This window comes from Trachurus japonicus, chromosome 5 (assembly GCF_045865225.1).
Source record: "Trachurus japonicus isolate A0001 chromosome 5, Traja_1.0".
Classification (NCBI taxonomy): domain Eukaryota; kingdom Metazoa; phylum Chordata; class Actinopteri; order Carangiformes; family Carangidae; genus Trachurus; species Trachurus japonicus.
In genome coordinates, this window is record NC_140911.1 from 9,379,059 (window position 1) to 9,451,147 (window position 72,089).

Sequence of the window (72,089 nt, forward strand, 5' to 3'; positions counted from 1 at the left end):
TGGTGTGCATCTACTTTTACTTTTAAAATGTTATACATGTATGTGAAACAATAGATCCATCAGAGACATTATGGACTGAATGCAAGGCGTTCCTGCTTACCCTCTTTACCTTGCAATTTCAGATGTGACTATCGGGGCAAACTGGGCAAGCTTGATGTATTAGCATGTTTACTCATGTCTGATCACTGCAGTAACTACTATACAACCTACTGTTGCATTGTTTTGGGCCCTAGGATTAAATTTCATAACCAGTACCTAAAATACACTATAAGGCAAGGCAAGGCAATTTTATTTGTATAGCCCATTTTTACAAACAGTTTGTCTCAAAGGGCTTTACATGGCATCATAACAACATCCTCTGCCCTTAGACCCTTAGATCTTTACAATAGAACTTAATTTGACCTTCTCTAAACTTTTGTCCAACTGTTCAATGTTTCAGTACTTATAACATAACACGCTGTTCTCTAACAAGATGATTAACCACAAAAAATCACATCAACAAGTGTCCAATCCATGAATTCACCTCTAAATGTTCTGGTTCAATGAAAGTTTGTATTGGTATTGAAACAGTCGTCTTCATCATGCTTCATGTTTCATCATGCTGTTCATATTCTGACATCTGAGACCAAGACAACACCTGTATACTACAGTGGTTCATCAACAGTACCTGGACATGTGGAGGCTTCAGGCAGTGGGATGTTGCTGCTTGATGCTGAGACAGAGAGACTGGAAGAGTCACAGAAAGGCAGAGAAGTGGACGTCCTCTGGTCACATGACAACTTATTGACACACTGACATTTTTTGTTGTGTTATACCCACTAGCTTTTGTTTCAATAAATAGTTTGAGATTTACAATTCTATGCTTCTACCTTAATACCCTACAGTAAATTCATGATATAATATCACTGTAACATGAACTTCTTTTCCCTGAAAGTCGAATATCCCTAACTTTTGAGGGAACAGCTTGTAAAACCATGTGGATTTCAACCTAGGGAGCCTGCAAATTACAGATCTTTTGGTCAATTCTTACATTTTAGGGGCTTAAAGGTGAGACAAACACCCAAATATATGTTAAAGAGCCTTCAAAACGTGATATTTCCATAATATGTCCCCTTTAAAAAGTTTTGCATGCTTCCAATCACGATTTGTGAAAACCCAATTAGCACGATACAAACACAGAAACGTAGCAGGTTGATTAAACATTTCCCCGTCCTCAAAGAGAAAGAGAGTGTTCAAGAAATCTGCTTGTACAGAACAAGAGGAGAAGTTGGCACAGCAATCAAAAATTAGTGCATTGGCTCCGCCTGTGTCCTTGCCCTGCAGGTTGAGAGCGGCCATTGAGACTCTCCTCCACCTGCTGCCAGCAACGGAAAAAGTCTTCCTCTGTGCAGTCACCAGCAGCTCCTTCATGGGCAAATCGATAATTGAAGTGTCTAATAACAGAATCAAGTGTGGGTTAATTTAGGTTGACTGATCTGAACTTTTTCCCTTTTAATGACAAAACAGTAGCTCTGTATATTATTCTTACACTGTGATTTATGGTTTGTATCTTGGTTGAATGAAATCAGAAGAAAAGTGGAGTTTGTTGTACGACCACGTTGATTTATGTGATAAAACAACAGCATGTACAGTATCATCTTGCATTCATGCAGGTCTTAATAAAATAGTACTAAATATGAAATATAAAAAGTTCAGTTGCTGATTTGATGCCCATCAGCAACATCCTAAAACATACATGATGCAGTTTCTGTGTGCTGATGAATATTTAACCACTCACCTGAGGGGATTAGAAACAAAAGAACAATACACAATGTAATATTCATGAATATTTTTAAATAGACGCTCTAATATCTGTGTGTGTGTGTGTATTACATGAGCAAGAACAGTGAGTTTGCACTACACAAAGAGGAGAGTGTAAAACAGCCAAAGCGACAGTCGCAGAGAGAGCTCCAAACTGTTTAAATCAAACAGGATTTTAAGTATTATCAAAGGCTTAGGTTTATTACACAGCAGCCGTCTGTGCTTCCTTTAGAAGACAACAGTGAAATTATGTTTTTCTCTTCCAAATGGCCTTAGTCCAATTGATGAAAAGTTTGTTAATGTTTAGCACTGAGCCACAATTTAACATTTTAGTGCTGCTGCGCTGGCTTGGCACCTTATACTTGTCCCAGAAAAAAAAAAAAAAAATCTCAGAGGAACCCCGGCAGGAAAAGTCTCAGCCTCAGTTTGAGTGTAAATCTTTAAATTCCCATGTAGGGCATTTACCTGGGTTGATTGTTTGCGTGTCACTCTTCAGATAAATGACCCAAATACCGAACGGCTTTCACAAAACTGTCTTTTTCATGTGCCACAGAGAAGCAAGTGATGTGATAAACCAGTTGCATTAAGCCTCTCTCCACTGCCTTGTTACCTGCTATTCCCTCCATGTCTGCTGTGGGGCTCTGTCGCATAGGAAATCACACCATTCTTTCTCTCTCTCTCTCCCTCGCTCACTCGCTCACTCGCTCTCCCTTTCACCTTCCCTCCCTTGTACCTTTCCTGTCTCTCTTCTCCACTGCCCATTGCCTTTGTCATCCATCCCTCTGATCCTTCCTCGGCCAACAGGGACACTTTTAGCGTCTTTTTCTTCACACAAGTCCTTGACATGTCACACTTTGTGCTGCTCAAAGATCAGACTGACAGGACATGCGACTGTGAAATATGATATTTGACGGCGTTAACGTGAAATATTTTCCAGCTTTCTCTCTGAGCTTGAACCGTGTTTGTCAGATATATATATACCTCCACTGCGGAAAAAAATTAATTGTGGCTGCATGTGATAAAGTCATGAAGTGATCATCTTGTTTTGCATAAGAATTAGAATAATCTTAATGATGATAAACTTTGGTTTTCTATCGGAAGAGCACCTTTCCAATCAACACAACATCACACCAAACACGGTATATAAGAGTGTTGATGAGCTTTTTAATTGGACGGTTAAGAGGAGATTTGTACCAAAATCCCTTGACACCGTTTTGCAGGCACAAGGTGTAGCGTCACGCTACCATAGAAAATGGTACAGTGTTAAGAAGACTTAAGTATTAATTACCCTATTAAGTACATAGGATTCACTGTCTATATCGGGTCAGCCTCTTGTGTTGAAGCAGGCTGTGGAATTAACAGAGGGCTGAATTAATCCCCTCTTATTTTCCACATCAGCACTGGCGCATCTGAAAAACATGGTCCATTCAGGCGTTAATTACATAAAGTTCAGTGATGTGTGTGTGTGTGAGTGTGTGTCTGTGTGTGTGTGTGTGTGTGCAGGGAAGGCCATTTGTTTTCTAGATGACATCAGCGGTGAAACACATTAATCAATTAGTCTTAGGTGATAAACACATGAAGCGCACCGTCACGTTTCACATGGGATTCCCGGGTTTCAAGGTTGCTGGTGTCCACTGACGAGCCCATTGCATTGCATTGCATTGCAGTGCGTTGCATACACATAAACACACACTGTATTGTACAACCCAGACACACCCACACACACAGATCTAATTAAAACCATTGTTGTGAACAGATCAGATTCCATTTCAGTGTGGTTAACAGTCTTTCATGGATAAGTAATGAGCTGCTGCTGATGGAGGGAGAGCACTTCAACCCTTTAACTCCCCAGTTCTGCTGCTGGACTGCAGCAAGACTCCTTCAGGAGTTACTATGGTGATTTGTACTGTATCGCTGTATGGCAGCAGGAGGGAGTGTAACTGTGATGAAGTGAAATACTGCCGGCCACAGATATACAGCTGGTGGCATGACTCTCAGTGTGACACTAATGAGTTGTGTGTAAAGTAAAAATTTAAAAAGAGAATTTGATTTTCAGGAATACATTTCCGTGATGCTCATCCTCACACACACACACACACACACACACACACACACAGACACACACACAAACACACGTGCACAGGCTGGAGAGGACATTTCCAATTTGAACAGACGTTAACCTCTCAGCTGACTTTCACTATGTTTTCAAAAGAGGAAGAAAAGTAGATTTTCCTGCAGTAAATGTGTTCCCATTATCATTTATCAAGCCAGAGAACAGGAAATACAGCACTGCCATTTGGTAACCTGGTTTATTTAGTGGAAAAGAAAAGCCATCCAATTTCATGACGGTTTTGGATCCAGCATAAAAAGCCAAAACAAAAAAAAGGGCCAAAACTTTTTTTGTAATCAAAATCCCGCCTAACTCAAAATTAGCTATAATTTTCTTTTTACAGAGCCCAATAAAAAAAAAAGATAATTGCTGTAATTTCAGCAACTTGGATCTTTTTTTTCATGATCTTATTAAACTGGCAGATAATTCTGTGGCTCGTGTCTTAACCTGTTTAAACAGACGGCCATATATTCAGCGCAGCGTTTGCGTCTTCCAACACGTGATTCTGTAAGTAAAATCTCCGGTTTAACACGGCGTCATTTGTCTGACAGAGTAGGCTAATTGTTTTGTTTTTTTCAGCATGAAACTCAAATCGCACTCAATTTATGATAATTTGCACAGAATTGTAGATAATGATCAACAGTAATCACATGAGATGAACAGTAATAATCTCTGTGTTAGGAATATATAATATGGTTTTGGACTGGATGAGAGCTGTGAACATCCTCACAGGTGTTTTCTGTTAGACTGATGGACCGGACGTCTGGTCACGTGGAGGCTGCGTGTGATACTACAGTAACAGTAACAGTAACAGTAACAGTAACAGTAACAGTGGGCCTTTAAACGCAGTAGACATTTTTTGACGTGTCACAAGTGCAGGTGTAAATAATGATGGATTAGAGTCATTCGCTTCCTCAGTTTCGAGGTCCTGCACTGTCTGCACTGTCACGGCTTATAGGACAGAGCCATCGTTGACATCGTTAGTAACACCAGTGTTTTTCCTGAGGAGAAACAATCGGGCAACATAAGTGAAAACACCTGTGTGGGTGGACCGGTCATGGTCCTGCATGGCCTTTAAGGTCCAGTGTGCAGTATTTGGCACGGTTCATTGTCAAAATCTGAATATACTCTATAATCTCTATAAAATAAAATGTGTTTGGTTTTTGTAGCCTTATAATTATCAATTTATATACACATATAGCTAGGGTCTTGCTTTAGAAAGTGTTGCCATCTTGTGCCGTCATGTTTGTGCAGCAGCTTGAACGAAAATTCAGCCAGCCAGAGAGCACGCTTCGTTAATTTTGCGCATAAATTAACCAACTAAGAAGAAGGAGGAGAAAACCGCAGACATATCCATATTGTCATATGGTTTAGATCTTCACTTCATCACTTGATGCTGCTGAAATACTTTTTGTACAAAGTTTTGTCCTCGGAGGCCAACATCACTTTGCAGAGGGGAGGGATGAGCACAGCAGTCTAGAATCTGAATGCTCGCCCCATTTTACACACTGGACCTTTAAGTTGACACACCGTGGATCTATGGCCTCGTTTAGGCTGCACCCCAAATTAGATTTTTTTGCAAATCTGATCAGAATCAGATTTTACTGACTGACAGTCCACATTTCATATTGCAAGTGATCAGATCCAATCTACAGTAGGCCTACGTGTGTCCATGTTGCATGATGTGTCTTATCGACATTGATTTCTGTGGTAACAGGCTACGCCCAGAAATGGACGACAGTGAACTGTGCCAGTTCCTACTCTTAATTGTAAGGAAGCGACAGCAACGGAGGTGACTGAATTGCTGCCATCATCGCTGAAATGACAGTGGAACGGGGCATTTGGTGCAAGTAGACCAGCGACATTTCTGGATGCGAGAGCAGACATTCCGCAAAATTTGTTGGTGTCGGTTGTTTAACGTACCGTCGTCATTGTTGTTGTTTTTGTTTGTGTCACGTTACGAGAGACGCAGGAGACACTTTGAAATCCGATTTGAGCGACAGCGCTGTTCACAATGAAATGGATCTGTACAAATCCAATCAGAATTGCATTTGAAACCACCGACGTATGTGGTTTGAATCAGACTTGTAGAATTCAGATCTTGTGGTTTTTGGCTGTTCAGACGGTCAAAAAAATCTAACTAGATACAATCTGGATATACTAAAAATCCAATTTGGACTGAGAGTGTGAACAAGGCCTGAGTTTTATCAGAATAATTGGAAAATATGTTTCTAACAGGAACAATTCATGTTGGCAGATATGGAATTGAAATACTGTCCAAAATATTGTAGCTGTGAATCACCTTATTTGAATATTTGTAAGCATTTTGTATGAATACATTCAAATGTGTAAAAACATTTAAATGAATTCAAATGTGGAAATCTGTGAAAAATGTCTAAAGAATCCGATTTAATTTCTGAGTCTGTGAGGAGATCTGTAGCTGTGCATGACATTTGGTGAACACGTGAAAAAAAAAACAAGTAATTTACATGTATACATGCACAAAGATAATTTGCACATGCACAAAGGTTAGCATCTATCTCTTCACACAGAAGTCTTGTGTATGTGTGACAATGGCAACAAATTCAATTCAATTCAATTTCCAAGTACAAATCAAATCTACAGGTACAAAAACTTTTGGCAGTGATCTCATGCTTCCTACCAGATAGCCAATAGGGGATGCTCTGATTAACATATCATCTAACTATCCAATCAGGAATATCATTTCACTGGCTGCTGCCAATATAGAGTATAAAGGGACTGATGTGATATAATGGAGGATTTCTTGGCGTAAAGCTAAATACTGGTGTGGCCTTAGCTAGATAACAGGCATTATGTGCTGTTCTATCTATTACGTGCTTCACATACTTGATGAAGACAGTCTCCTTGACATTTCACAGTGCACCTCCTCCGTGTTAACTACATCTTTCCACCATTTGTCCTGTCATCCCTCCAAACATTTGAGGCCGGCTGAATTGATCATGTGCGGACGGCACAAACCACGTTGCTGATCGGCTCTGGCACACGGGACAACGGGATTAAAGAGAAGAGGGAGGGTGCAGTGATGAGCCCTGACACTGGTCTCAGATTTTAAGTCACCGCTCTCTGACAGCACCTGGATGCTGCAGCACCAGTCGATGATATTAACTGCATGGAAGGAGAAACTAGTGCCATGCCTAACCTGGATACTGGCTATAAATTACTGTAGTTATTCTGATTATACTGTTTACATACACTTTCAATACCTTGAGTTTGCCTGTTTTACCATCACTTTGCCTTGTAGGTTCTAAGTAACTCTGGTGAAGACCACTTTTTATGTTCAATCTTTTATTTTCAGATGACACTGCCATTGGCTTCTAGTTTACCAGAAATTGTCTGAAACACCAAACAAACTGAAGGAAGATGACATTTTTTTTACCTTTGGTGTCATTTTAGTTCTGTATGTTCAGGTGAAGAACAGGTTGGTTGATTAGATACAGAAACTACAGATACATTACAAAACTTTTATATGATTTCTCTTTTCAGAGACAGAATCTCTGCTAAGAACAATAGCTGTCGGCTGCATGAAAATCTCACCAGACTCGCTCTTTGGTGGGAAGTTTAGGCAGCACCAGGTTCCCAAGTCTTTTTCAGGTAAGTGATACCATATTAAATTCATAAACTTCCACTGAACCCAGTATTGGATTCATGTTGAAAGCACATATTTTTGCTTTCTTGGGGCAGAGATCAAGCTGCATGTCTACCGGCTTATAGTGCCTTGCTCTGCTTGCAGGTAGAGAGAGACTCCTGCTTTCAATTCATCATTTACATTGGATAGTGTGCACTGGTTTAAAGGCCAACCCGTGCTACCTTACCCATCTCCATGCAGTTACCCTTATCAGCCTCAGTACAATGGTTTAATGTATGGCTGACATTTCACATTTTGCATAAACCTGAATGCATGTCTTTTACACATCTCATATGAATATTTTCCATTTTATACACTGTACATAACTATATAAATGACTGTACCGTGTGCATACTGCTACATTGTGTACCCATATAGCATGCTTCAATTTTGCCCTTGGTATGTCGAACTGTGACAATGTAATTTCCCCTTTGGATTAGAAGAGTCTGACATTAAATATGAAATACTCAACAATGTCTTTTTATTTCCAGTATTTTTTTTCATCACTTTTTCCTTCCACTTTCCTAACTACAGACTAAAACCCAGGAACCAACTCTGGTTTTGATACCAATGCTTTGGTGAAGGGTTAAAGGCAGGTAAGTTAACAAGATATTGCCCATAGCAGAAAAACAGTAACTCTTTGATACTAACTCTAAAGAAATATCTGTCATCACCAAATGGGATAGGCAGTTTCTGAGTCATTGAGGGTAGACACTCATTTTTGATGACGTCGAGAGCACAGAGAAAAATTAAAACACATGAAACACAACATAAAAACAAGAGCACGTTCAGAACAACAACACAAAACATAGCGATTGATCAGGCATCATTAAAAGTAGTTGCATTCAAAAGTGTTGATTATAGTTTTTGATCATATGATACAGTAAAACACAGCTACAGTATTTTAATTCATAAGGAAGTTGGTAAATATTTATTAGTTAACATTTTGCTGAGGTGTTGAGGATATAGTACTGTAGAGACATGCAGGATTAAAGTACAGTAAATGTTTGATTGATGGTGAGAAACAGTGCAACTTTAATTTGTAATAGGGTATTAGGTTGAAAACATTAGCCATCCATGTAGCGTGATCTAGATGAGTTAGAAAAGTTGTTTATTGGGAATGACTTGAATATCTTATAGAACACAAATACTGGAAACAGCAAGGCAATAAAGTACAACACATCTGTTTTGTAGCGTTCATGTTAAAGGGACAACGAGGAGTTTGTATTTGGTTATAAAAAAGTCTCATATTAATGTGGATGAATCTCTGTTACCCACACTTGTTAATGGGTCCATTTTCGAAAAATATATCGTTTTGTCTTTATCGTTATTTTGTTATTATTAGCTAGAGGTAAGATCTTAAGCCCGAGCCCGAGCCCGACCCCGACCCGACCCGAATTTCGGGTCGGGTCGGGTATAAAATGTCAATCATTACGTTCGGGTCGGGTCGGGCCGGGTTTCTCTCTCGCTGACTTTTTTTTTTTTTTTTTTAATATATGTTTATAGAAATGTATAAACGATGTGTGGAGATACTAAACTGAGGGATACTTGTTATAAAATAAATAATTAGGGAAAAAAAAACAGAGAGGGCGCTGTAAGGTAATTGCTATTTAACTAAACAGGACAGGATGCTGAACTTCGTCAGATGGAGTTAGAACGGGCAGACAGAGAGAGGAGGGACAGGGAAGTGAGAAGCTGAAGTTAGACCACAGCTGTGACAGACAGGGTGACCGGGTGATGATCAGTAATGCAGCGCAGTCCGTGGTGGAAGATCAGCCCGACAAATACACACACACGTAGGCTACTATCAGACAATCAGCGATTGAGGACGATTTTTTTTTTCCTTGCCGTTACAGTATAAAGTAGCGAGCCTACACCAGCCACGTCCACTGTGCTCTGGCTCAGCTCAGCTGACCTGATCAGCTGAACTTTTAAAGTGCAGGCCAGAGAGAGAACTAGTGAGGCTCCTCTGACAGCTGCAGGTGAACTACACGTCAGCTGGCTGGAGAGCGCAGCGTCTCTCTCTCTCCCTCTCTCTCTCTCTCTCTCTCTGCAGCAGCGTCCTCGGAGGTGATGCGCGCTGTCTGTCTGTGTGTTTGTCGGTCTGATCTTCCACATGGACTCTGCTATAGGAACCAACATCAGGAACCAATGTCAATTTGATGTTTACAATCGAGCAATTATAGAGCAGCACAAATCTCAGCGGCATCGCAGGGTAATCGTGGTGGAGCGCAATCGTAGAACGACGTGCAATTAGTGGGGGTCTGAGACTGATCTGAGACGTAGGACTGAAGAGGGAAGCTCGTGCAGTTTGAGATGTGAACAGACGAATAGTCTTGCAGTGATCTTAAGCCCAAGTCTGTCTATTATCCACCCCGTCATTGCTCTTCTTTGTCTCTCTGCGCTCTCTCTCTCTCTCCCTCTCCCCGTCTCTCTCTCTGCGCTCTCTCTCTCTCTCTCAGCGCTCTCTCTTTAAAGTGCCGCGCTAGATTAAGGACGTACTCTGAGTCCTCACAAATAAAATATGAAATTTCGGGTTTGGTTCGGGCTCGGGCCTGCAAATCAAGTTAATTGCTCGGGTTCGGGTCGGGTCGGGCTTTAATCCCGCGGGCCTGGGTCGGGTCGGGCTGGATTTTTTAGGCCCGATCTTACCTCTATTATTAGCGGTGGAAATACTGGGTGAGCAATCCAGCATTTCCTACTCCCGGTTCCGCGGACACTGTCCAGCGGGTCATGGGAATAACGCCGCTGAATCACCGTTTATGGTCAGAACTACAGCGGTATCTGACCGTCTTCGAACCTCTGACTTTCATTCTTGATGAATGAAAACATTCTTGGCAAGACGTCTGTCCAAGAATTTCACAGTGCGCGCCGAGGCTCATGGGAAATGTAGTGTGAAAACACTTAGCTTTCCAAAACTCCTCGTTGTCCCTTTAAAGTCAGAAGAAGGGAGCATCTGAGGAGACACTGACGTAGACAGAGGTGCAGGACAGAGGTGAAGTGACACACGACCTGAGACTCTTTCACTCTCTCTCTCTTTTATCATGTGTGTGTTGGTCACAAGTGAAGAATGATAGGACTATAAAATGAAGACAATAAGAAAGAAAAGGAAGGAGAGTGTGAGTGAGTGTGGCCCATTAGGGAAGAAGAGCACTTTGTTATTGGTCTTAGCGACCCAGGGGATGGACCCTGCCTCGACTGATTGGAGTGAATTTTCTGCCGAGCTATCAACAGCCGAGCCGTCGGAAAATAGGAAAAATAAAGCAGGACAATCTCCTCCTGTCTGTCTGTCTGTCTGTTAGCAGAGATAAAAAAAAAACTGTGTGACTTGGGCTGTGTGTGTGTGCAGTGCCTCTTCCTTTAACATATTTTCCTCTCTGTGCCTGTCGGAGCAGCGGGGCCACTTTGATCAGAGTGTTATCTGCACTGCTGCGGCCTAATCCGTGTATTTGCTCCGAGTCTTAGCTGGATCACCGCGCTCAAATCAAAGCACTACAGAGTCAGACCAGGAGAGGACGGAGACATGCAGGAACACACACTTTCAAACACTCACAGCCATACTGTATGCACACATGCTCTCTAATACACTTTAAAAAATCCACAGAGGGCCACAAACCCATGTCATGCGGACTCTGTGTTGATAATTGAACTCGTGTGATCAAAGCCACAAACACGTCTAAATCCATGCAACACCAGGATAATCACAGCCATTGAATAAAAGTCACTTTATAAATAAAAGCCCACTAACTGTCTAACTTCTGTTTGAGCCACAACAGTGTAAAGATTTAACTGCATAAATAATTTCATCGTTAACACCTCTGAAACTGTTTACCACAGCGAGGCTCTATCAAGAGATGCTTTGGGGGGGAAAAAAAGTGTTTTGTCTACCTCAGATTACAAACTACTGCTAATTACAACACTACTGCCTACGCTACATTATAAGACAATCAAAAAATGATTTGTGTAGCCACTCACACCCAACACTTCCTGATCATTTCTACCCTTTGCATCCTAATGACACTCCAAAGACATTAAACCATCCCCCAGCAAAGAGTCCTGTGGATTATTTTGCTATGAAATAACAAAGAAGTGGTAAATATCAGGGGCCCCACAAGGATTTAATGAATACTTCTGCAAAACTCCATTTGTGTTATTGACCATTTCAGCATTTGTAACCATTTGACTGTAGACTATTTCACAGCTGTGTTGACTCATTCTTTTCGCAGGCATTAACCTGCTCTGCAACCTTGAATTAACCTCATAACAGCAAATGTAGTCCTCTGACTTTTGATAAGACTTGAAATAGAGGCATACAAGAAAGAAACAAAGAAAATCAAGGTTAGAGGGTTTTTTTTTTCTCTTCTAAATACTCTAAATAATAAATTAAAAAAACACAGGGCTAAAGCAAACTCATTTAGCAAATAGCCTATAATGCTGTAGACGTGTGGCAGCTCAGATTATTATATCAAACACTCTGACTGCAAATCATTTCTGGAATGCCCTCTATTTAGTAGATAATCCCATACCCTTCTGTGTGACCTCCCAAAGGAAGCAATGTTCACAGGGAGATAGAAAAACAAACCAGAGAGGGAGAAAGCAGAGCCAGCGAGATAATGAAATAACTTATGGAGATGTGCCTCCCTCTTGGGGAGCGACTGAGTCAGAGAGGTATGTAGAGAGTAGGGCAATTGCTCTGGGCTCTTTCTACCTTACGTTCAGGTTGGACCGAGGGCAAGACATGTTTTTTGTACAGTAAGACCTCCTCCTGTTGGACACAGGTTAGTGAAAATGTAGACAAGATGGAGGCCATTGCTTGCAGGATGCTATAGGGTGGAGTTAGGGATTTTCTGCTTCAGTTAAATATTCAATTTGTGTCCTATAGGCTTGATCTAATTACAAGGAAAATCTAATGTGAGCCAACTGGCAAAGCTGACAGTAACTTATTCTTACATGGGCCTCAGTGCTGCACTGCAGTGTAACACAGTTGCACAATAACCAATAAATTCTTGCACCCCAGAAAGTCTAACGGGCAAAAAAAACAAAAAAACAAAACAAAAACTTGCGCACACTCAGTAGTTTTAGTCTATTTACGAATTTTCTGTAAGTTAATTATTTATAATCTTGAATTCTGATCAATTTTTTCGGTTCTTTTTTTTTCTTTCACAATTCACAGGGCTCAATTCTATTTTTCTTACTGTCAAATAAATAAACAAACACATGAAAAGACCAAAGCAAAGTGTTTGTCAGTCTGTCGATACTGTCCAATTTTCTAACCCCTGTCTATGTCTCAGCCAAGCTAACTGCTTTCTGCTAAAGATGAAAACCTTGAAAAACAGGTCACAGTATAAATGCTCAGTAATCTCCTAAAACAGCTGGGCACTGTAGTTTTTTCTTTGCAAACAGTATACCCAAACAGAAGTAATTACTGCATTTGCTGGGGCTATTGTCAACTTTGGATTAATACACATTTATGAACATTTCTTCTGAATATTTACCGCAGCTTGTGGGATTCACTCAAAACAAACTTCAGGGCCAGTGTTCATCAACATATCACCCACTACATCGCTGTGGTTCATTTATTTATTTCTGATAGTTTCTGGTCAATATGGAGCTGTCTGGCCCAGACTGCCTTGATCTACACAGATAATATTTGCTAGTTAGATCAAGTCATCGTTTGTTGTCTTTTCATGGGATTCATTGACAAAAAGAAAAATATAGCTATGAGTCAAACTTCACAAGGTTATAACAGAGCATAAAACATAAACACGCCTCATTTTAAGTATGTGAATATGTATCCAATACTGGGATTCTGCTGGTAAAGAAAGTTGCACCATTAATTTTGAATCAATGCTGTGATTAAATACTGATAATAATTCCAGTCACACCTGTTGGTGGAAATCCCAAGTGCTTCCTCTGCTGAGGCAAACTTTGATGCTGAGCTTTCTGATCCTCGTGAGACTTCCATGTTAATAAATGAGATCTCCTGCAAAGCAATACTGCTTTAACCCTATGTATTATGTATGAGGCAAAGGAGAATGGCACTAAAAAGGAGGAATCATCTAGGCACACATAAGTGCCAGAATCCAATCTCAGCTCCATTAGTGCAGGACAAATCCTATACAGTGAGAAGGGGTCTCCATATGTTTCCATGAGGGAGCTCAGGAAGCCATTATGGAAATGAAAGGGGACAAATCACACGATACAGATCACTGGGTGAAGCGGGAACAAAATCATGGTGCAGTATACTTTGGACGGGTTGGCTCCACAAAAGAAGGCAGGAATCTGCACAGTTCCCTCCACAGACTTCTAATAAACTCTCACAGCGAGGACGACAGCCTGAGAATTACATTAGTTCACATTTGTGTCAGCTTGTATTTACAAATGATGCTGTTTTGTTGTTCGGCAGATCAGCGATTACAGCGCCCTCCTTACTTTTTTTTTTGGGTAGCGTTGGCATCTTCCACATGACACACACTAAGGTTTTAGCAGCATGGCATCTTATTTGATCATGTGTCAGCCCATTATCACCTTCTCTCCATCTTGGCAAAGCAAAGAACTCATTCTAAGTACGCTCCGAGTCACAACTACCGCAGAAGGTTATGGTGGAAGACAATTTGTCTGTGTTTTCCAATGAGTTAGCATCCCCTCCGAGCGTATGCTCCATCACTGTAGATACAGATCCTTACAAACAATCTCCCAAATGCTAATTGAGGTAATTAAAGCCGCAGCATCCAGAGGAAACAGGTGCAGGTGGTAGGCATTATTCATGTCCCCTTGCCCTTGGAGGTAACCCTCTCAATCTACTGAGGTAAACAAGACAGACAAGGGTGCAGTTTTCACTGTTTTCTTTGTTAAGGTGAGAACACAAGAAGCTATATTTCCCACTGGTGTTGGAGTGTCATTGTCGGCAAGTATGACAACAACAGATAGGTAATCTTCCCACATCAATGCCCATATCTTTTTTTTTTTTTTGGAAATACACACATTTTCCTTGTGCAGTAACCTCATTAACATTTATGCAGACTTTCTGAAGGGAATGTACTTTCTTTGGTTGCTACGCCGTAGGTATGACACGTCTCTAAATATGGCAAAGCCGGTGGCACCAGGCACATTCAGTTCCCAAGGAAACAGAATTACATAATTAAAAAATGACAAGTCGCTCCTGTACGAGTCAAATACTTTCTTGAAAAAGAAATGGGAGAAGTAATTTTCATGGCCATCATTATCCCTCTCGGCCCCCTCCCGTCTCAAGAATGTCCTTCAGTTTGTCAAGACTTTTTTCTTTTCTTTTCCTTTTTTTTTTTGCTTTAGGAAATGCAAATGCCCTCGTCCTAAATGTCAGCGTTAGGTAGTGATGGTGGTGGGGGGGCTGACACCATTACAAAGGCCTTGTTTATATCAGACAGTGATTAGATTAATACTCATTAGAGAATATTTGTGTCTGCACCCATCCTGCCCCCCCCTCCAGGCAACCAGGCAACAGGAACTATGGCAATTAAAAATGGGAAACTGTCATCCTCCATCACCCCGCTGATGTGTTGGCCCTTGAAGAAAACACACATACACCCTACACTTGGTAATATATACACATGAGCAGCTGAACAAAACAAACCCCTAGATCAAACAGATATTATAGTAAACACATAACGCTGTCATTCTTCCCTCATGAGTATGTATTTTCTTTCTTTTTTTTAACATAATTCTGCATCTTTGCAATAAAAAAACATGGTGCAGAAAAAAGAAATATGATATTGCAACATTATCAGAAATTGCTACATGACCTACAGGAGTCTAGACTCCTGAATAATTGTAATAATCATGCCTGTTACAATTTCATCAGCCTGGTGTTGTCGGCAGTAATGGAGAATTCATCAAGCATTTATTTCCTTTCTGTGCCAGTTTCTTAATGCAAAGATTTTTTCCTTGGCATGAACAGGCCTTTCATTTCCTGTATTCATCCCCGTTTCCCGAAATCCATATCACTCTAATTTCAACTAAGATTTAAAAATGGAAGCTAATTTAAATTTTGTCACAGTTCCCTTTTGCTTCTGGGGTGTTTCTTTCTGTCTTTCTTTTTCTCACTCTCTCTCTCTCTCTTTTTTTTTGGAGGGGATCTTCATGGTGAAATGCCAGGGAAATAAATGAGATACACAGTTTTAGAACACATGGATTTTTCAGATGAAATCTTTGTGTTGAGTAGTTTACAAAGTCTGAATGCCACTGCAGCCTCAGTGTCATATTTACTATATACTTTGACATCATGTAAATGCATTGTGAAGCTGTGCATGTTCCGCGTGTGCATTTGATCCTCATTATGTCCTGTTTTCCCCCATCTCTTGAGACGCTTGAGAAAAATAATGATCTTGATGACCGCAGCATAATTAGGGCTTGGAAAGTCACCACTGCCTCGGCGACACCATTGCTGACGCTATCATTATAATTGAATATATTCAAGCCACTTTTTGAATCATTTTAGCCGGCGTTTGGTGCTCCATTAGCTATGGGTTATGATCATTAGGATAAAAGGAGGTTACTTTAACATGCCCCTGTTCTGAGTGTTTGGCCTAAAGGGACGAACTTCAGAGGATTGTCACTCACTCAAAGACGAAGGGAAAACTTTGTGCTCGGTCTGAGGCGACTTTAATTATGCCTGTCGTAAAGCCCCCACCTCCCTTTGCTACAGAGGCGACGAAACTCTGATCTCATCTGTCTGGAAAAAGGTTCCTCAGATGTTTGTCATGAGATGGCTGCTGGCTGCTGCTGCCTTCTGAGAGCATGTGGATCAGCCGGTCTCTGTCTGTCTGTCAGCCAGCTCCCCCCCCCCCACCTCACACACACATACACACACACACACACACACACACCCAACCCCCCACCACCTAATTATCCAAGGTACCAGCATCTCTGCTGTGCATTCCCCTCCATTTTCCACTTCTCCTCCCCTCTCCCTCCACACCCTCCCTCCCTCTGCAAAACTTCTGAAACATCCAAGTTGAGGAGATGCTGTGGTGAGAAGGGGTTTGCTTCTGGGACAAAGACCGCAGAAACATAAAGAGAGTGGGGCAATGGCACTTTCTTTTTTTTCCCTTTCCTTTTTTTAATGTAAATAAAACTTCAGAAACTTTACTTTAACAGTGTTTAAAGGCCACAAACAGGAGTAATTTCCCTGAGTTGCTGCCGGTAATGAGAGAAATGACGTTTGGCTTTCATCAAAGGTTATTGTGAAGTCATTTGGTGTAACAGCTCAGTTTATAAGTGCACTGAAGTTTTTATTGTTGTTATATGGTAAAGTGCTGTCATTAGTGCCTCTTGGATCAATATGCTCTTAACACAATGTCCATATTCACCTGAGTGCAGAGGGGTTTTAAGAGACGTGTTATTGAAGAGAAAACCGCCAAAAAGACACTTGTGACCAACTGTGTGTTTTTTTCAAACTACCATTAAATCCTCTGCAAAATTAGCTCAGTAAAAATGATACCTCAAGAATGACCTCTAACCAGGCAATTTCAGAGCAATGAATAATTAAAAGAGAACGAAGGGGAAAAAGCTTAAAACACGAGGAGGAATTTTCCCAAAAAATATATGGTTGACTGACTGATGGTCTGTTATTTTAAATGTGATTTTTTTAGGGTGAACAGCAGCTCGGGTGTTTTTATCAAAGCTTCATTTCTCCCACTTCATTTGTTGCTGGCAGTCTTCAGGCAGTGATTCCCTCTTTCCAAGAGTGAATTAGGTTGAAAGTCAAAGAGGCTCAGGTTGTTGTCAATAGTCATTAGAGCTGGCCACTGGCCGTGGGTTAAGACCTGTCCCACTCCGCTGTCAGGCTCAATACCACACGGACGCATGTGTCCACATCACATTTTCTGCAGCTCAAAACTGTCATCGCTTCTGGTAGAAAAAAGAAAGTGGATAAAAAAGAGAAAGCTCATGGTCAAACAAGCTAACAACAATGTGCACAGCCTGCCTGTCTTTTTCTTTACTTCCTTCTATATGTGACATTTATGCAGAGCTTTCTGCCGGCACATGTAATGTACTGTAGGCTCGTGCTTGAGGTGCCGGAGCAGGCTAAATGCTGGTGGAGTGGCTTTAGGGATCACAATTAGTTTAGACTGAAATGTCTCAACACCTACTGAGTGAATTTATGTGGATTTTTTTGAATCCTGGAGTCTTCGATGATGCTCTGACCTTTCCTTTAGTATCATCACTAAAAGTGTTGGTTTACACCGGTGCTTTTAAGCGAAATGAATCAACAACTGTAAAAGGATTGAATATTATAGTGGCCCATACAGCGTTTATGATTCTCTGTGTTTGTTGCTACCATTTTACTTCAGCTGCCGATAAAGTAACTACAGTGTAGAAGGGAAAGTTTAGAGGGCAAATGTGAACTGGACTTGTCTTATCAGACATGCAGACATAAGGCAGTGATAGGGATCTTGATAACAGCTCTGAGGTGGGTCTACTGGGCATAACAAGACCTTCCTCTTGCTTCAGCAGATATAATTGGCTTTGAGTTGGGGATGAACTAGCAAACAGTTTTTTCTTTAAGCTCTTTCTCTTTTCTCGTGTCCTTCCCCTTCTCTGCCTCCTGCCCCTTTCTCCTCCACTTTTTCCTCTGAATTGCTGCCAAGCTCTGTTTGCCTCGGTAATTAGGAGCCAGGGCGTGCTTTCACGACTCCATTATGAAAACAGCAAATGGTCCAGTGGTTTATTGATAAAGCATTACACTCTGCTGCAATACTGTATGGAGATGTACAGGGAGCCTGCAGCCCTTTTCAGGTGGACTACCATACAGGCTCCCCCACTGCCAGATGAAATATCATAATGCTATAATAGCCCAATCACACACCCCATATAATACAAGAACGAAAAGCTGGAATACAGCGCGGCGGCTGTATTAGTGAAATTTAATGCAAAAAAACAACAGCAACAACAACATGAGCCGCGGCATGCTCTGTCAAATGGAGAAAATGACCACGGGAAAAAAAAAATACAGCCAATCTAATCTGCAGCAGAAAGACAGTTGAAGAGGTAATTTTGCTCAGCAATATGCGGGGACAGCTATTTAAATGTGTTGTTGGCGCTCCAATAAGGCTTCCCAGGGTGCCGTGATATTTAAAAGTGACACGGGTGACCCTCCACATTTGCGAGGTGTCATCATGCATCAATCGGCAAGGTGTATATCAAAGCTGCCCGTAATGGTGTGTGCATTGGGATTTATATTTCCAATTAAATCTGCAAATTATATGATTATCTGCTGCACCGTGCTGAGGCCATTTTGGAAACGAATTGTGCTGTTCATTTTGTTTTTCTACAAAGATAATAGTGCCAGTGGCAAACCAGCTTGTGCAGTGAGAATATTAATGTCCGTGGCCTTGTCACACACCTACAGTGCATGTGTGTGTTTTTGTGGGGCTTTGCTTGCAGCTCACACACACACGCGCGTGCACACGTACACGTACAAAAACATACACAAGCCATCATACTTAGGCAGAAACAGTCTGCTATTCTCTTGTGATGAACTAACAGCTCAGTATTTTTTTTTTTCTATTTTTCTGTCAATTAATCCTGTAGAGAGACAGTAACTATGAAAGTCCTTATTAGTTGAGATCCAACACCTGCTGCAGACTTTAATTGCCTGTGAAAATGATATCAGACCGAGGATCTGCCTGATAAACCTACATGTCGATCTGTCAGACACACAGAGCACCGAGGCCTCTCTGATGGCTGATACAGGTCTCAGAGCCAATCACATGCATGTAGACACACACACATACACACATAGAGAGACAGAGAGAAACACCAGCACTCATTGGATGTGAATTATTGATTTGAACATGTCAGCTAAGAGACAGAGCAGACCGCCACTGTGGGAAAAAGGAAGGATATTTTGCTATTGCTTTGCTATGCTTGACTGCCAAGACCATGTTCGCCAGAAAGTTTCCACTTTCTGAATGTTTACAGAGCGACGCCTAACAATGCCCTAAGACAGAGAGAGAGAGGAGCTGCAGGAGTTTAAGGATGCTGGGTGGGTTGTACGATGAGGGAGAGAGAGAGAGAGAGAGAGATGGAAACTAAAGAGGGAGGAGGAAAGTGAGAAGGAGCGAGAAAGAGTGTGAACTTTTCCTCACAGGCTATTTGTATATGCATCTCTGGGGTGCCATTTTAGCTTCCAATATTTTATCCTGAGTAAAATGCTGTGGGAGTATTAACTGAGTTGCCATAGCCTCCCCCTCCTTTATTACTTTTCAGTATTGCACCATAAGAGAGGAAACAGTTATGGCTCTAATTTGGTAAGGTTGAGAAATGCTTTAAAAGCAAATTTTAGTGCTATCCTTTTAAGATACGCTTTCCATTGGACTATTTCATTACAAAATGCAATAGTCACTCGATGAAAAAAAAACATATTCATACGTAGTGAACGCTGGACTGAGAGTAAACCTTGTTGTGGTAACAATTCAGGATACAAGGATATGAGACCTTGTATAATAGACCTTTGTTTTTGAAAGACTGACTTATGGGTGTTTCTGAAATATTTAAAACAGAAATCTTTTTGCAGAAACTTGGAAATATGCAGGGAACAATTTTGAAATGAATATTTTTATTATAATTATTGCATAGAGTAGTCTCTCAAATCTCAGATTGTATTAAACTGATTCAAAAATTCTAATTAAGTACAATGGATACAATGTTAAAATCGAGCCCATGCATGTTTTATATACTGTACGTTGATAGGGAAACTACACTTATTAGCGAGTTGGTATGCTAACAAGCTATACTGGATGTACATGCATGTTATTAGATGAAGTGCACAGCATAATTAGCATTTCTGTTGCTGCAGTGTCCCTTTCCTTATTAAATGAACTCAAACCACAGTAGCTCTGTTGCTGGTCTTCACTTAATCCTGGGGGAAGTAGCCGGCTTTTTAGCAGCTAATCCTCCGCTATGTTTACTGGCTAAACTTGGGTTTGTTTGGTGACCTGATAAGTGTACAATGTTTTTTTTATTTATTTTTTTATTAGTTGAACTGCTGAAAACAACTGCCTGCTGTGGCTGGAAACAAGTTTAATGAGAGTGTTGGGTATAAAACTAGAGAAGTTACAGACCGGAAAACCAAAACACTGAGCTGAAAGACACGAAAACAGATCCTCATTGTTTGGGTGAAAATTCTCATCAAATGACACAGTGCACATTTTATGTGTTGTCACGATGAAAATTTCAGCATCTTACTGGAATTAAACATGCATTAACTTTAGTATAAGTTTGTTTGCAACTGAGTCATTTCACTAGAAACATAGAAAACACACTCGCTGATGAGGTGTTGAAGTAAAAAATTAAAAAAGCCTCATTCAGAACTTTTTTTTTAGCGCATCTCAACACACCTCTTGTTTATGCAACCGAAGTGATTTATCAAGCAGAAGATTTGAATGTGCAGGTGACTAAATGAGAGAATGGAGGAGAGAAACAGCTTGCCATCCTTCATGATGATAATCTCCTCCGTGCTAATGCACATCTCAATATCCCAGGCAACACAAGTCAGATTGTAGTTTCTGACAAGTATGGATTGCATAACAGCAGCTGGCTAATCCTCACCCTACAGGCGAACGAGCATATCTCCCCTCTAATTAGATTTATTTGCTGCTTTCATGGGACTCGTCTTTACCATTACCATTAGCTTCTCTGGTGAAAGATGTCATTAAAATTCTCTCCTAAGTTGAGTGGATTTCTACCAATTTCCATAGACACAAATGACGGATGAGTGAGTGGAAGATGAAGCACAGGAGGGACAGAAGGAGGAGGAGGAGGAAGATGATATAGTGTATTGTTGGTATGTGGCACCTATTCATTTTCCCTGGCAAAACTAACACACTTCACTTATGTGACTGTTGTTGCTGCGTTACACTTCGCTGTAGGTGTTGTGTTGCTATTCTTGGATCACGGCAGTGTAAGGAAAGTATAGTAGGCTGCAGTGTGTAAGTGTTAGTCCAGTGACAAGTTTTTCATTGTTTTGGCTTCACTCCAGTGCACTGGATTTGAAATGAAACAATGACTTTAAGGTTAAAGTGCTGACTTTCAGCTTTAAAGGTGTTTGAGGGTGTTCACATCTATATTGGGCGAACGGCTTAGGCCTCATAGCCCTTTTTACCCTTGGGGGAATATGTATAGAAAAGGCTATGCAGTTCATCAAACGTGGGCGCAAACACAATCAAATTAAAGCTGAAAGTCAGCACTTTAACCGTACCGTCGTCGTTTCATTTCAAATCCAATGTGTTGGTCTTCAGAGCCAAAACAATACTGTCCTTATTCTTTGAGGCTGAGCTGTGTGTGTGTGTGTGTATGTTATCATTATTTGATCCTAACTAACTGGAGTTATAGAACAAATTGTAGAATATGGTACAGAAGCTTATTGGTACTTTGGATAGAAACTTTCCAAGGTCGAAAACAGTAAAAGAGAAAATTAAGAGTACATGGTACGCAGCACAATAAGAGTGCAATTATTCTTACAAGCGCTGCAATGAGGGACAAGACCTTGTAGTTCACATTTATCAGGTCTGGCAGTTTTTTTTTATTCATGAGCACAAATTAGTGATTTGTTTCCTTAGATTAAAACCTTGTGCTCTCTGATGACTGTATTGTGCTCTGCCTCTATTTAAATATTTAATTTCTGTACTGTAAATATGAAGTTACAGCCACCAACCAGCAGCTTAGCTATTGCACAGACTCGAAAATGGGAGAAATCGATAGTCTGACTCTCACACTAAGTTACGAGGGAGCACCCAGGGGGTTAGTGGAAGTTCAGTATATGTGTTTTAGTGCAGAGGTGACCTTGAATTACTGAATTAATTTCCTTGAATTAATGAATAGTATTAAGTTGTCACATTCATTTCAGATGCTACATTTGACAGTTTTAGGTCTTTATGAGTCTCAGCTTCATACTACGCACAAAAGTTAACAATATGCACAGCAGACAGCACTGTTGTAATATTATACTCTTCTGACATGTGACACACAAACATACCTTAGTATTTTTGTCACATTCCCCAGGTGTTACCCATTTAGTTTGAGTTTTTTCCTGCTTTATTTTGAAAAGCCCTTGTGTGTCCTCTTCTTGTCCTTGTGTTTCAGCAATCAGTACCTGCCCCGCCTTAATGTGTTGCACCTGTGTCTCATTGTCTTCCCCTGTTCCACTGACACATTCCACTCATCTGCCTCATCTTTCTCTCCGTGTGGTTCCCCTCCATTTCCTGGTTCTTGTAAGTTTTTTTCTTTTTTTTTTGTGTGTGTGTGTGTGTGTGTGTGCGTCTTTTGTGTTTCTTGACAGTTTTGACTCAAAATGAACATGATACAGTAGAAGATGATCCTGTTGTTGTTTGTACTTATGGCGACTGTTTGTATGTTTAGTCCATGTGTTGTAACATATTTGTCCCTTATGTCACCTTGTCTATCACTTAAAGCAGAAGTAAGCGATCCGGTCGTTTTGGCTAATGCTGCGTTCCAGGCAGGCTTTTGAAACCGTAAATTACAGCTTCAAGTCACAACTTACGATTTTGTATCGTTCCAGGCAACCCACTCGTGTTTTTCCGACCTGTTTTACCTGTGAAAGTCACTATAACGGCCACTCGTAACTTCCGACCCGTGAACTCGTACCAGATCGAACTGGTATGACTTCACAGGTCGGAAAAACACGAGTTACGAGTTTCCTTGAACGCACCATAACAGTCCTCGTCCCTACGTCACCACGTTCACGGCGTCCCTTGGCTGCACACACAGCCCTGCATGCCGTTCTCTCTCCTCATTGGATAAAAACTGTAGGATACGAAAAAAGTTTTCTCCTCGGCTCAGAGCAGAGCAGAGTGACTGACAGACCCGTGTTTCAGTCCAAACACTCTATGTAAGTGATTGCTGTCGGAAGATATAACTATTTAAGACTTATATTAACACAAATATATCGCTTACTTCTGCTTTAACTTCACTAATAATAAAAAAAAACACATGATAGAAGACGGTTAGATGGATGTAACTATGTAGAGAGACAGAGGCTAAAAGTTTAATGGAGCTATTTGTACGTTTACGTAACACATTACAAAGCCATCAATAGAATTACCAGCCGTGATCGTAACAGTCAGTCATCATGAGTTTGTCTCTGCAGACTGGACGCTACAGTGACTTAACAAAGTTCTGTTGCTGAAAGTGACTTTAAAAAAAACAAAAAAACATTTAAATATTTATGTTTGGTCCCAGTTTATTGCAGCTTTTCATTAATTCATGTTACACTGTGGTACAGTGGTGTTCAATAGTGAGAGACTCACCAAACTTACATAGTTACAGCTACCGTAAATACAGCCAAAATGTAAATATCCAGTTGGATTTAAATCATTTGATGTGAACTGAGATACACTGTACACTGTGTAATGCTGTGGGATTTGAGTGGTAAACACAACTTTGTCTTTGAGTTCAATTTTATGTATGTTATGGAAATAGTCATTGCCTCTGTTTTAGCATCTCTGAGGTAATTGTGAAAAAAGAAATGCAAATTATGAAAATAATAGTCCTGATTGTTGGCAAACTGTGGTAACTGATGTGAGCTTTTGCTCCTACAGTCTCCTCATGCCATACACAGAGCTAGAAAGCACTTTTCTATAGCTTGTTCTTTTTGAGCCTGAAGTTCGGTGTGTTCAGGCAGCAGAGATGATGTCAGGTTACGGTATGTGAAGTCGAAACAAATTTACCTTTAGTGGTGAGAACCGCGGCGGGGACACGCTATTCAAACATCCACCTTTCAATACTTTTGCACGGTACCGTCTTTGAAAAATGTTTTGCTAAAATATAGTGCTGTGGACCTCGCAATTAGAGCTAACCCTGGCAAGTTGTGTGCAGCCCTGCTGTGAGTGAAAGGCAGTTTTAGCCTTGTACTGACCTTCCAATCTTGAATAGGGATTAGTCTGTATGGCGTCTGGCGAGATATGAGCTAGATCTGTCAAGACAGGCCATATCTATCTTATGTCTCAGACAGCACATCTCTGCCCAATATAGTGCTTCCACCGTGAAAGCCTTCTCTTGTTTTGAATTTGGAGAATTGGAAAGTAAACTAGTAATATCTGAGGTCATTTTAGGTAAAGCCAGAGCCATTTTTTCTTTATCTAAATCTCCCCCATAGATAATCTAACTGTCCCAACTCGCGGCTGCACAGGAGGACTCAGATGCAAAATGATAAAACTCAGGGGAGGAGAGGTTCGGAGTGAGAAATGTAGGGGGCAGGGGTTGCGCTGGAGACTTGATAGATTCAATTTTATGGCTAAGAGGAATTTGAAAATTCATCACATATGGGGTAGAGATCACGGCAAACCTGCCTTCAGCACCTTTTCCCTCTGATTTGAATAAGTAGCAGAGAGAGAGAGAGAGAGAGAGAGAGAGAGAAAGACATGACCCGAGCCCGGTGGCGTTACAAGGAAAATAAGCACATTTACGACAACAAATTTCACACATTTGGTCGTGGCGTTAAAGGATTAGGATCTGCAGATGAACTAACTGACTGGATTAGTGCTCTTGTTGCCTATGCCTGCTTTTGACTCGTAATGTGGAGGCATTGTGAGAGAGTTTCACAAAAAAAGAAAAAGAAAAAAAAAAAGCGTACAGTACAAGACAGCCGCTCCTCAGATCCCATCACAGCGTGCTGCGATACGAAACATGACTTTTGTGATTAAACAGTCATGGAGCATGCTGTTGTATCTCCCCAACACTCTGCCAGTGACAAAGCTATAGTTGTAACGCAACAAAGCCTGTAATGTAGCTTATGAAAATGATGCAGGGTCCATGTGTATCTAAGACCCGCTGCTACTCAGGCTGAACTATGCAAGTCTGTGCTTTATGTAATTGGTATAGATGAGGTGTGTGTGCACACGTGTCTGTGTGTGTGTGTCAGAGCATCTGTGACGATGGTTGTTAAGTGAAGGGTAAACATCTTTTCGGGAGAAAGAAGCTGATCATCTAACGAACCCCCCCATCCCCCCATCCCCCCCTCCCCACTTCATCTCCATCTCAACCTGTTGGCGTGACTTCTGTCCTCTTCGCCCTGGGTCGCCATGGAGATGTGATGTGTAATTAAAAATATCCTTCCTCCTCTGGCTATTCACTTACTGCTGTCAATTAGCAGCTGTTGGATCTGGCTGGATTGATGTGGAGTGTTGTGCACAGCAACCCTGTCCCTTACACGTCTGATTTATGCGTTACGGACAGTGTGCGTTTTTTCCATCCATGTGACGGGGGCTGGGGGGGTCTGGAAATAGCAGTGGGTCAAAGAGTGTTGCTATGTACTGAGGACACACCCTTTAAAGGGATGGTTCAACATTTTGGCAAATTGGCCCATTGCCATAATCGCTATAGTCATAGCAGTAGGTTCCTTACCTTTAATTGTCGGTGCAAGCTATTTTTAGAACAGCGGAGCGAAGCTGCGAGCTGCTCAGAGCTACGCTACGGAGGCTAATGGGATTTCTTGGTTTCCCTCATCAAACTCATCAAATACACAATCCAACAACTCCAAAACACTCTTGTGGACAAGTTGTGACCTGCACATTCACCACGCCATGAGATAATAACAGAACGTTACGAGACAGAGTTGGTTTAGAGGTAAATTCATGCAAAACAGCTGATGCACGTTCCTGTCAGGGGCAGTTTTTGGGCAAGCAGTCTCTGCATTTGCCTCAAAAACAACTCTGTCTAGTAACATTGCGTTATTATCTCACAGCGTGGTGAATGTGCAGGTCACAACTTGTCCACCAGAGCGTTTTGGAGTTGTTGGATTGTGTATTTGATGAGTTTGATGAGGGAAACCAAGAAATCCCATGAGCCCCCGTAGCGTAGCTCTGAGCAGCTCACGGCTCTGCTCTGCCGTTCTAAAAATAGCTTGCACTGACAATTACAGGTAATGAACCTACTGTTATGACTATAGGGATTATGGCAATGGGCCAATTTGCCAAAATGTTGAAGTATCCCTTTAAGTCTGCAATCATGCACTTAGACTGCTGCATGGTTGTGCATACCCTAATTTGTTTGAATGTTTTGCACGTAGTCTTTTTAAGTTCTCGCATGCAGCACATTTATTTAATGGTCTAAAATTTCTGGCAATGGGAGACGGTGTTGCACGTTTTCCCTTCTTCGTTAAGGCAAATTAAACGAGGAAGCGCTCGCTCAGATTGCTCCCCTGTGTATTCAGGCTCCCTTGTGATGAAGAATAAATCAGGAACTTTGCCTGCATTTATTATACATTATCACCTGGATCAGGGATATCATCTTCCCTGTGTCACAGCTGTCTCTCTGTGTTTAACATTTCTCTCTTCTTTAAATAACCTTTCCTTTTTGATTGGCATAATCACATTGTTTTGCAAGTCGGCTTGAATTTCACTCAGCATATGTGTGTGTTTCTTTTTTTTTTATTCTGAACAGGTTGACCTGTCTCCAAATCTCTCAGAAGTCTCGCCTGTGATAGTCACTCAGACGCACTCAGGGAGAGAAGCTCTGTTGGAGTCAAAACGTTTTTGTGTGCTAATCACTGTGGGAGTTTCATACGTCAGTCGCAGCACCCCCGACGCTATTGTTGGTGTGTCTAATTAACACTCCTGTGTGGTGCTGATGCTCCACACTATACCTGTACTGAGACACCTGTCCAGTGACAAACCTAGCGTACAGGAGCGGCTGATTGTCAACAGACATTTTACTCAGTTTTTTAAAAAAAACAAAAAAAAAAACGCCAACGCTCAACACTTGTTCTGCTCTGTGTTTTCAGGGAGACTCAGCAGGTATGACACAGTCGTGCCTTGGGGTGCTGCCGGCGTTGATGGGTCCACATGCATAATAATACTACGCACAAACAGATGGATGAGAGTGTGACAAAGTCTGGCGGATGACAGAAATGAAATTGGTAATGCCTGCGATTTAATGTATTTTCTTTTAAAGATGTTCCTCTCCTTCTGCTGGAAAAATATAATGACGCTTTCTTGCCAAGAGGTTTGTCAGGGAAGATGCTTGTGAATTTGCATTTATATTTTACAGCAAGACTTATCATAATCATCATGCTGCTGAACAAGATTAACCACAAGAGTACAACGACGGGAGGAGGGCAAAGATGTTCTGCATGTGTGCTCATGTAAATAGCCGGGAATGCTATCAGTTCCACAGTGTTTCTAATCATGTTTTTTAATCTTACTTTGTGTCTGTGTGTTTTTAGATGTGCGTGTTTGTGTGTGTATCTGTGATTGTGCATGCTTGTGTTGTGTGCCTTGCTTCACCAGTCATGCCAGCTTGCTCTGACCCCGGTGACCCAGCGTCCCTGGCTCTGTTCCAGGTAGCCTGCAGTCCCATCCTCTCCGCCTGCATAGTCTCACACAACTCCACCACTCATTGCTCAGCAGCGGCCATTTCTTTTTAGTTTTCACCGGCTCGACTTAATTTGAGATGTACCGGCTAAATGTACCACCAACGTACCCTCGATCTCACCTGTCGTTTTCAGATCTCACCTTTTTAAAGAAAGATAGTAAACAACACGGAGTTTGCCTGTGCGGATCTGCTGATGTGCTACTTTGTCTGAGTTCAGATGCTCTGATATTACTTTATTCATGTTTGTGTGATACCTGTGAGTTATATGAAAGCTTTATAGTCTGTTTATTTACCTGCTGCTTCTCCTCAGGGTTTTAAAGGCACATAACTGGTGACCTGTCTGAAAGTCATGCCCAGTGATTAAAGTAGAAAGACATCCAGCTACCAGAAGATTGCACATTAATAGAGATGCTGATTAATATGTTGGCTTTAGAAAATAAGCCTGATGTTATTCTACATTTTTGTTATTGTCAACAAATCCAATGAAAAGATCTGAACCAGTAGTGAGCCTTGAGCCTATTTGTTCCTACTGAGGATGTAACTCTTGAAAACCAGACCCTGGACACATGCTTTCATTTTTTTTCCCAAAAAAAGACTGAATATTTTATTATATATTTTTTAGAAAACATTTCTCAATATATTTGTGAGGGTCTGAGTTGACTGAAATATCTCAATAACTACTCGGTGTACTGCCTTGAATATTCATGATCCCCAGTGCCTCAAACCTGTTGAATTTAGTGATCCTCTAACATTTCTTTTGCTCCATCAAAAGCTCCCAGTTTTAACTTGCTATTATAATTATTATTAGGCAAATATCTTAACAGCTAATAGATGGATTAGCTCTAAATCTTCCACAGACATTCAAGTTTCCTGGATGAAAAACCCCATTTCCTAGTGGTTCCACTCTGAGGTTTGACATTTACATTATTAATGAAAATATCTTCATAACTTTTCTGCTGGGTTGCGATGTTTCCCTCAAATTTTTTACTGTACTCACTTTGACCTTTCCTCTGTCTCTGTGATCAGATCAAAACTACACTTTGGTTAAAATCCAGTCCCTACAGAGAGCCCCACCAGCTCAGCTCTGCTTTCTGTATGGTGCCAATTAGCAGGCTGACACACAAAGGTAAGACAATGCACACAGTAAGTAGTATACCTGCTAAACATCAGTACGATATCATTGTCTTTGTGAACACGTTGGCGTGCTGATGTTGACATTTAACTCAAAGCACCGCTGAGGCTTTGTCTTGTTAATTTGTTTGTGGACAACAGTGGAGCTCTATGGCACAGAGAAATACTCTACAACGCACAATACTTGTTTATCTATTAATCATTGGCTTTAGTATTGTCATGGGATTTGTTGACCATAATAAAAATATGGAATACCACCAGATTTATCCTTAAAAAAAAGTTTATTATAACAGCTTGGCCCAAAGAAGCTCCCAAGACCCTCTAATATATTTATATATCGTCCCAACAGACACAGCGATTTGCCACCCTCTAAATCCTGCCAACCACTCTAACACCTTCAGATTGGCTGGAATCATGAGTGACAGAGTGGCAGAGCGTTGTGAGTCGCTCCCATTTGGTGACAGCCAAAGATGAATCATTTGAAGTGCTAGCGTGCGGCCTCACAGAGCAGTGTTTTCTGGACTATTAGCTACACAAGCAGCATTAGGCAGATGAGGCAGACTCTCCTCATATCTCACCACACGCCCGAGGCAACAGACAGAGGGAGAGACTTCAAAGTCTTCAGATAAGGCGATAAAAACCTCATGCTGAACTTGAGGAACCTTGACAGATTTAATAGAGCAAAGGCCCCGGCGCCTGGTCGCTGATGGACGATTTGCCTCCAGCTTCATTTGGCTCAACAATTTATGAGTTATGATTAAGTAAATAGATGCATTTAGAATGATGGTTTCTGGACAAATACCTTCTTGTCCAAATGCTTCTTTGCTGTCACCTTGGAGGGTTTTGCAGTCATCTATATTAACATACTTTGCCCTCTCTCTCTCCCTCCCTGCACCTCAGCAGCTGTGTTTGTGTGTTTTTGAAGATTTGCAGTTGGTGGCGAAGATGCTGTGCTGCTAAACACGGGATGTGCGGTTGTGTGTGTGTGGGAATAGCGTGGTGAAGGGGGAAGGGTGAGGGGGGTTAGTCTGTTTATGTGAGTGCACGTGTGGAAATGTGTGTGTGTGTGTGTGTGTGTGTGTGTGTGATGGGGTGGTTGTTGCTGGGGGGTTGGCTGCCTGTGGGACCTGCCTCTCAGTGTAATTGAAAAATGTGACCTGGAAAATGTTTGCCCAGCGGAGCATGAAAGTTACCTCCACGGCGATGGTGGCGTGCTCAGAGGCGGCTCACCTGGCCCCTGACAGGGAGAGCCCCATATTGGGTGGGAGCTCACGTTAAGAGCCACTTTATCCCTTCACCACATGCAGAAAAATGCATTATTTAATAGCGCTAAAGAATCCCAGATTGACCAAAAAAATAAATAAAAAAATCACGCAGATTTCCCATCCAAGCTGTGCAAAGACTCGGCGTGCCTCCTTGAAACTCTTTGTGTGTGTGTATGTAATTCAAGGTGAACAGATTTCATGACGAAGAATATAAAAATATGAAGACTCACTTAAAAAAAAAAAAAAAAACTGCATCACATCCGCTCAGTTGAAAGGGGTCAGTGAAAAATGTCCCAGAAAAGTGGAGGAGAACATTTTTGTGTCTCAGCATATCTAACAGTTATTAAGGTGGTGATAAAATGCAATCAAAAAACCCAACCTCCGTCGTCCACACTCAGGGTCCTTCGAGTCATTTTCATTAACCCGCGGCCATTATTTCAAATAACGTATGCGTCTTCATATACTGCGATGGGGATGAAGACGCATGAGTGTGGCCGTGGCACTTGGATGAACTAAATGAACATGTAGAAGTGTGGAGTCAGCACAGGATGATGATGTACATGCTAAGTACAGAGTGGCCAACAGCTTTACATAAGAACATGAACATGTGCTCCACCCCCCTGTGTGTTTAACATAAGTGGAGACCTGCGGTTTGAAAGAGAGTGAGGTGGGGTGGGGGAAGGAAACCACAGAGGTAAACAAGAATATATGTGGGAGTTAACTGCAAGTATATTGAGTTATTGTGAGAGATGTAAAGTGAGCGTTCACCCCGATCGCTCAACAGCTTGTGGAGAGAGACACTAAGCAGAAGACAGCGAAGCAGATGTAAACAATGGCAGATTCAACGAGTCTGAACAAAAAACATGTAAATAGCCTATAATGATAGCCTGTAATAGGAAGCCTGTTGTTTTAAACCATCTGTTTGCATTCTCTCTCTTGGTTGCAGTAGGGTTTTTTTTATATACCACCAACAGCAATCTAGAGTGTGAGTGCAGTTGTGCGAGCGATGCACACATTTTAGGATGATGTTGGCACTTTAAACCACCTTGGAGCCCAGTTTTACATCAACTGATGTGGGAACACAAATATAAATGTATTTGTAGCTTCATGTTTATTGTAAAGAAATTATACCTAATCAATCTCCTCATCTAACTCTGACTTAAATGCAAATTTACTTGACACAGAATGACACAGAAGCTCTTTCTCATCAGCAGTAGAAGGCAGAAACGACTCTATTCTAACATTTATTCCATGCAGGGTAAAGTCTACTTCTACTGTTTTTGTGGCTGAACTTACGATTCTTTTAAGCGGCTTTGATGTTTTTTTTTCTCTCCCCTTCTGTGAAGCCTTCACACTCTTTCATTAGCTAGAATAATAAGTGCTATGGCGCAGGTGGTGTGGTGATAATGGCTCTGACTCTGATTTCGCTTTTTTTTTTTTTTTTTTAAACGAGAGAAGGAGTCAAAAACCAGAAAACTGTTTTCACATCCTTGGAGCACTTGAAACACCACCCTCCTTTTAATATGTCCTATGAAATACACACCTTCAGCTGCAAAGTAGTATCTCTGGAGTTTAAGTGCCCAACTTTGTAACATTTATAACATTATAGGGCGGGCGGAGAGACAGAGGCTAACTGAGCTTGTTGGCCCCAGACACTATTACAGAGGGGAACAAGCTAATTATGGATGGACTCTGTTTAAGAACGACTCATGCTTCAATTTGCATCTTCCATTAAACTGATGTATAGTGTGCATACATCACATTACAGAATATCTCATATGAACCGGAGGAGTGAATTTGTGAAGTTCTGCCGCCCACATAACGCCGCGGCTCGGTAGAGATCAATTGGTTTGCCTTCTCTGCCGTCTCTGGTGTTTCTTCTTCCTCAACACAGTTAGGTTCTTAAAAATCACTCTTGTTGTGCAGAACACATCATTCAGCTGCTTAGCTGGAATGTAAAACAGAAATTGAAGCTAGTGGGGGAAAAAAAGAAAGAAAAAAGTTCAGTTATATTAAGAGAAAATGTGGCGTGAGCGTTGCCTCTTCACCTTCTCTACATCACCACCAACACTGCCGTCATCATCAACTCCTGTAACCCCTACATGAGATAAAGAAAAGCCATATCAGGTAATGTATAAATGAGAGTACAAACAAGCTAGTAAACAGTGTGAATCTAATTAAAAGATAATGTCAGCCATTTTGTCACAAATGTTCCTGCTGCTATGGGCCTATCTTCTAGCCCTAGGGCTCTCTATCTGTTGAGGGCTATTGCTCTCTACTTGCAGGCTGTATCTTTAGTTACGCTGCTATCTCCACTTCCTCACCCTGGACTGTATATTCCTGACTTGGTGGTATTTGTGCTGGCCGTCATGCTTGACTGTGCTGACCCACTATTTCTCTCTCTCTCTCTCTCGAAGATCAAATGTCCTGTTTAGGCTCTCATACTGCATAAGGTTGAGAATATTCTGCGGGAAGCAAATGGGAGCTCGAATCACAAAGCAGATAAGCATATAGGTTTGTATACGACTACTGATGAGCTTTGGTGTACCGCGTTTCCCTGTGTACACAAAATAATTCAATTTTGTGTTCTTTTTTTTCTTCTTTTTCTTTTTTCAAACTCTTCCTCAATATGGAAACAAGTAAGAGAAATACAGTACATTACAATTCTGTGTCTGGAAACCCTGTGTTTTTGCACCCCACTGAATACGCCTCCAGACTTCCATTCTCTTTGAGGATGGCTAGACTTTACGCAAACATGTCTTGCTCGGAGGATGATATTTCTGACAGGAGAATTGACCGGCCCTATCTCCAGAGCAGCAACTGCACATTCAGAATGAACATCACCCCACAAACTGGCCGCTGGAGGGGAACTTGAAAGAACAGGAGGGAGAGCACTGACGCACCTCTGAAGATGGTTCAGCATCGACCACTGACAGCCGACTTCAAAGACCCAGTTATGAACATGACAGGCAGCCAGCGCAACAGCCTTTGAATCCAGTGCACATTTTTATCAAGAATTTATGGTCTATTTAGAAGTGATTTTTTTTTCTTTTTTTTTTTTTTGCATTGCAGCACCGGGAATTTGATTTGACTGTATATCACTGACACGGTAACTCTTGCAGGTCTCTTCTTGATGTTGATATATATGGGACTTGCATTTTCATGAGTGCCTGATGTTATTCCACATGGCAGCCGTTGATATTAGCGCCTTTGATTCCTGAGGAGTTCTTAAGAAATGCTGCTATGAAAGCCCCCCAAGGCACAAGTTGTTTATTTGCCCAGATATATATTAATCCAATCAATTTGCCTCGACTCACACCTTGTGGAGAATTGTAATGGAGCCGAATGGTGCACAGTAATCCCTAAAAAAAAAAAAGAAAAAAAAGAAAATCGAACACCCAAAGACAAAAATCCTGGCAAGTTTTTATGTGCAGACATAATTTGGTGTTTATGCATTCATAGTCCTCAGTTTCATGGTGTGATGCTCATTTGCTTTTCATTATTGTTGATGAGGAAATGTAGGGGAAATGATCATTGTAGTAAAAGTCTATCGCAATAAAATTTTCAATTGTACTCAAAATATCCCAGTCTATTAAGTATTATGAATTTGAGTTACTCGTAACAACCTATTTGCATATAGCTTTGTAAATAAGAATTGGTATATCAAAGGAAGAAAATGGTTAAAGAGTAAAAATGTCCTTTAAAAACATATTTAATTTGCTCTTTACGTGCAAGCAGCATTTCTGCTTCTTCATGATGTTGGATTAAGCTGTAAAAACACAGAATATTGTGTAACCTTTTCAGTCATGTTTCCATTTCGTATGTATTGCCCTTCTCTGCAACTAAAGTCACTCTCAAGATCACTGGCGGTGTATCCAATTCTTTCACTCCATAAAATATCAACCTCCAAGACATGGTCACACCGTCTTGTTTGTATGAGAGGGTGATGATACGTCTGAGTGTGAGGCCATGTGTGAGTGTGTGTGTGTGTGTGTGTGTGTGTGTGTGTGAGAGAGAGAGAGAGAGAGAGAGATTGTGTGCTCAAGCATGTGTACTTGCAGTGTCATCCCAACCTGGAAAATGACTTATTAAAATGAAATTACGCAGTGCCCTGACCCATGGCAAACGGCATGAGCTGCAATTTGTCTAGCAGTTGAGCTGTGAATAAAATCTGATTGGCAATAATTTGGCTTTGCTGTTGATATAGCATCCCATCCTCCACATCTTTTCTTCTATCTCCCATTCGCTTATACAGCCCCCCCTCCTCCTCCCCCCTCCCCTTCCCCCCTCTTATCGTGGATGTGTTGATCTAAGGGTGAAATATTACTGATATAGTGATCTGGGGTCAGCGAGCACAGCACTGTGATGATGGTAAGTGGGTGGTTGTGAGGTTAGGGGAGGGTTATATGAAGCAGGAAGAGCTGATGGTAATGTTAAATGCCAAAACTGACTACTGATCTCCATTAAAAGGGTGACTGGCCGAGTGTGTGTGTCTGTCTTTTTGTGTGTGTGTGTGTGTGTGTGTGTGGGTGGGTTGCTCAGAATGTGTGTAGGAGTGTGAAGCTGCACAGGCTGACCAGAGAGCACTTGGCTATTTAAGCAGTTGTCTTATCCCCTTGTTTTATGTCATATCAATGTGTGTGCGCGTGTGCATTCGTGAGTGTGTGTGTGTGTGTGCCTCATGTCAGTGTGTTGTTATGAGGACTGCCTCATTTGTTTTATATAGGCCATTTGCTGTGGTCATCTCTTTTAGCATAAAATGGAAAACAATTACAAGCAGCTCTTTCCAATTTATCTCATTTGTCCAGTTTAATAAATGTCTTTTTCTTCCCATGAAAATACACAAACACACACGCACAGAGAGAGAGAGAGAGAGAGTGAGAGAAAACGAACCAGGCCTATATGATAAAGGGAATGATAGAGGTGGGTAATGGAGGCAGGGCGTTGAAGACCCCAGTGCTGTGGTGGCCTTGGACAGGTTGATGTAGTTCTAGCAATGAGCAGCTCATAAAAAGTGCTATCCGTAGGCCTTAGGAAGATATTCTATCTCTCTGCTGCTAACGGCACAGCCTAAAATCACCTGCTCCATCAAAGTCAGACCCCCCTCTATTACATAAAATGCACCAGGAAAACAACAGAGGAAACAATAGGACTGTGTGTGTGTGTGTGTGTGTGTGTGTGTGTGTGTGTGTGTGTGTGTGTGTGCATGTGCATGTGTGGTGAGACATTAGTGTTATTTAGCAGGAGGATTGGGAGGCTCAGTGCAAGGCAGGTGGTCATGGAGGAGTAGGAATTTTACATTGAAGCTCCGGGTCATGATTGATTCCTCTGCATGTGTGTGACAGTCATATGGATGTATTTTCTTAAGGGAAACCTTATGTTTTGTTGAGATTGGCTTTGCCTCCTCTGTGTCTAGGATCCCATCTCACTACTGTTTAATCATTAATGATAGTGATTGATGGACATCTTTTCTCTTGCTCGAAAACCTACTGTAGAACGATGAATGAAAAAAAGTTACAATTGTCCTATTTGTACCTATGGATTGACTGAACTCCCTGCTTGATCACTTTAACACAAACTGCTGCAAAAACAGCAATAACAAAAGTCCAACTGGACTTATTTAGATCGGGTAAGGAAGGGTGTCAACTATAGAACCACGGGCGCAGAGCATGTGAATATCAACATTTATGAGCAATTTACATGAAATTAAGGCAAATCATGAAGTATCAAGATGATGAAACAATGTTAAAGGGATACTTCACCCAAAATCGGTAATTCACCAATTGTCTACTCACCATCATGCCAAGGAAAGGTTTGGGGAGCTTTCAGAGTCATCAAAACGCTTTTTGAGTTCCGGGGGGGTCCGGCTGCCAACAGATTTTCATATAATAAAAAAATAATAATTTGATCTCTGTTTTTAGCCTTGTTGTAGTATAGTAGTAGCTCCCAGTGGCTGCACGAGATTTGCTGCGAGATGTTCTTCCGTGTTTACATCCTACATCCAATGGTTTAAAACGACGAACAAACATCTTACGCCATCATCAACACAACAACAACGAATGCTCCAAAAAATAATGGTTTTCCTCAACCATTGTGAGGTATTTGGATGTTTCATAGTGTGTGTTTTGGATGATTCAAAAGTGAGCACTATCCGCCGCCATTATATGAAAATCTGTTGCCGCCGGACGCCCCCTGGAACTCCAAAAGCGTTTTGATGACTTTAATGAATTATTGATTTTGGGTGAAGTATCCCTTTAAATATGTTTTTGGAACTGTTAAAACGAGCCTGGCACCTCAGTGCTTCAAGAATCATTGGAAAGAAGTGCACAAAGAATTACAATCAGGTTAAATCAAGCCACTGTGCTAAAAGGAGGAATAGCATAAATACATGCAAATAAGTGATATAAAGTAAATATGTTGCAGCAACAACAGCAACCAGGCTTCGCCAGTACATCACATATAGGAACCCAAATCCACTCAATCTCTGTTTATGTGGGCTGCTAGAATCACAGTGCTGTCAAACTAATGGAAACACATGGGCAGAAGTCATACAGCGCCAATTAAGTCCGCAAAACATTAATGGAAGAAAAAAAAAAAAAAACCTGAAACCAGTGCAGCAGGGGATAAAGCTACATGATTATATACAATAAACAAATGGACACATGTGAAAGCAAAAATACCATATAAGTGTAAATGTACATTCATTTATATGCAGATACACACATTTACATATAGCGTACAGAAACCCAGTTACACACAAACATGCATATTTTCATGAACACAGATACAGTATAGGCTACAGTACACATGTATGCAATTATAAACACAAAGCATAAGCACTCTTGAATATGTATATACACATAAATAAAGCACATGTCAGATGAATTAAAATACACACGATAGTAATCTTTAAACAAACTCAGATATCATATACATGCACGGCTATTATCAGGCTTCAAACAACACTCTCTCTCATGCAACATGTATACGCTTCTTTTCCTGCTCCGTGTTTTAAGTTGAGACATTTTTATCTTTTCCTGGAATGCCTTTGGGCAACACAGCAGGGAGAGGAGGAAGGAGATGCATGTGGTTTACGCCATCAACAACAACAACAACAACGAATGCTCCAAAAAATAATGGTTTTCCTCAACCATTGTGCACCAAGAAAAGTGCTGCAGAGATGCGAGATGTGAACTTAAAGACAAAACAAAACAGAACCAAAAAAAAACAAAAAAAAACCTTGGTTCTATAATGAAGTGCTCTATAATAGTCTGAAAGCTTGGCGAGAAAAAGTTCCTCCTACGTGATGACAAAATGTCCTTTATCTTAATTCAACACACTCGACAGGTTGGAACTGAGAAAAAAACTCAACCCACGCAATGATTCCTTTGATGGAGTCTCCTGAGCAGGGATGAGAAATCAGTCTGACCCACGGTTCATTTATGTGTCTCTATATATTACGGCATTTGGAGAGGATCGCAACACTAGCAGCTGCGGCGTGTCAATCACAAGAGACTTTAAGAAAGTGTCTAATTGTGAGCCGTGTGACAATAAACCATGGTATAATCGCTGCAGTTATTATTATCACCATCTCTACCTCTGTGCCCACTGGCAGGTGTCAGTAGCTCCTGCGAATAAAATTTTCCCATCAACAGTTGATCTATATTGACCTACGTGCACAATTTGCTTGCTTTAAAGCTCTGGAAGCTCCCTGCCTTAAATTAAGACATCATGCTCTTAAATGTCTCCCACCTACTTTAAACCATTTCCACTGACAGTAACTATTTAATGGTGAACCTCGTGACTCATTTTAAGGTCGCGCTGTTGTCATCTGTCACATGACAATGGGGGCACTTTGCGTCTCTACTCTTCCTCCAGAGACAGAGAACTTAAATTTCCTCTCAGAGCTAATAGAAATTTAACTCTGCCCATAACTCTGCTGAGTCCTCGAGGCTCAACACTAGGCAGGGACCCTGGAGGAAATAGCTTCAGATGTCATTTACTTTACTGTTCTCTTCTTATCTTTTTCATTTCTTCCCCCTTCCCTGCTCCCATATCTTTTCATGATGTTTGCTGTCATTGGCAGTGGCTTGAGTGGCCACGTCGCAGAAATATTGATTTCTTCCGCAGCTTCTTCTTTTTTTTTTTTTTTCCTTTTCTCCCCTCTACAATCACTCCTCCTCCTCCTCCTCCTCCTTCTCCTTCGCCTTCTGTGTGTTGCATTCGAGGCTCTGGGTTGATGCCTGACCAACTCACTTCACTGGCAGCTCATCCTGCTTCATTCTTTTGCTCTTTCCATTTTTTTGTTCTTCTGTCTCCTGATTTTTTTTTTTTTTTCCCCAAGACTCGATTCTGACGTTACGCTGTGGCTTTGCTGTCTTCGAAAGCACTCTCCGGTATGGGCTGGCTGAGAGAAAGAGGGGGTGTGGTGGAGAAGGAGGTGGGGGGGAAGGGGGGGCTCTCTCCTCCATCACTTCACTGTACTCTTCCCTACATCCATCAAAGCAGCAGAGGCCTGTGTTCAGGCACTTGGCTTGCTGTCGACCTCAGCCACTGACGACTCATTCCCCCTGACAACACACAAATAACTGTAAACTTTTGCTATTAGTGAGGTCACTGCAAAGTGAAATGTCTTTTTCGAGGAGCGTTGACACAGACCTTGTCTTCTGCAAGAGAGAAAAGACGAGGATTTCCAATCTTTGTTTCAAAGAAGAAGCAAGAGTGAGTTGTTACAAACCTTTAATTTGAAGTGGCATTCATGTATATCATAGTATTTTTCGAAGTTCAGAGTTCGGCGTTCGCTGATTTTTTTTTCTTTTTACTTTTGAAGTGACTCTTAGTAACACAGAACAAAGGGATGAGTGCTGCCAGGACTTTAATGTCATAAAAAGCAAATATTGAATTTAAATATTTCAACGGGCACTAGACTGCAGATACTAAACTTAAAGCAACAGTTTGACCTTTTGGGGGATGTGCTTTCTTTTTTTGCTGTCTAGCTCAGAGTTACATTACTTTCATCTGTGGCTACTAGCCTACATGAAAGGCTATGATGTGTTGCCTGTAGTTTGATATCAATTTATGGACAGTGCCAAACAATGGCCATCAATAACATCAGTTATGATAAGACTGCAATCACAACCATATCAGTCAACGACAAAGTAACAAAGTCCAAAGGGACGTGGGTCAAAAGGTCAGATGATAGATGACAGACCAAATGACAATTTGGTCAAATCATCTAAACCTTGAAACCACTCTAAACCACCAGTAATAATCCCGCAATGCACAAGAAAACTGCAAACACACCCACAATAAGTAGGGCAGGTCAAACAGTCATTTTGCAATATTTTCTTTCAAACAATTTTGACCAAACTAGACACTTGACTTCAACAAATGTCTTTCTTTAGTGATCCCACCAGATCTCGTCAGTTAACATGGTGAGCACAGTGGTGTTGTAACTGATGCAAATCATGGCCGCATGAGCAAAATGCATAAAATGATAAACTGAAAACACCCTTTAAAAAGAGTTTTGTCAGCAAAAAAAAAAGAAAAGAAAAAATAATGCAAATGAATTCCATAAACTTTCACATCAAACCGCCTTGAATAAACAATTGACGTATTGACGCTTGAACCAATGCATCCCAACTTTTCTGTGTTTAAAAAACACATATTGGATTCTGTGACTGCTTCGTCTGATCACTAATGTGTATTGACAATAATGACTTTCCACCAAACAGATGCCCAGAGTCTGCAACTGAAGAGGACATTAGCATTGTAGCTTTACTAGCTCCCATTAGCAGTAAACAAATGCACCTGTCTCTGTTTACCATCTCTGCTATATTGCCTCTGACAACACACCGACGCCAAGTCATAAACACAGAGGAGGAGCAATTCATCTTTATTGCATGTAATCATTCTAAACATCCACATGGGCTGTGTGTCCCTCTAAGACAGGTAGGGAGGTAGCCAAATATTTCCCCAACCCCCCACCTCCACCTCCCCGCACGTGGCTGAGGTTCGGTTCATCATCTCGCCTCAGTGATCCCACCGGTCCGCACACTCAGGAAGTATGTCAAGTTCACCATGTGGGTTTGTAGGGGGGATTTGTGTTTCTCCCCTTTTTCTCTTCAACTTGCCTATATGCGTTAACAGCAGGTGTGGTGCTACACAGGTTACAGTAGTTGTGTGATATAATGGCTTTTATTAGCGAGCATGATTAAAGTCAACCAGGAGATGGAGCGGGCAGGTGCTGGGCTGATGAGCAGAGTGACAGTGTTAATAGACTGAGGCTCCAGGGAGGTGGCCCCCGTTTGCAGCACCGATCCGTCTTGATTTCTGCACATTGCCTTCTTCAATTACACTAAGTGTTTAGCTCTAGTCATCGGCAACCGGGGCATGCTGCATAGACCGTCGCTGGGGATATAGCAGGACCGTATCCATACATTACACACAGTACGTTATGCATGAAAATAAGAAATACAAGTCAGACGTGCTATCATTTTGAAATGCTCCAACTTTTTTTTTCTCTCACTCTCTCTCTCTCTCTCTGCTGAATTTGTTAGTAGCAGCAGTGTCTACAGTTGCCTGATTGGATATGAAGTGCTAGCCTGTAATCTGTAGAGGCTGCTGCACTATCTCTAAGATGTGTCCAGGCTCTTCGCTCAGCAAGAAGAGAAAGATGATGCAGAGATAAGACATTGAGGGATACTCTCTCTTCACAGGGGCACAGGGGGAATTAAAGGTGTCCTCTCCCATCTGAAAAAAAAAGGTTATTATCTTCATCACCTAGCCCCTGCACCTGACACCACGCAGCACCTTTACTCAAGATAAGACCTAATCTAGACTCTTGCTTATGTCTTTATTTACTTGTGTCAAGGTTATGAGCTACAGTGCACAGAACACACTGTCCCTGTGCAATCAAACCTGACAACACAGAGCTGGATGAAAAGAAAAATAAATTGATGCTTTCTGTGTGTTACATGAGTATATAATAGGGTTATCGTTGAAGAAGAAGAAAAAAAGACACACCAATGCACTGTTAGGCTTCAAAGAGCCTCTTAAATTCAGGTTATCGACTTTCGCAAAGTGAAAAACAAGGGGAATGCAACTGCACATTAATTAGGACACATCGTAGGAGTCGAGTTTTCCAGTGAAACTAATGTAAATGAAGCTTATAGTTGGCTGAATGATAACGACATTGACAAGGAGGAGGCTTTTGATGATTTCTTTGTTCAAACACCAAACGATCTTCCCGTGTTCATCGCGACAGAATAAACAACCATCAAGAGAAGAGCCGCCGACGGAAATGTACATTCTACCAGGTATAACGATTTACACATTAACCAAAATGGCCTCAGCAGCACATTGCGCCGCGACTGAGAGTCGATGTGGATTCCTCCTCTCGCACAGAGACCCGGCTTGTTATGGGGGAATGTTGATGACAGGCAGTGAATCTAAATTCCTATAGATTGTTTCTATAACCTTTCTCAACTGAGGAATAACAGCGACGTGATCCCAGCACCACTGCTCTTTAGATTGCTCCCTCGCTGTCACTTGACACAAATAAGACAGTGACGCCTGGGATGTGGCACCGCTTACCTCCGCATCGAGCGTGGGGAGGGTGGGGGACGTGCCATCTTTTTGACCCCCTGATGCATTTCAGAAAAGGTCAAGCTGACAGTCGTCATCTCATCAATCCACTGTTGTGACTCTGTCAATCTTTTCCCCGGGACCCCTCAGGAGTGTGGGAGCTTTAGAGAACAAATTTCCCGCATCCTGATTCTCCACCACCACCGCCCACCCCTTTCGTTTGCCTTAGAGAGATGGTGGGCTGAAGGGGAGGGTGAGGTTGAGGGGGTGGGGTGTGTGGGTGGAGAGGGGTGGGAGTTGACCTTCGTGACCACCTTATCTTGTGGAAAGGTCACAGCAAGGCCTCTTGAAAACCAGAGGGGTGGGGAGGGATCGATCTGGAGGCTTTCTTTTATTTATCTCAGTAGACATGCTGCTCCTGGTGTTCTTCCAGGCCAATGGTGAGGGGGAGAGATAACGATCTATTAGTGTTGCAGATATCCTCCTCCTTACCTCTCTCTTCCTGCATCCCCCCCTCTCTGTCCCTCGCTTACTCTGTTAGACACCCTAACTCTATAGAAGAAGCCCCTGGCCCTGAGCCAGAGGCATTTTGTGGAAGGAAACTTGGAGGTCATCAGAATGGGATGGTTGACATCCGGGGGGTCAACGCGATCAAGCCATGTCATTGCTTAATACAGTGTATATACGGAGGGGGTGAGAAATCAGGCCACCCTGAGAGAAGCTGCAGAGCTATTAGAACTGTAGGAGGAAAAAAAAAAAGAAAGGGTGGGGTGGAGGGGGGCATCACATACACTTTTCTGTCCCGTCCCCTTTGACTTTTGCAGTGCAGTGTATTAATGGCCCGCTCTTATCACCATTTATCATTTGAACAGTGCAATATATAGGAAGTGGTTGCATCAGTAGAGGGAAAACAAAGGCAGAGATAGAGACGTTACATGGTGAGATGAGTGTGTCGCTGAGAGCTCGGATGACTTAATTAAAGAGTTCTCTTTCCCCGGCTATAGCTGTTCTCAGGTCTGTGTTTTGTTTGGAGGGTGGAAAATGAAACAAATGACTCATTGACATCGCCGCTGACTCACACACATCAGCTCAAGAAGACGTCTTAAGCCCCCCTATAACACTGACGATATTCACGCAGCGTTTTCATTTTCCTGTTGTTGCGGCGCGCACGCACATATACAAAAACACTTATGCACAAATACACAATCATAAGTCACTCTCGTTTACACTTTTGTCTGCACATAACGCTTCTGTGCGTAGTAAAAAATCTCTCCGCCCAAACATGCTTTGAATATTTCTCCATTACCCCGCCATCATGGTCAATTAGGCCCCACTTTCTCTACCTTTTATCTCCTTAACCAGGGTCCTCATCTGCTGCTTGTGTCACGGGCCCCCTCAGATAAATAATTCAGTGGAGGAGGGGGAGGAAAAAAGGGAGGTGGGGGGGGTGGTTAGAGAATTTACAGCTCCCGTCTTACCCAGTCAGGCCGTAAATTCTGAATGAGGGGAAACGGGAGAATATAGTAGGGGAGAGGAGAAAAAGGGAGAAGGGGAAGGGAGATGAGGGAGGAGAAGGGCTGTGGGGAAGTGGTCCCCTGGGGGTCATAGTCTCACACAGGCAACATCATAAAGTCACCATTAGAATGCTGTATTTATAACAGTGGGTTTGCCCCGGGCGAGGGCTGCGATTCTGAGCCCCCACCCCACCCCACCCAACCCCCAAAAACACACACACACACACCGTACACACTCTTGCTGTCTCTGTCACACTCTCTTCACTATCCGTGGAACACACTAATCACACAAGTACACCCACACTCGTTCACCCACACACGTTCACATACTACGCAGCCAGCGCCCATATCCACATGATAATGTCATTTTCTTCAGTATTAGTAGAGTCTCTCCATAAAACACACACTGTGTCCCTTCTCCTGGCACAGCTGTCCCTATATATGGTGTTCAGCAGGGCGCCGGCATCACAGAATATCAATGGCTTAATGAGGCGAGGGCTCTTTCTGATGTGCCGCAACATTGACTCTTTGGGGGGAACACGGAGAGTGAAACGACTCTGTGAAGAGATAACAACGCCCCCCAATGGACTGCCGGCCAGCACCGAGCATGCTCAGTAGTGCCTGACTGTTGTAATACCAAAACATCTCAGCGTGCGGGGGTCCACTCCCTCTCTTTTTTTAAACAATACATCATCAGATCTGAAAGGCGACTGGGCAGTTTTGCATTTTAGGGTTACTCTCGGTGAAGATCTAATAAGTCTTACAGGCTTTATTAAAAGGAAAATGCCAGTGTTTATAATTCTTGGCTCATTTGTTTCATCCGTTTTTTCATTCTTGCATCATCCCTGGGCAATTTGCTGCTCTGTTAGTGTAATTTGAATCTGTTCCATTAAATTGACATTGTTAAGGACACATGATTCATGGCCATATCTACTCATGAATTCCTGCAAAAATTACGGCTAATTTAGAAGTTTTCAATCAGTACACATGGTCGGAATAATGTAAAATTACATCAGTTGTCTCCGGCGTGAATCCTAATGTAGTAAATGGACTTCTTTAACTTTTATGCTTTCCAAAGAAGTCCAAAGGAGCCATTTCTGAAATAAAAATGGATGCTGCTTATTTTACTGATGAATTATGTTCCTTTAACTGACAAGGTGTCTGCCTACTGCATATCTATATTTAATAAGCTTCTATGAGCAAGTGAGGTTAATGCGACTTTGAATTACAGCTCTATGACAAGTCAGCCATTAAACAACATATGGTTGAGTCAGATGTAGCGGAGGAAAGCCAAAGGTGAGCAGAAATATTCAGTAAAACCAGTAAACATAGCACAGTAAGCACACCAAATCCCCTGTGCCTTTTCATACACTCTGCTGAAAAGCAATAAGAGGAGGTACAGTACCTTTTGTTTATCTGTCCCACTCATGCGTTTATTGTCAAACCTTGTTTAGGAATATAATTTCCCTTTAACTGGCCTTTTGCTTTCCTGGCTCTCTTCAGGCGCTTTCATGTCAGCGGGCTACAGTGGGGCCACTGCCTTGGAATAAACTCCTTTTATTTAAAGCTAGCCAGAGGGGCCAGAGAGCCTGATCTGTCATTGGCAGTGTAATAAACAGAGAAGGAGAGTTCCACATAAACACCTCCAACCAATATGAACATCCCACTACAGGAAATGAAAATGTGGCCAAAGGAAGTTAACCCTTTACTGTACGTCTCAGCAGGGCGGTGGAAAGAAGGGGACCATCCGCTGTAGTAGTCCAGTGTTTTTTTTTTTTTTTTTGCTGAATGCCTGCGTACATCCCTTTGTCTGGGTTATTGTAGGGGGGCACTTCCTTAGGGTGTCTGAACATGCATTAATTGGTTGTCATGGAGAGATACGGTTAAATGCGAACAGGGTGGCGGTGTCGAATCCCATTTAATGAGAGAATAAAACAGTCTCCCATTGAAGGCAGATAGGGAGAACCGTATTGACCCGCAGTGGTGCTCGTGAATAACCAGTTGTCTCCCGCAATCGATCACAACACAATGAGAGACAACATGGAGGGAAGGGTGGCATGATTTGTGAATGACACACAAGGTCAAAACACATGTATAATGTGGTGTCTCGTCCTTTGCCATATCTCTGTAATTTTGTCCTAGATCCCCGCCCCCCACCGTGCCAGCACACACACACACACACACACACACACACTTGACTCTCCGGCTTTCTTCCCGGTGACAGCGCCCGCTCCGGCCTCCACCGTTCATCCACGCACGGTCATTAAGCTCATCGCTGTGCAATTCTCAATGAGGCAGCGCCAGCGACCGGGTTGACCCTTCGAGGGCACAACTCTGACTTGTTCCTCTTTCTCCTTCGTCTTCCTCTGTTCTCACTCGTCTTATTCCCCACAGTCTGCCTGTCAAAGGGCCAAAGCCTTGGCTGCTTGTTGCGCATGCTAACATCTCAGGCTGAAAGATGGGACGGAGAAGCAGAGAGAGAGGGAGACAGACCGAGGCCGAGACCGTTATAGCTATGGCCGCCAACCACCGACAGACTTTGAGAGCTGAGTGAATAAATGCCCTGTCTACTTGGGACAGGGTGCACTCACTCTCGCAACCCGGCACGCATGCATAAAACCCTAGGGGTCGGGGGCCAGGGAGTGGAGAGATTCTCTGCAGAGAGATTGATAACGCCCCCGGCTTCAAACAGCGGACAACCCAAGCAAGCCCAATGTGACTTTTAAAAACCCCAATGAATAGTGCATGGAGACAGGTCAAGGGCAAGATGAGTGGAGGGAGGGCCAAGGAGTTTTTCTTATCAATCAGGGAGTCAAGGGGGGAATGTGAGAAGACAAGCACCAAGCTGGGCTTGGTGAGTGTTGGGGGGTGGCGGCGGTGGCAGGATAAAGCTCTTTTTGATAGCTGTGAAATGGAGAAACAGATGCAGAGAGGTGGAAGGAGCATTATGGCTGGTGATAGTAAATACTCCAGGGTATTGAGCCTTTTAGGTTTATGTCACTGGTGTCATGTTGACCCAGCCTGACTGAAGTTAATCTGGGAGTTTTCAGAGGTGAGCAAAAAAACGCAAAGCAACGAGAACAGAAAATTGTGATGTCTGGAGCCAGTTATAAAAATATTCACTAATGCATGCAGCTTATTTTTTTTTACCGTATTGTCGTCAGCCACATTCATCCTAGAGCTGTCGAACTAAGCTTGGAAAGATTACATGAATAATAAAAAACATGTATTTTCATATTTTTGCATTCTCTCTATCTAAAAGTTTTACAAGACATATCATAGCCTGATGACCTAAAGTAAAAAGAACAAACTCGTGAGCCAGTGGCTGATTGAAAATGATGCCCTCTATTCAAAGGGGGCCGCAGAGAAGAATAACAGGTGGGAAGGGCTTTCATAATGGCAAATCAATATAGAGAATCTACAGCACAGTGCTGCCTAAATGCCACCCCGCCCTTTGGCCTCTTATCAGCACCCAATCACAGGCAATCAAGCTCTTTTAAAGGCTGATTTAACCCTGATGAGCCCTAAGCTGGATGAACCTCACAGAAAGCAGTCACTTTGACACACACACACACACACACACACACACACACACACACACACACATACACATATACACACGCATGCACGCGCACACCCTCACACACAAAAACACTGTCTGCAATATTGCGGCAGAGATTAAAGCCACATGAAAGGGGAAGAGACAAAGGTGACGTCTCCTCTTTTCAAATGGCAAGAGCGTGGCTTGACATGAAGCGAGTGGGTGAGTTCCTGGGTGAACAAAAGGCTGGCGCCGTGTGAGAAAAGGGCAGAGGCGGGAGCAGGGCAGCAGCGGTGGTGGTGGTGGTGGTGTAAGGGGGGGCAGGCTTTAATTAAAAGGATTATATTGAGGTGCACAGTGCTGCAGAGGAGCTGTCCACTGGGCCCAGATTGACTACAGTAATGAAACCTATCCCTGTCGGAGGAGATGGAGGGAGAGCAAGAGAGGAGGTGGAGGAGAGGATGTAGCACAGAGAGGGTCAAGAAATTATAGAGGAATGGGTTTAGAAAGAGTAAACATCAAGAACAAATGCATGTAATGAGGGACCATCAACCACTATTGGAAGATGGGGGCATAAAGTAATAAATATACAAGGTCATAAAGAATAATAACAATGAATGAACTACGGCATTAAATTAGAAGTTCTTGTAGATTAAAGTCATTACAGATACGCTTCTGGCCAAGTGAGAGTTTCCCTCTTTAATGTAAATGAATGCTAAGTTTGGCATATCCATCCAGTGCCTCTGCTTCTCATTAATTTTTATCTCTGCAGATATAATGAAGTCATAATAGCAGGGAGTCTGATGAGTTGTCAATTAGAAACTTGAATGATCCCTGTCCTGAAATAAAAAAAGACCCAGGGAGAAGGTTATTGATTCTACTGCTCTCTTTAACTCAGTGGTTGGCATCGCTGACTGAATCAGTGCACACTCATTCCTACCTGCTTCTGTCCTTTATTCTCACTATCAAATCATCTTTTAACCGTATGTAATGAGGATCAGCTTTTGAAAGAGCACCTGACATTAGAAGAAGATTTTTCTTTTTGTCTTGTTAAACCTGTGTATCCAGGTTAGGTCGTTTTACATTATAGATTTTTTTTTCTTTTTTTAACATGCAACAAAATCAACATAACAGACTAACTCAAGAATTGTACTGTCACACATGGCCACTTGCAAACTTTTCAGCATGGAGATAAGTCTCCCCTCTCTGTCTGCCTCTGACTATATTTGTGTTATCATCCCAATCCGTTGTGTTGTGTGGAACTGCATGACTTCCCACCGCTGCTGACCAAGATTAACATTATCTCTGACCACCCTGCCAGAAAACCAGACTCTGCAGTAAATGAATTAGATAGAGGCAAGACAGAAAAAGTATAACTTTTGGCACCTACTGTCTGTTACATTCCCAGGTTTGCCATTTTCATTATGTTTGTATCTTATACACACTATGAACCATCAGCCTGACCAAGCAAATAAACACTGAACCTGTCATTCTGGATGCTTGTAATAGGGGGGGAGAAAAACCATGGTAATGTTTAGTGGGCTTTAGCCTATTTACTACATTTTATTCATGCTTTATGCTACGGTTGACCACTTTGTAAAATATACTAACAATGTAGCTCCTGCACTGACAATCCAATATGAACCTATTTACACAGTCCATGATCTGAAAAATAAAACAAAACAATAAAGCAGTAGCTACAAATAAATCTGTGGCTCACAGGAATTCAAAGCTGATTCAATGCAATGTCGTTGTTTTGGCTGTTCACTAATAATGATGATGAAAATATGATGTGACCTTTTATTACCAGAATTTTGTTTTCAAAAAATGAATCAGAAATGCTTCAGGAAATGATGTTTCCTGTTGCACAAACAATAGCAAACACAGGCAGCAGAGATGCACTGCTTCTGTTTTGGCCGGTCCCTACGGAGGATGAATTTTTCACTAAAATGCTGCTCACTGGGTATTGTTTACCTCAGTCCCTGGGTCAGTATCATCCCTCTGACTTTAGTATTTTCAATATCTCTGCACAGATACGTGTCCCTGTGAATAAAACAGTACATTCTATAAACAAGAGAGAGTCGGGGGCCAGTAGCATTTGCTGCTGCTATCATCACTATAGCGTTACTTGCCTCTCCTTGACTGCTGTTCTTGGGATGTTTACAGTTAGAGAAGCTTGTGGTGCCCCTGGTAGATTACAGTATATGATGAGGCATAGCGATGATAAAACGTAACAAGGCAGCAAGAGTGAGACAAAAACAAACACCATCATAGGGGGATGCTAGTATACAGGAAACTATAGCTATAAATGCTATAGTATTTATTCCCATTGTGGTGTAGAGCATAGCAAAACCTCCAGACTCCTGTGTTGATTTTAGGCATGTCTTTTAAAAAAAAAATCTGTCTATTAAAACCCTGATAAAAAGATTACGATATGTGTTTAAAAATGAAAATTCCTTAACTTTAGACGGTATTTGTTAGACGGTAATAACAGTGTTAACTTTCCATAACTAATAATAGAAACAACATAAACTGCTACTTTTATATGCAAATCAAACTTAATTCTCCTCTGTCATATTCTTGTGGTTTGTTGACCCAACCTCCTCCTGTCATAATAACGACAGCTGCCATAACGACAAAACGTAGGCTAACTATGGCCCCTGGCAACCTGCTGTGCAAACTACCCATATGGACTCATCATCTCTTGCAGGACTGTCTCTTTTCTGAACACCCCATCATACAGTTGTGATTCTACATTTCATTGTGATTTTTGGTTTCCACAAATGTGTTTATCTTTCCCTAAAATAATCATCTCAGTGTCAAGAACATGTCAGCAGCACAGAGTGAAAAATCTAATATTGAAACACAACATTTGTTAGGAAGATGACTTACAATGTCTTTGTGAGCGCTGGGATGATTCTGTAAAATGAGACCATATGTTATATTTTATGTCAGCAGTAAATACATTGGATTGAAGTGTTTCCCAGACATTTGGGCTGTGGCTAACATATTGCCCAGAATTATTTATGTCTGCATCACATCTGTGTCTCTGAAACTAGTTACTCTGTTTCCATAATTTTCACGGGTCAAAATCTAGCTATATAACAATGTCGTTATCAAACAAAAAAACAAAAACAATGTGTGAGTTCTGGGTGGTTGTGTTCAGAGCAGTTTTTATAGCAATAGACTGATCCATCATTGCACGCTGTCTGTTTCTTCATAAAATTAGGCTATAATGCACAGAATATGGCCACTCTGCTGCAGAAACTACAGCATAGTAGGCTACTGCCATGCTACAGAAGCCTTAATAAAAAATAATGTGCAATATTATTTTACATCTTGTGCCTTTAAAAAGGTCACTTACAAGAAGGCATCTGCCAGAGAAAAAATAAATAAACGTCCCTTCCTTATAACTGCTTTATATACTGCATTTTATTTTGAAAAACTGTTTTGTAATGTGAAACAAAGCTTTGAATAAAATAAAAAAATAAAAAAATAAACGTCCCTTCCGCCGTTACTTCACGCCCCGGACACACCTCAAGCTTCAGCCAATGGCGTCCTCTTAACAATACCCGCCAAAATGTAATGCGTAAGAGCCAAGATGGCGGCTCACGATACCTGAGTCGTAGCAGCAGCAGCGGCAGCAGCAGCAGCAACAGGTCAGCACTGTGCCTATCTCTGGCTTTTCAACATACAGTAGTCCGCGGTCGTGTCGGATTAATATTCCCCCTCCTCCTGCATGTGGATTATAAAACCTGGACCCATGTCCGATTATTGAAGCTACACCTGGATTCATGGATCTCCTGAGCAGCAGCAGCCAGACAGCCATGGTTAAGGTAAGTCAGATAACTGGAGACCAGTGTTGTTAAAGCAGAGATCCTCCATTCGCTTTTCTGGTAGCTAATAAGAGTTACTTGGATGGAAAAAAGGGGAATTTACCTGACCTGAAGATGTTTTGTTGAGCAAGAGGTGTCACTTTGACTGTGTTTTACTGGACTGAGTTTAACAAAACTTTTTGTTTGTCGAATTGAACTGTCTTTGTTTTTTATGGTGCTTACCAGTTGCTAACAATTGTAAAAGACTGTTTTGTGTTCATGTATTTCAAGGAGCTGTGTCCCTGCTCTGAGTAGTCCAAGGGCTGGTTGGTTGTTATTTTTCTGCTGGGATTTGTTGTTTGTGGGTGTGTCTCGTTTGAAAGTGGAAGCAGAGTTGCTGCTGGACTGGACAATGTCATCCCATTTATTGTTTTATTAAATAGGCTAGGTGAACCCAGGACACTCAACTATGGCTAGTAGGCCTAGTGGCTAACACCTTGCCTGTTACACACTTTTGTTTTAGGTTGTGTAAGTGCACAGCAAACATTTACAAACTGGAAAACGCTGAAACTAATTGTTTTTTTAGGCTATATGACCTTGTGACATCATTCTGTTGTGTTGTGTTGTGTTGTGTTGTCAGCTGTCTCTTTTGCTTGTCATGGTCAGGCCTTGTCTTGTGGTTGATTGATGCAAGCGTATATAATACAGGGTCTATGGTAGCTGAGTTGTGTATCCTTGTGGGGGTTTGACCTGATGAAAACTCTGTTTAAAATTGTTGGGTGAGCAACACTAACTCAGAATTTCCTTTTCTTTGTTAAGTTGGCAGCATTTTTAAATGGTAGTCCCATATTTCACAGATAACTGGTGATGATAATGTGAATATTATGTTACCAGAGAATGACAGCGGGGGATTGTGACTACTAAAGGTAGCAACTGCTCAAAAGTTGCTTATGTGTTGGCTTAGCATTGCAGAAAGGCACTCCTCAAGTGAGTGTGCCTGAAGAGGTATGAAATGAATTTCATACCTTTTCCCCCCTCCCTCATTTGCTCGGCGATTTTTAGCTGGGCTCCTCCGCTCAAGCTATGTGTCTCACCATTACAGAGCTAATCCATCCATGACAATGTTCAATTTCCTCTGGGGAATATGGAGTGCAGTGGGGACAATTTGCAACCCTGTGGCCCATCTAAGTAGCATTAACGACAATGCCCACATCCCTCAGAGCCGGAGATTTGTCTGAAAAGAGAAACTCATATAACCAGAGTGGTTTGATTTGGGCTGATCTTCCTGATGCTGTGATATAATCTTCTATTACAGGCACATTTTCTGATATGAGGGAGATCAGGGAAAAAAAAATCTTTAGACAAGACTTGTTACAGGTACCAGGGCATTTTTACAAATCTCATATTTGTAATGCAATTGAAAGAAAAATATAGCCTATTTTGTCGAGAATTTGAGTGATTAACCTTTGCTGATCCTGCCTACACCATGTTGCTTTTCCTCATATTGCTTTGCTTTTTATACAGTAGCTATAGCCTATATACAGTATATTGCTTAACTGACGGTTAGTCACAATAAAAAAAAGTGAGCTCACAGCAAATACACAATGTAGAGTGATAAAGGTTGCTCTCAACCAGCAACTCTGCTCCTCTATTTTCGACATGGTTGCCCTCAGTGGGAATAAAAACCTTGTTCTGGCATTTGCCACTATCAGAACTCATGCAAATGGCCCCTGACTTGAGATGCACTGTGTGCTTGTATCAGTATAGGTATATACTACGAATGTTAAGCCATAACAATACAGACTCCTGATTAAAGTAGAAATATTATTACATCTATTGCCCCCATCCAGCCGTGTATTCTTTGTCCTAATATAGCTGCCGCAGTTGAAACCGTGTTGTGCTACTACCTTTCAGTTGCTTCCAAAATGTGCATCTGTCTGGCCTTCGGTGAGCCTGCTCAATACACTATCGACAGACCAATCATTCCACAATCATGCTCAGCACACCATCTTTATTACTGATTATTGACCAGGTCATCACTGCCCGCATGGCACCTTGCACTGACATCAGGTGCCAGGAGAGCGAAAGAGAGCAAGAGCGAGAGAGACAGAGACCCCGGAGTGAAAGCGAAGCTGGGAATCTGTCAGCACTCTGATGAGCTGATCTACCGCTGAGTTTTGGATTGCTAAGCCAGTGACCTACAGGTGGCAATTAAATGTCAAGACATTTGGATTCCAATTCTGGTCTGTTGCTGAGTCACATAAGTCATGCGGTAAATTTTAGACGTGTCAAAGAAGCGAGATCGTTTCTATCAGATGTAAGTTGTTGTCTACATCACGCCCCCGTCCGTCCTGGACTCGGATACAGATGCCCTTCAATTATTTGTCACTCAGTGGCCGAGAGACTCACTGGCTCCAGCAGTGAAGGACTCTCACAGAAAACTTGAGGCTGTGCTTGTGTTGCAGGCTCTGCTCTGGGTTTATTTATACATTAATATATAAAATATACAGTAAACTTTGAAATATACATTCTAATTCATAATGCTGAAAATGTATTCATGCTGTATGTATAATTGAATCATGCATTGGTAATGGTTAAAGGTTTAGTTTCACCCACCATAGTGCTATACAGCAGAGCCTTGCAGTTGAGATGATGACACTTTATTTGTGCTGCCAAAATACAAAAAATTATACATCCAGCCTTGTCCCAGTTCTATACCACACACTTTCTGTAAAGACACTTTGTACTAATTTTCATGGTGTACTGTTTTTTTTGCCGTTAAACGCCCAGCACATTTCACAGTGTTATACCAACAGGAAATGATACATTACTCTGTGAGGGCAGAGATCAAGCTGTTTCATCACCATCCTCAATTACTTTCTTCCACCTGTGAGCAGCTCATCCATTTCCTTTGTGCAATACACCATCCACCAAGGCACACACACACACAAAAAGCGAGGGATTTTTTTCCTTTTTTCTTTAGTATGTATTCTGTCTATTTTGCCTTGTGCTTTATTTTGTCAGTTTTTCCACAGTGAATGCACGACATTGCTCAGAATCCGAATGAGTCTGTGACACATACTGTGGCGTCCTAACATAGATGTGTGGTGCCTCGGTTATACAAGTCTAGTTTAATCAGACGGCTGGAGTGCTATTCAGTCCTTGGACCTGTGTGATTGCAAACAGCTCTGTTCTGAGAAATGTCTCTTTCCTCAAGGCATTTCTCTCAATTTTCAGCTCTCCCATAAATATGAAATTCCAGCCATTGTTTTGGCGTCGCAGCTAAAAATTCAGAGACGGAGATGTCAAAAACCCTGAACCTTGAAACTCTGAATAGGGATAACTAGGGGGACTTTAAAGTCCTGAGTTTAATCACAAGTCTATGTGTGTTTTCAGCATGTTACATACAGTATACGTCTGAGAAAATCTCTGTAACTATTCCCGTGTTTACTGCGGTCTATAGCATGCGAGGCGATTAATTCAAATACTGCCCAATAAACAGACACACGCACACATACACACACACAAACAGACACACATGCGGGCATATTTCAGATATTGATGTTGTGTATTTTCCCATTCTCATCACATATCATGTGTGTGCTGTTGGCGTTATAAGCTGAATGTCAATGAGAGTGTGTGAGACATCCTGACATCTACAGCATCTCCAAGGTCAGCATCTGAATCAGCACTACACTTCAGTCAGCGTGTATCCATCAAGCCTTTTCTTGAAGGAAGATCCGTGACATTCCCCGACCGTTTGTTTCTGTCACTCAAACACGGTGATTTGAATCAATGATCTCGCGCCAGCTTGCCTTTAATATACTCAGGTGACAGAGGCGACTGTTCGGGTGATCCCTTGCCCAGAATCCTTTGAGGTTGACAGATCTCTCCGCGTACCACAATCCCCCTGTGGGATTCAAAGGTTGGAGTTTGCTTCTTTATGGAGTACAGAGCTCGGATTTACAGCTGTTGCATCTGATAGAGCCGCTCTCCACTCGTCACCTCTCGCTATAGCCAATGACCAGGTGCCCTGCAGCTGCCAGTGTGATTCACCAGAAGTGCTTGTCAGATGGTCCAACAGCCCCACCACCACCATCAGCTCTCCACCCACCCACACAGATAGACACATACATACACACACAGACACGATTCAAGTCAGAATTGGTATGGAGGGGAGGGGGGGGACTGTGTCTGACAATTTCTGTGCATTTTTCGAAAACCAATAATCCGACATTCACACCCACTTTGCACTGTGAATGGCCTCTCTCGCTCCCTTTTTCCATTTGTCACACAAGTTACGAGTTATTTCTGTCACTTTTCATGTGAATAACTGAGTGAATAACCGAGCGCAGCGGCGCGAATGCCTTCCAGGAGAGACTGTCTGAAAACGTCTGCCAAATGATCACATCTCCACCCTCTTTATGACAGCTGGCTTTTCACTCCACCTTCCTGTGTGGCCTTTTGAAACAACGATAAACACTTCTGATTTCCCACATGGTCGGACACTGTGTCGTGTGAACTACTTCTCCTTCGCTCATGTGTGCAAGTCGACGTACAATAAGTAGGCTGCCAAAAGAGTTGTTCATAAAGCGGAGAGAGAAACAATCTATTTAGTTTAGTTTTTGGTTTTTTAACCAAAAATAGTACTACGACTGTTGGGTGTTTTGATGCTTTCTTTTTTTGCACCATGACATCTTGTCTCAGCTCTAATCCATTGTAACCAACATGATTGTGGGCTAAGCACTGCTTTTGATCTCTGTGAGAGAACAAACTACAAACTTTATACAGCTGCCTCGTCGTCAAGCCCTCGGATGAGTGTTTGATTTTCACAAAGATAGACTTTTTGGGCGGAGAGAATCACTTTAAACTGCGCCCAGTGGCCATATTCGTCATCTGAAAATGAATAATAAAGCAGCATATGTGAGGTTGACTATTAATATCAGTGACTTTTGTTGTAAATACTTCACACCTCCAAGAGTAGAACCAGTGCAGAATACTATAAAACTGCATGATATGAGCATTTAGACGACAAAGGGAAGGGATTTAATTGCAGCGTTAAAACAGTAAGCAACATAAAGTGATGTGTTGTATTGGCAAAGTCACGCAGAAACACAACTGAGCTGAGACAGAAGTGATCAAAGATGGATTTGACTTATATTATTGCTACGATATCTGCAGCTCAGTGAGTGAACATGTGTCTCCTTGAGCCGAGCAACAGAACAACAGAGAGACAAACTGCAGTAATGATGTGATGAGTTGTGATGAAATGTCCAGAGACAAACCCTGGATTGTGTCCACACACACGGTGACTAATGGAGAAACTGCTTGGACAGTGTGACAGCACCCGTGGTGATTTAACTGGGATACGAGGACAATTTGTGGTTCACAGCTGGACGGCTCCACATTCAAGTAAAAAACTCAATAAAAACTCTGCAAGACTAGTCAGTCATAAAATTCATTCACATCATCACTCACATTACCGTTACTGCAGTGACTGATAGAAATAGTGAATTGGATTTTTAAAGAGTTTTTTTCTTTCTTTCTTTCCTTCTTTTTTGCACTGACTTTTTACTAATCTTTATAGTGCTTACATTGCATTGTGGAAATTGTCAGCTTGTCTCAGTTATCAGTAACTTACACCAGTAAACAACTATAGATGCTCAGTGTGTCTGCTGGGGAAGATCTGCCACAGGCAAAGTGTTTGTGTCGTCACTGGCGTATTCACCTATAATAAAGAAAAATGCTATAAAAAGGACTCATGAAAAGCGCATTCTACCTAAGAGTACTGAAAATGGGTAGGAAAATGAGTTTGATGCTACCAAATAATGAGGAGAAATATGCATGCTGGCAACTCCAGCTAATTAGTGTGGAACACCAGGATTATGAGTGATATAAAATGCATTAAGTGCCAGCAGAGTAATTTGTGATGTAAGACAGTTTGCAACTTTAAGGCCTGCCTGTTGGGACCTGGTGGGGAATAAATGGAATTCATGTTTGCATACATTACTGTTGTAAAGTTTTATAAGCAGAGTGCTGAGCTGATTACACATTGGCTGCTACAAGAGAGCAGCCATTAGCATTGTTCTGCAGCTGTCAGAAACTCTTATCCAAAAGCCAGTAGTCAGGCGGATACTTGTGCATCGGGGTCCTCGGAGAGCCATCGCCAGCGGCATTACTGTCTTCAGCAGGTCATTGAATGTGCCACACAAGGCTTTAGGTTCTTGGCCTTGAAAGATGGCTGCGATCAATAAGGTGTCACCTGGTCGTTTAGGAGAGGGGTGGGGGGGGTGGGGGGGGGGGGGGCTCTGAATGTGATGTGGCCTGAACTTCAGGATGAGCAGAAAGCCTATACGCCGCTCTTAACTTCTGTGCCACCACCACCACAGCTGGATGTGGACATTTGCTGCCGCATACATTATCTGCATGAAATATTCAGTGACAAATGGATTCTCAATCCATGTTATTTGTATAAAGCCACAGATGAAGTCCACAATAGCTTTGACCTTGTGTCATGCACAGCTCCCCATCAACCCCTCCCTCTCCCCCTTCTCTCCCGCCTCAACATACCCAGCCTGTTTTGTTTACTATGCTCAACCTGAGGATTTACTGCAGGGCCAAAGAGTAATTGTGCATATAATGTCAAGGACTGTTGTCAGTATCCATTCATCATGCCCACATATGGTATACATGGCTATGTTAAATATACATGCTCCCATGAAATATACATGACCATGGTATGCATACAAAGCCCATGGCTGTAGCACGAATGATTAGAAACCCCACCTTTGAATTCATATATTTCCAACTCAGCCACAATGATAACATCTATGGCCGTGTCTTTCTTTTTCACCTATTTTCAAGAAACAGTATGAAGGCTGATGTTTCATATGGAGGACAACATATTTTTTCATACTAATCCATCTTTATGTAGTAGTATAGTTTCTTTTCTTTGCTATTAAAGTCACCGTTTGTAGGGATTGATTTGAGTAATGATTTTAAAAAACAACAACAACAAAAAAAAATGTTTTCAAATCTAAGTTTGGAGAATTGAATAAAATGCCAGTCTTGTTTTGGGCAATGTTAAAGCACAAACGTCACCTCTACCCAAAGAATCATGAAATACCAAAATGGCATAGACTTTATCCGTTTTTTTTTTGTTTTTTTGTTTCTGAGCTCAACATGAAAAACAAGACACTGTTTTATATAGATGACTGATGGATAAATTAGTCTTTTAAAGCTTTTTGAATGGTTATGATGCTGCTTTTGCCCAGATGGGGCCCCCTTAGAACAGAAAGGGTTAATTTGTTAAGGAGGAGACAATGTGTTTGAGAGAGTGAGAGTGTTGGTGGGGAAAGGGTTCCCTATTATCAGGGGATGAGAGTGCTAATAAAACACAGGAGCTGCCAGGGTCCAGAGGTCAGATGCACATGTAATGAATGGAGAAATTTAACTCATCCAATTATAGGGAGCCAAGGCAAAAATCCATACTGTTACTCTGGGCAGAGCGCCCAAATGCAAAACTAATAATGTCAAGCAAAGCCCCAGCTTTGTGTAATGTGAGTGTGTATGTGTGTGTGTGTGTAGTGTATGAGTGTGTGTACAGGTGTGTTAGTGTGTGTGTATACACTCACATTTGCAAGTATACACACCGGGTGTGCACTTGCAATACAAAAGATTTACAATGAAGTGAGAGTGAGCAGGATGTGTGCAGCGGGGAGGTGAAGGTGTTTTATAGTGTATTTGTGTGGTGTGTGTGTTTTTTGTGAGCTCAATTTCTGCAGCAGCTGCTTATAAGAGCTTCTCATTTGAAGATGCTTGAATTTTCCTGTAGCATGGCGCAAACTAAACAGAGAGGTCAATAAGCAGGGGGTGTAATAACAGCTGATGTGTTGTTGTGATGTGTGTGTGTGTGTGTGTTTTTTTCTTTTCTGGATGTCGGTTTGTGGAATTTGGTCATTACAAGCATGAAATCTAACTCACCAGTACCATGAATAGTACAGTGTGTGTAGAGCTGGAGGGAGGATTATGATAATTCACTTTACGGACATTATTCATGCATTTAAGTGTCTGGATTAAAAAAAAAAATCAGATGCTAATTCCGCTGATGTTGAATATGTTAACAATTACGATCTCTCAGCTTTGGCCTGATGAACGTCGGTGAACGTTTTACCTTCAGAATACAAACACAGATGAAGATGTGCACAGACCTTTGACTTAATGACCAACCATGTAAACAAAGGCTCAAAAAGGGCAAGCTTGTTATTGAGGAGACACTTTGATTAAATGAGCAGCGCGCTGATGAAATGATTAAATTTATTTGTCGTAAGAAAACAAGGGGAAGAGAGCGGAATTAAAATCACACCACTGATCCATTTTTTCCAATTTTTATTTTGATTTTTTTTTTTAATTGGGAGCCTTACCCCCTTGGAGGCAAAGTCATTAGGCCTTATACATAACCATTGCTGCCACATTAAAATCACATTACACAACAACGATAATCATTGCATTCAATTACACATGGTAATAAATACCCGACGCCATCTCCAGTAAATCCATTAGCCTGGGAGACACACACACACACACACTCAAACGCACAAACCGGGGCAGGAGACAGCAGACATTAGGAGATCTGGATGTTTGGACCTCTGGTTTCACACCCGTGTTGCCACTGACACCTCTTGTTTACTTTGTCTGAACGGAGCATGCGGAGGTGTCACAGAGATGTTTACAATCACATTTGCCATTCATGGCACATACATTTTTATATCGCACGTCTTTTTTCATAAGGCGTAAATACGGAGGAGAGTGTCAGAGATGGAATAATAAAATAAAAGACCCAATTCAACAAAGGTCAACAGCTGGAATTTAAATGACGTATACAATAGGCTTCAGTCCAGTGATCCCTCAGGAATACATCAGATAGGTATCATTTACTGCGGCTCCATAACATATTTCTGCTACATTACTCTTTCAAAAATTCAGTGCAGCTTGCACAACTGTATTTCATCACTCATGTACTGTGAGCTTTTAAGATTCCTAAGTAAAAAAAACAACAACAAAAAAAGAAAAAAAGCTGCACTTAGTGGTATTCATAAGCTGTATGTGCTGTTCATCTATCACTCAAATGATACGGAAAGAGAAGAAACCCCTATAAAGTGCACGATCTGCCATCTATAAAAAGCTGCAGCCTCAACTCGGTAATAGATGTGTGACTGTGTGATGTGAGGAGCCGGCTAACGCGCACAGCAGGTCGCCGCATGCACACGTTTTAGTGTTATTAGTAAAAGGAAACAGACAGAACCGAAAAAGCCTAACGAGAGGATCCTGTTATACAGTCTATATGGGAAACATAGTGGAAACACACACACACACATATATATACTCTGTGCATTTCATTTTCATATCTCCTGCTCTGAAACGCTCAATATTTCCCCTCCACCCTCGCCTTAACAAAGCTCATCCTACACTGCTCCACCTCTCCCTCTCCTCGCCTTCAGCCCGCCTCTCTCCCCCTCTTTGCTTGATGGCAGCCTCACTTGTAATTAACTGTTATGTGGGGGATTGATTGCGGACAGCTTAGCATTGACCAGCTTCATTATGGAGTCCCTTCAAAGTGGGATTCTGGGCCTGCCAATACTCCTGAGTTTATTTCAGTGAAGGGATCAATAGCTAGCGCATTAAAAGCTTTATTTGGGCTTTGTCCGCCCCTCGAGTACCTTTGCCCCGGCTGCTCCGTGGATCTTTCTGGTACCACCATGATGGCTGCCTCAACCTTTCAGGGATGGGAAGGCGGCATAACCAATGGCGTCTTTTACTGCATCATGTAGTGGTGTAGAATCTTAGAGTGGGTGAAAAAAAAAGAAAAGTATATATATACACATGTATCAAGCTAGCAGTTTGCTTGGCTTCATGCAGTGTGGTGTACTTTCTTTTGTGGATATTCTGGGGATTACTTTGATGTAGGCTGATAAACATTGCATCTACAAGTAAGGCAAATGCTCCAACTGGAGTGGTACATACTGTAGATCTTTCTGGGTCTTTTTTTTTTTTTTTTTTTTAAAGTGCTCATCCAGATGTTGTGATATGTGACAGGCAGTCGCTGCAGTGCAGACACCCTGCAATGTTTCCACTCCGCCAGTGGAGTACAACAGTAGCAGCCCGGCGCTCTGTTTCAGTGCTTACTCTACAAACAGCATGCTACAGCACTCCTCCATGAAAGCATATACACATTGAGGTATCTGGGGACTCTCCCTGTGAGACGCACGCACACATGTATGTATACGTACACACACACACACACACACACACACACACACACATGGGGTGGCCCTCTGATGAGATATCATTTTGTCATTTAGCATGCTGTGTTACAAGATGTATCTCCCCGCCAAAGCGTCAGCAGCAACCCCAGCTCTGTCCTTGTCTGGTGTTTCCCTCAAGGCTACACACACCGCAGAGAAGCCACACACACCCTGGGAGATGGAAAGAGCATAGCTGCCACATTATAAATGACTCCAAGAATCTCTCTTCCTCTTTCTTTCTTTCTCCCTCGCTCTCTTACTTGTACACTTGCTTCTTTTCTCTCTACGCACACTTTGCGCGCGCACACACCAGTTGCCAGCTGAGACCATTACACAGATATTCTCTGTGACTGCCATGTGGATAGAAATGATGACCTTACCCTGGAGCTTTTGTTCTTTACCTCTCTTAACTCCCTGAAATGGATCTAACCAGTGAAATACCAGGTTATCCTCTCCCTTTTGCTTTACGCTATGAAAATAATCCACACGCAGCAGTATGGCTGCTGCCTCTGCGACTGGTTATTCTCTCATTATGAGCTTTTCTTTCAGCTCCTGTTAAGTAATATTCTTTAGAAAGTGAGATATCGTGCTGTCTCAGTCCTACTGTACCTCACCGACTCCACGGTCGGTCCCTCAGTGCTTCTACAGAACTAATGGCCTGCAGACTCAGCACTGGGGCGGCAGAAAGATGAATAAAAAACCCACAAACGAACCCCACTGACACCCTGGACAGTGGTGGTGACACTTAAATAATAAGCAGTGCTTAGCGCTTTAAAGATATTTTTTCCTGGCCGTGTGGGGCTGAGGTCAACTCATTAGTAGTGCGGAAAACAAAGAAATCACACACACACACACACACACACACACACACACACACACCGGCACATGAATCTCATAAGGAATGGGGGTATTATTGCCATGCCTATAATCTCTTATTACATGTTTAATAAAAACAGTGTCACATTACAGCAGCGATTGCCTTACGATGATTTAGTAATACTGTAATTTCTGTGGTCCGTTTATACAAGATTGTGGCAGCAGTAAATGTGATTAATTTGAAAATGGAGACAAATGTGAATTTCTGTGTAACTTAAATAACAATATTTAACCACAAATACTTGCTGGGTATTTTTGCTGAGCTGAATCCTGTCACTGTCTGTTGGCTTTTAAGTTATTACAAAGGCCACAGTATTACCTGAAGTCCCCCACAAAGGATCCTCTCCTCAGCTCAGAAGTGTATATCAAAAGGAAGCTATCCTTGGGAAGATGATATTAAAAGCACAAAAGAGGAAAAGATCACACAGATAGAGCAACAATGTGCAACAGTGTGCCGGAGGGCATGCAGCCAGTGGGGCTTAGTTGTTAATGGTTCCTTCATGCTTGACACATTTCAAAACAAAACAACTAATGTTCCCCAGATCAGGCCAGCAGGACAACATTAGCAGGGAAAGATCTAACAGTCAGATAGGAGAGGAGATTAATTACAATATGCCCTCATCACGTACTGTGATGAGACAAAAAAAAAAAGGATCAAAAACAGTGTCTGTGAGGCTACCGAAGGGTATTGGTGAGTCCCCGTTAACTCTGAGGTGCTGTGGAGGAAACGCTTAAAAAAAGAAATTGCAGATTTATGAAAATAATACCACTGTGGGTTTTAATTTGGAACTGGATAAGCAGAAAAATCTGTAGACAGAATTTGATGAGGACAACCATCTGTCCTACAGTAATCAGCAGGCCTTCACTACACGGTTCACTGAAGTGTTTCTAAAATAAAAAGGGAAGAAGCCCTGAATGGGGCTCAGATCAGGAAAGTGATGTTTTGCCAAAAGATATGCACTTGGAAGATAATCAATCTTTAAAGTTTGTTTAATCAATTCAGAACTATACATACTTGATAGGCTGAAATAATTCAACATAAATTGCCTGATTTCCAGACTGGAGAAATGTCAATATTCATAAGCAGTCTGTTCTTGCTCTTATAAGATCTCCAGATGGGAGGAGGGCTGTCAAAACACCCTCACGTCAAGATGAAACAGAGAAAAGATATCTATTCAATTCTGACATTTCATTAATGAATAATTTTCCCCATGCATAAATATTAATAGATAAAATTAATTAGTTAAATCATTGATGTGGAGGAAAATCAACAGGGAAGCTCTACAACCCAACTTTGTGCATTCTGATCTCTAATTATAATCCCTACTAATTAATTTTAGCATTTATACATGTTTGTGCAGGTTAACGCTTCATTACCTCAAACCTGTATATACAGTAATGTTTCTTCCAGTAAGCACACAAAGTGTTTAGTTGCAATATTTACTTTTGAAATGGTGTGATATGCCGATGTGCATTTTTTTCTGCTTCATCATCATTTTAAATAATTATCATCATTTAGTGTGGAGAAATGTGTCACCGGAAAGGACTCGCAGATACAGATACACTGCACGAGTCACATCAGAGGGAAAAAAAAGAAGTGCAGTGAAATTAATCGTCTTTGCAGAATATCTGATTGTGAAGCTTTGGTGATGTAGCGACTGTACTCGCAGGGCTGCAGCTGCTGACTCACAAGCTGACCAGGCTTTCTATTCTCTCAACTTTCTCTGTTACAGCCTTTAAATGTTTTGTTTAACGCCATAAAAGATCATGCTAATCAAACTGAAACCCTATAGCTTCTTATGACCCCGCGTTCTGTTATCATGTGACATCTACTGGTCGTGATCGTAATGACAGGAGTAAAAGAAAAATGTGAAGGGTTGATGGGTCAAATAGCAGTTAATGTTGTTTTTATGACTGTTCAACAAAATGAACCACCTCTTGTATGTTATTGTTGTAACCATGAGAGCAAAGTTTGTCTAATGTTGAGGAAGCTCTTGTGTTCATCATGACCTTATCTTAAAGGGACTACGAGGAGTTTCGGAAAGCAATTTCCCATGAGTCTCCGTGCGCACTGAAAAGCGAAAACATTTGCCAAGAATGTTTTCATTGATCAAGGACGAAAGTCGGAGGTTTGAAGACGATCAGATACCGTGGTAGTTCCGACCATAAACGATGCCAACTCGCGATCCGGCGGCGTTATTCCCATGACCCGCCGGGCAGTGTCCGGGAAACCGAAACTAAGAAATGCTGGGCGAGTCGACCACTAAATAATAATATCAAAATAACTATAAAGACAAAACGATATATTTATCAAAAATGGATCCATTAACAAGTATGGGTAATGTAGATTCATCCACATTAATATGAGACTCTTTTATATCCAAAAGCAAACTCCTCAGGGTCTCTTTAAACCTGACCAAGTAGTTTTGGTGCCTAAACTTAACCGAGCCATGGCCACTATTAAAAACCATGTTGACAAAGGCTTGGTGCCCTCAGAACAAGCCATTGGTTTATTATTGTCACCATGAAAAATAAGTTAAGGAGAGACTATTATGCTATGGGTCATAACAGGGTTGAGAGAAACAACAAATATGGTTGACTTATTGGTCAAAGTAAACCTTGCACAGTTGAAAACAAATTTGAATTCAAAAGACGTACAGTCTTTGCACCACTGGCTCCTTTATCTTAACTGAGCCGCTGCTCTTTTAAAAAGAGGAAGTGGGCGAAGCAACACCACTAAAATGGAATAAAAAGTGTCCTGCAATTTGGACTCTGCTCCTCTGTCACCTCAAAGGTCAGCACTGTTTAGATGGCTCAAGGCTATTAGCAAAATTTGCAGGTCAAAGTTCACCAGAGTTGAGCACAACATGAAAAAGTTTGCGTGGGTTCACTTTGCTTCTACAAGCAAATCCACTGGAACGAACGGAAATTGCCATGAAAATTTCACTGCATTAAACGGTGGTGTGACCGGGCTTTAAGAGCATAAGTGCATCAATTTGAAACGGCTGAATCTCAATGAAACCCTGTTTCATACTTCAGAATTTCTTTTTTTCCTCGTCTTAAAAACTCAGCTTTCAATGTCACAGACTGACTTTGGCTTTCTATGTGTCATATTATTTTACATAGATGAGCTTAGACAAGTACCAAATGAGCCATCCTCTCTCCTAAAAATTGCTAATAGGGGAATCATTAAAGACTACTCTGTTGACCTTTTAAAATGCTGGCTCCCAACTCCTTACTCTAAATCCCCTGCTTATTGACTTGGCAGCTTCTTTAAATGCCCCTCTTAAAGGAGCAGTGCATAGATTTTTCTCCTCTCAACATCCTTTTGCTCCTCCTCTTGGCTAAAACTCACCCCTGACCCTGGCTGGAGCACCATGGGAAATAACTAGGGCATTAATGATGTGCACAAATGAGGCAACTTGTCATGTGTCAGCGTGCCACTTGACACCTAAATGCAGAGTACGTTTATATATATATACACTCACACATGCAGGTGGCTGTATGTTTTGTACAAGACACATATAAAAGTGTCCTAAGGCCTCACCTTCTCTCTAAAAACAGACTTTTGACCTGGAGATCTTATGCATTAAATAACATCCACTCAATTTCACTCTCCTCCTGCCTCATCCTTGTCTTCCTCCTCTGATAAAGACTGCTGAGGCTCAACTGTAGCCTGAGGGCTGTGATGACAGAGAGAAACACAGCTCCATATATGACACTTATAAAATGAACATAGAGAGGCGTGGGGGGTAGGGCGTGAGCTGTGGGGTTGGGAGGAGAAGGAGGGGGGGGGGGCTCATGTAATATCATATTGACAGAATAATGGAGAAGTGCAGATAAATAGGCATTTGGATGCATCACGGAGGAGAGAGTGTGTTCTCTGCTCAGATCAATCCAGGGTGATTTGATGAAAGGAATAAAATGAGGTCCATTACAATCTTGTTATTTTGCAGACTTTTCAAGGTACAAGGGAAAGATGCCTACACACACACACAAATATATCACACATGCACGCACACACATGCACATATAAATTCCTGCTTGCACTTCCTTCCAGGAAAGCAGACAAGCGCACACACACACACACACACACACACACACACGCACACAAACACCTCCTGTCCAGTCATACTCTTCACATTTAGGTCAGTGATCTTTTCTGAAGTTAACTGAAGTGAACTGAAGTTAACAGCCTAATGGGAGCGATATTAAAATTCTGAACCTATTTCAGAGTTTGACACGTCTCCACTCGAATGTGTGTACGGCCTGTTCTTTGGGTGTCGAACGCTTTACACTGTAGGCCTTGGTAAACACAGAATAATGAGATCCCTCACATGTTCTGACTCGCATCCACCTGCCAGACAACACGGGCTCTCTCTTTTTACTCTCATGCTCCCCTCCACCTGCCCATTTATCATGTCTCTCTGCACCGTGGGTCGACCATTTCACTAATGATGCCAATTAATTGAAAACATTAGTGCATCTCTAAGATTAACATTCCCAAGCCATATAAGGGAAAGCAGGAGGACGGGGAGTGGGTATGAGAGGGAGGGTGAGTTGGGGGCTTGTGCATGGATATCAAAGCCTAAACAAAGGCTCATTGATACACACTCTGGCTCACAGTGATTAACAGGGAAACATAGGTTAAACAGAGAGGGGAACCAGAGTTCTCAGTGATGTGATCAAAGAGATCGCATGTCTTGGAAGGAGATGTGAATGTATCGCACAGGAAGAAGACGAAGAAGACAGGTGGCACATGGAGCTCAAAACAACTTGAGATCCTTAAAGTTTTCAAAAATTATGCTGCATCAGTTCACGTATAGCATTTTTGAAGGCAATAATAGTAAATGGAGAACCTCTGCACTGACTGGGGTTTTGTTTGAGCTGAAAAAACTCATAAATAGTGTGGTGTGTGTGGGTGTGTGTGTGTGCGGTCTTGCAGTTTTGTGTCTTTTTTAGCTCTGCACTCGGGGGCTGTAGTGTCCTGGGATTTGCCATGTTTCTCGAACATATGAATTTCCTGTCCTTTCTGGAACCGAGTCTCCGAGTCCCCCCCAAAAAATATTCTCCAAGACATTAACTCAAATTATATGCAGACCCATGCCTGTTCTAAACGCACACACAGCATCAAAGTGTGTATGTGAGAGAGAGAGAGAGAGAGAGAGAGAGCAAGACAGAGGGGGTAGGCTTCCTCCCAGGCTTGGCAGCCAGGCAGTGTGGCACATGCCTGGCAGACAGAGATGATGATAGTAGGGGGAAGCTTCCAGCCTCCTAGCCTCCGTATCAGCCAGGTGTCCGTGGACCAGATATGGGAAGTGTGAGGCGGGGGTGGGAGGGGGGCTGTCAGAGCCCAGGGAGTGTACTATGGGGGTGTGGGAGATGGAGACAACACTTTCAGAAAGATGAGCAGGCGTATAGGGCTGCTGCAGGAGCCAGCTGAGCTGAGCAGCTCCTGAATGGGCGACTTGAAAAGAAAAAACAGTCCTAAGGCCTCATCAGATATTTTCAAAAGGATTTTTTTTACACATTTAATCAGTGAATTTGACTATAATTTGTGGAAAACTGATCGCTAACAACTAAAAAATTGAAACATTTCACTAAATCTGACTGGTACTTTAAAGGAGAATTTCAGTCATTTCATTTTCTAAGGTCCCTGAGTGTGACCATGTGCAGACCGGACCTAGCTCTCCTCCTGCTGCTTAGTTCTTCTAACCGCAACTTTGGCCTCTATATAACACTGAGTGTGCATGGATTTAGGAGGAAAAAACAAAAGATTTTCGATGGGAAAATCCAAAATCATATTTTTCCTCCTAAACCAAATTTTTTTCCTCCTGTTTTCCTTGCATTTTTGTCTTCGTTGATAGCCTAGAAATCTAGACGCACCCTAGCGGCAGCAAATATATTTGCTCCGTAGGTGGGTCTGGAAACGAGCCATAGGAACTTTTTGAGTCTCGAACACCGTTTGTGTTCACCAATCACAGCGCTCTATCTGTTTAGAGAGTCGTTGGGCGGGCTTAACGCGATGATGACATACATTTTAATTGGCTTGTCAGGCTAACGTCATCCTGCTCTTTGCTCTGATTGGTCGTAGCGCTACCCTATTGCGTGCAGAGGCAGTTTGAAACAGCCTTCATCCCGCCCCCTGGATTGAGCCAAAGTCTACCGGTCGTTGCCAGACTATAATGATATAGTCTGGCTTGTCAGGCTACTTTGTTGATGGAAACCGTCCCGAGCTCGACAGTCGACTAGTAAGGTGTACCCTATAGAGTACAGTAAACAGAGGTAGCCTACATGATAAAAACATTGCTCTCTCATATTAACAGAGTTAATTACACTCAGTGTTGTGTGGTAAGGAACTGGTGGATGTTGCAAAGCATTTGTAGTGATATTTTGAGCATTATTAATAGGCCAAAGTCGCGGTTAGAACTGCCTCCATTACTTCGCTGTTTAACTGTTTAAATGACTGGAATTCTCCTTTAAGTGGAAAGCTAATATTGAAGATATTTTATAGTTTTACACTGTGTTGCCTATACATGTTGGCACAATCAGATTTCCTTTTTAGCACATCTCAGGCCGGTGGTTGAAGTGCAGCAGGCTGATTCCTGTCAGCTCTGACCTGGGTTTGTGCAACAACTCAAATCTGAGCTCTAATATTTTTTTTTATATCAACAATGGATTGAAGAAGGGGTACATGTATATGAAAGAGGTCCCCCAGAGAAATACAACTAATATAATTTGCAGCTCCCCTCAGCTCTATACAGAACATTTTAGCATATTTCTGCTCATTGTTTCAGTTTTACAGCCCACAGCTTTACTGTTCAGGATTGATCTGACTGCTTTCAACATCAAACAGTTGTTTTCAGCAAAAAAAACAACAAAAAAACACATCTCTGATAAATCCATTGTACAATACCTGCTCAGCCCCAAAAAGCAGACAGAGACTTGTTGGTGAACATAGTGGAGTGTGCAGCAGCTAAAGAGCCTATGGAGCTGTTGAAGTACAAAGCACAGCTCATGAGGTGTTGACAAACACAACTCTAAATGAATGCTAATATTAACCTGTGGCTGCTGGATGTGTTATAGGCAACTGTCTCTTCACAACTTTGCCATATCAGTTTTATACAGTGGTGGTGTTTGCAGTTTATTTTCATATAAGAAAAAAGTTAATTCAAGTTTAAGACTAAATTCAGGCTTTTCAGAAGAAAGCCACTTTTCCTCCGAGCACATAAACAAAATATAAACTCTTTGTATCGCCGACTCAAGCTGAAGTTTGTCTGTGAACCTTCACGGCTTTGATTGTGTGAGATAGTGGGCTTTAATAACATCACAGATGCATGAGATAGACAAGGTGCTCCATCTTGAAAGGCATCATTCAGCTTTGATTTTCATACTTTGCTCTTGTGTACACTGAAAATGCTTTTTTTTAAAAAAATTTTATTCTTTGGTGAAGAGGATTTTCACCAGTGCTCCGCAACGTGCAACATTGTTTACAAATCTTTTCTTGCCCAGATTGCCAGCTGCTCCATGCAACCCAATTACTGGATAAAACCCTGGCTTACTCTTCCCAGAGTTCTGCACTGCGTCTTGCATCCATCTCAGGCCCCAGAGAGCTTCCTTTCGGCTCTCCACCAACATCATTTACACCGCCTGCTCCACCCTGGCTTAGGTTGCCTTCCCACTGCTACATAACGCCAGCTACAGCCCCCCTGCTGACCAGGAACCCGGCACACAGGCAAAACTGGGTTCTTAGAAAATGGAGACAGCGAATATGACGCAGCAAGACATCTCATTACAGTAGTAGAAGCTTTTCCGCTGGTGTTTGCCCAGGCTCAGATCATCAGACGAGGGGAGAGATTGCTTGAGCTTGGCTCCATGTATTTTTTTTTTTTTTTTTTTTTTTGCTGAACACGGGGAGGGAGGGGGGGGAGGGAAGAAGGAAAGAGGAGTGAGTGCAAACAGCACAGCAGAACTATAAGAGAGATCTGCAGCAGAGGTACAGTAGTGAAGTTGCACCTGGAGCAAGAAGAGGAAGAAGTAACGTGATGATGGGTTAGGTGTGAGGGCAGGTGGGAGGTGACAAAGCCACTGAAGCTGAGCGGAGGTTGAGTGGGGTTGAAGCCACACTGTAAGCCCTTCTTTCCCCTGAGACAGGCAGAGTTAGGGGACCGGGATGGGACTGGGTTACGGGGAAGGACCTGGGGCCATTTCATTACAGAAAGTGTTTGTCCAGAAGATGGGAAAAGGATTATCCTGCAAACAGGATTTATTGGAGGGGATAATTCATTGGCTGAACCCACAGTGGGAAAGTGCCATATAGGTTGAGGTTACAATATCGCTTCATTCACAGCTCCCAACTGCCTGATTTTCAGCAATGTATGTGTCTGAGTGTGTGTTTGTGTTTATGTGAGTTTCTTCAGAGACAAGTAAGAGCATTTGTGTGGAAACGGATATGTCTGTGGGCGTGTGCATGTGTGTGTCGGCATGTGTGTGTTTGTTTGTCGCTCTCTGCACAGGATAATACAGAGAAGTTCAGTTGCCATAGGCGTCGTGACATGATTAGTTCTTCCTCCTACTGGCTGCATTATGAGGCACCAAGAGACTGTTTAGCTGATGTAACAGATAGTAGAAATAAAAAAGCAAAATACCTGTCACGATCACTTAGGTGACAAGACACACATCCCAAATGCAAAAGACAAAATGCACCTCTCCACACATTCATAGGGAATATGCAAATTGTGCTTATTGTCTTCCCCCATTTGCAGTCTGTTAGGAAACAGCTGAGGTGTGAAAACTAGAAAACAAAATATGAATTGGGACTCATTTGCTGTCTTTGGGCCTGCAGGGCACTTGACAAAACAATGATGGAGACATGGAGGAACACTGGGGAGATTTGCATTTAACAAACTGGTGTCTCCTGGCCTGTCATGTTATATTAATGCTGGAGGAAGATTGCCACATTCTGGCCCATTCTAATGCAGTAATAAGACAACTGACTCCACCAAGTAGCATGCTTTCATTTGCCGGCTAACTGAGGAGGAGGAGGAGGAGGAGGAGGAGGGCGACACGACAGTTCTGGGCATCATGGCAGCCGGGAAAGATGTCTTTACATCTTTTTAATCATTTAATTTACAGCATGACCACTTCCACTGTCCTTGGTTATAGCACTCACTTTGTCCACTGGCAAACTGGATTGACCGCCGACGCTTCGGCTGAGCTAGGGGACCACTCCGTTCGAGCTGCTGTGTGTGCGTCACAAATCCAGACATTTGCATCTTCTTCTTGCCCTTTCATATTTTTTCTGAGGATTGCAAAAATGAGTCTGAAATCATTCCCTTAAAAGGCCGTTGATTGGGGTGCCGGGGTCTGTAATTTGCAATTAACGAACGGGCCCTGGAATTTGATTTGGGTCAAGGTCCCCATTTGCATACTCCTTCGTGACTAGCAGAGAGAGTCCAGGGGTGCTCTGTCTCGATGACGGTGTCTCGTTGTCTGATTTATGTTCAGCGGTCATGGTGGTGGGGGGGAAAAAAACGCAGAGCAGCGCTGCCCTGCACTGCCTCAATGTGCTTCTTGTGACTCGTCACGCTCTCACAGTTAATGAATTCTGAGCGCGAGCTGTGATTTCCATTGGTTCATCTCAATTGCCTGCTAATGGCAGGGTCGTTAGGCCAGGGAAATAGCGAAGTCCACCTCCAGTCTCCAGGGGTGGTTACTGTAGGCAGACAGTGCTTTGAGCTGTGACCTGTTGAGACAGCTGCACACGGAAAAACCTGCTCTGCTGAAAACTGATTTATGCTTTAGCTACCACACGTAACAATGATTTGACATTCAGTTGCATTGATGACAACTTGCTTTCCACAGGCAGGCAGCAGTGCTTAATGGTATATTGTCACCAAGAAAGCCACATAACTCAATAACTACAGTTAAACACAGTCCATTTTAGAGCACTTTACTTACTGCGCTTTTACTGTATGATAAGACGCTGCCAACATGAGCTACATCTATAACGGTGAAATGCTATATACACACATCAATGTGTCAACAGTTATTTTCTAATAAGTCAAACGTTCCCAGTGATGGACATGCACCAACATTAGCATTAAATTG

General features: G+C 42.0%; 1 long non-coding RNA gene across 1 annotated transcript; it reads left to right on the forward strand.

The window, feature by feature from the left end:
- Positions 1 to 7,432: 7,432 nt before the first annotated feature.
- Positions 7,433 to 34,206, forward strand: LOC146987063 (uncharacterized). The gene is made up of 5 exons (XR_015035914.1): positions 7,433 to 7,543; positions 8,112 to 8,173; positions 27,358 to 29,073; positions 32,761 to 32,857; positions 32,984 to 34,206. It is a non-coding gene; the product is annotated as an uncharacterized LOC146987063 (long non-coding RNA).
- The last annotated feature ends 37,883 nt before the right edge of the window (positions 34,207 to 72,089 follow it).